Source organism: Schistocerca nitens, chromosome 5, assembly GCF_023898315.1.
Source record: "Schistocerca nitens isolate TAMUIC-IGC-003100 chromosome 5, iqSchNite1.1, whole genome shotgun sequence".
NCBI lineage: Eukaryota > Metazoa > Arthropoda > Insecta > Orthoptera > Acrididae > Schistocerca > Schistocerca nitens.
In genome coordinates, this window is record NC_064618.1 from 270,689,141 (window position 1) to 270,761,229 (window position 72,089).

Below are 72,089 nucleotides of genomic sequence, written 5' to 3' on the forward strand. Positions count from 1 at the left end.
ACAGACGAATGGAAAAACTGGTAGACGACGACCTCGGGGCACATAAGTTTGGATTCCGTAGAAATATTGGAACACGTGAGGCAATACTGACCTTACTACTTATCTTAGAAGAAAGATTAAGGAAAGGTAAACCTACGTTTCTACCATTTGTAGACTTAGAGAAGGCTTTTGACAATGTTGACTGGAATACTCTCTTTCAAATTCTAAAGGTGGCAGGGGTAAAATACAGGGAGCGAAAGGCTATTTACAATTTGTACAGAAACCAGATGGCAGTTATAAGAGTCGAGGTGCATGAAAGGGTAGCAGTGGTTGGGAAAGGAGTGAGACAGGGTTTTAGCCTCTCCCCAATGTTATTCAATCTGTATATTGAGCAAGCAGTAAAGGAAACAAAAGACAAATTCGGAGTAGGTATTAAAATCCATGGAGAAGAAATAAAAACTTTGAGGTTCGCCGATGACATTGTAATTCTGTAAGAGAGGGCAAAAGACTTGGAAGAGCAGTTGAACGGAATGGACAGTGTCTTGAAAGGAGGATATAAGATGAACATCAACAAAAGCAAAACGAGGATAATGGAATGTAGTCGAATTAAGTCGGGTGATGCTGAGGGAAATAGCGTTTCTGAAGAAGAGAAATTTGTTAACATCGAGTATAGATTTAAGTGTCAGGAAGTCGTTTCTGAAAGTATTTGTATGGAGTGTAGCCATGTATGGAAGTGAAACATGGACGTTAAATAGTTTGGACAGGAAGAGAATAGAATCTTTCGAAATGTGGTGCTACAGAAGAATGCTGAAGATTAGGTGGGTAGATCACATAACTAATGAGGAGGTATTGAATAGACTTGGGGAGAAGAGGAGTTTGTGGCAAAACTTGACGAGACGAAGGGACCGGTTGGTAGGACATGTTCAAATGCATCAAGGGATCACAAATTTAGCATTGGAGGGCAGCGTGGAGGGTAAAAATCGTAGAGGGAGACCAAGAGATGTATACACTAAGCATATTCAGAAGGATGTAGGTTGCAGTAGGTACTGGGAGATGAAGAAACTTGCACAGGATAGGGTAGCATAGAGAGCTGCATCAAACCAGTCTCAGCACTGAAGACCACAACAACAACAACTGTAATTGTAAGTTGCAGCAAGTGTAATCAATTCTTAATTTATTGCCATTAAGGTCTTCAGCCGTGAAAGAAGTTTTAAATTGTTGTCATTATTGCAATTTGTTGTTGAATTTCAATAAATTGTGTGTGATTAAAAGAAACGCCAACCAATAGTAATTTATTACGGCCCCGTCGACATTCGTAACTGAATCCTGCCTTCCTTGACCACCAAGTCTCAGTATTGGCCAGTAAAATTTAGATAATTCACTTATGTGAAATTAAAATAACGCAAAACTAGTTTTATACCTCAGATCTGTTATTACGTGCAAAAAACCAATTATAATAATTCCCTGTGCTTCAGTATTAAATACGGAGTTTGCAGATGATAATGGAGACATTTTAAACCATATTTCTCCGTGCTATGTCACTTTGTAAAATACGTCTTCGCCTCTCAGCGGAGTTAGTGCGCATATTTCACGTGTACAAGTAGAGTTACTTAGAACCTCTGTATCTCAGAATCAGATACAGATAAGAAGAAAATTTTCAAGATATTTCGAGATAGGTATCTTAGCAATACACTATAAAAATTACAGCCATTTGCTGTACATAGCCGTCTTGGAATCGGCTGGGTTTTCGCCCGCTGCGGACGACGAAACTAAAGTAAAAAAAAGAGAGAGAGAAAGAAAAACAATTTTCTTCGGATTTTCCGTGGAACCGCCCAAGAACAAATAGTGCCGCTGTAAGTCCCATCAAGACCGCCGTGGGCCACATCAAATGCAAAAAAAGCAACATACTTTCTTCATTTGCATAAGCAGGAGAAAGTGCGTAGTGCTTCTACTTTGATCCTGAGCTGTAGGATAGTAGCGCTAAGGCAATCCTTCTTTCGGGTATGCAAAGGGCCCCTAGCTCTAGGGCTGTCCAAAACACGTGACCCTACCATTCTGTCACTCGAGGTATGGGCACCAGAAAACCCCATTTCTATAGGCAGTGTTTTGGAATATATTAGATAAGCATGCATACTTATGCTATTGCGGAATGACCTAAGAGATTATGACCAATGCACGCTGCGCAGCTGAATGATTTCTAGTGGCATCGCCGACACGTGACGAGGTAAGGATAGTATACAAGTGGGCGAGAGGCGGATGGGGAATTATCGTAGCTACGAGGCGGTCTACAAATGGAGGAATTTGTTGACATAAGCGACTTCAACAAAGATCAATAAGTTATGGCCCTGTGCCTGGGGACAGACATCTTGAAACGGCGGAAACTGGAAGGCTGTTTGCGTGAGGACAGTGCAGACAGTGAAACCACGAGTAGTTGACAGGATGTTAGATGTCCACGCCTCATCGCAGAATGTCGAACGTCGCAAGCTTGTCCGTCCTCTAAAGCAGGACAGACAGCGATAGGTGGTGTACCTGACGATAGGGTAAAACACTGATGTGGGCACTACTGCTTCAGAGCATACCATCTGGAGCATGTTTCTGAAAGTGTGGCTCCACAGCAGACGTATGACGATCTGTAGGCGCCCCGGTGGTCCTGGTCGCCTATGGTGGACTCGAAGCCGAGCGGTGACCTCTCCAGTTGACAGGATGCTAGTAAATGACTGTGTATGCGTCAGAAACGCCAAAGAAACATGATTAATTCGTGATTTCTTTATTCTTGCCGAGTACAATGTGGCCCACGTAACACGGCTGGATGAGCTTGGTCAACGACCTTCCCCGAGTCCTCGCTGACTCGGAGTGATGACACCAGCTCCGGGCCGCACCAGCCCTGCTAGTGCACCGCCGCGTGCTGTGACATAGCGATGCAATGCCCTTACTTCGGCCGTGCGTGGCTGGCGGCGCCCAGCTGGCCGGCCGGCTCAGCGGTGGACAGCAGGCCGCTGCGCTTAGGAGGCTCCGGGTTGGAGTCCCGGCGCTGTCAGCACGATAAGCGTTCTCGTAGTGGGCAGTGTACTCTATCCCACCCCGTCTTCTCCCCTGCTCCTCCTGGTGGCTCGTCTGTGGTGGACGGGCGGAACGGGCTGCAGTCCCCCAACATCGTCGGCTCACCCGGTTGTGACGGCGGATGCACAGGGCCTAGGCCCCGCACGATCTCGACGACGGCTCACTGATGTGGTCAGCATTGGTGGCGGGCGAGTCTGCCGCGATGTCTGCTAATCATGGGTCGATGATTGACAGCGGCAGCAGAGAGGACCAGAGCTGGTAGTGTCCCCTCACGTCTGCTGCTGGATGGGCCGCCCTTACTGCAACATCTCCTTAATAAAGATTAACATGTCGATCACCGAGCTGAGCGCTACGCAGCGTCCCAGTACACATCTAACTGCAAGTCTAACTGCGAGTGCCTTGTTGCTATCAAAGCTGGCGTGAAATGCAGTACAGCTGACGCTATACCTCTGTCTTACACTCTACGGAAGTCTCCGTCTAACACAAACCCGCGTGCTAAGCAATTCTCCCTCACCTGTTATGTGTAACCAGGCCACTGCCCCTGCGTGACGACACATTCTGATACATGTGCAATCCTCTTACCTCTTAGCTAACCTATTGCCTCTGGCTCTTGGCATAGACAACGAAACTTTGACAATATTCCACGTTTCCAACTCTTTACTATTCCGCGACACTACAGATCTGTACATGCTCCCACGTTGACCCCACGACATCGTGAATCACAGCTCCAGTTGGCACAGGATCATCACGACTGGACCCTGGATACGTGGAATTGTGTCGCCTGGTCGGATGAACCACGTTTCCAGTTACACCAGGTCGACAGAGGTGTCAGTTTACGTCGTCATCCAGGTGAATGAATACTCGAAATATGAACCGCACCACAGACGCAGGCCGGTGTGACTTGTAGTATGGTGTGGAGGACATTCACCTGGGCTTCTATGCTGTGGAGGACATTCACCTGGACTTCTGTGGGGCCTATGATATTTATTGGAGGCACCATAACAGCTGTCGGCCATGTGAATGCTATTGCGGACCACCTGCACCCAATCCAACTTGATATCTCCCTGGCAGTCCGTTTCACGATACCAGAACGGTTCCTCGCTTGCATGAAAAGCATGGTTATGAACTAATGTTTATTTCTTGGCCACGATATTTAAAATCTATGGAACATATCTGAGGCACTATCGGCCACCAGCTCGATAGCCACAAACCACCGGCCCTTAATTTACTGAAACTGCTTGGACAGTTAGTAGACTCCTTGTGCATTAATCCAGCGGAAAACTAGGAAGCAATTGTCGAATCACTGCTGAATTGCATTCTACAAGTGGATCAACATGCTATTTAGCAGATGGTCATATTGTTTTGGCTGACTGCTGTGAGTTCAGTATAACGGAGACGATAACTGTTTATAAACATCCTAGGCACGAACCAGCTTTTAACAAACGTACTTTTTTCATAAATATATTTGTATTATAATAATTTAATATTTAACATATTATTTTTCTTTTCTCATATATACATTAAGAAACTCTAATTTTCTTGCCATACGTCATGGAGTTCAAACAACACAGAATGCACACTTCATAAATTGCAAATACACAGTTACTTAAAATAAACGTACTCCTATTCGATGCAAGTGTTACAAACGGATCTGCGATTTTATCCTTTAGATACTCATACTCAGAGTGTCGCTGTGGGAGACAGAGACAACTAAAAACCTAGCCATCTCAGTGCCAAAGTTTTAAAGCTGAAGCTTGGCTGTTAACGGTGGTCCTTTAAGAAGTCATTTATGTGGTGTCACCGCTAGACACCACACTTGCTAGGTGGTAACTTAAATCGGCCGCGGTCCTGTAGTACATGTCGGACCCGCGTGTCGCCACTGTGTAATCGCAATCCTAGCGCCACCACATGGCAGGTCACAATACACGGACTAGACCTCGCCCCAGTTGTACGGACGACATAGCTTGCGACCAGACCTACCAAGTCTTCCTCTCATTTGCCGAGAGACTGATAGAATAGCCTTCAGCTTATTCCATAGCTACTACCTAGCAAGGCGCCATTTGTATCAGTGCTTATAGCTTACTACTATTCAAGAGATGTATTCCAACAAGAGAATAAAGTTAAGTATCTTATTCCAGCTACGTACTTTTCTTCTTATTCATTAATAAGTCTCATGTTCCAGTACTTCGCGCCCGTCTGCGTTAGTTTAGCGTGCACTTTCAGCCACTTCGATCTACAAGGTGTTGGCCCCGCTGCCGACACATCACATGGCGACGAGAGAAAGTGTTTTTTCTGCTTTGGACTGATTTGTTCTTTTTCCCTTTTTGTGCTCTGATTTGCTTGTGTCATGGCTTCGCCACAATCTCCAGATGTACTGTCCGAATTTTTTCGCTTGCAGAATCAGCAGACGCAGGCGTTATTGGAAGCCCTAGGACAGCTCGTCCAGGGTCAACGTGCGCTGCAAACCGATGCGGCAGCCGCCGCTTCATCGCTACCGCAGCCACACAACGCTGTCGCACCGCCATTTAGGCCCTTTGAGGCCGAGTGCGAAACCTGGACTGAGTGGGCCAGCCAGTTCCAGTTTCATCTCGCCGCGTACAGAATACAAGGTAAAGAGCGGCAGCCGTTTTTGCTTTCTTGTGTCGGTGTGTCTACCTACCGTGTGATAGTGAAATTGTTTCCCCGACGCGACGTAGCAACTCCGTCCTACGAAGAAATTTTGTCTGCTTTAGATGCCTATTTCAAAGAAACAGTCAATGTAGTTGCAAAACGGTATACGTTCTTTCGTACAAAACGTACGGCCGGTCAGACTAATCGGGAGTGGGTTGCAACTTTGCAAGGACTTACTAGGGAGTGTGCCTTTGAATGTGACTGTGGCCTCCCATATTCCGATACAATGGTGCGTGATGCAATAGCACAGAACGTTTCTGATGTTCGCATACGGGAACAGATTTTGAAACTCGTAAATCCCTCCCTTCAACAAGTGATAGACATATTGGATAGGCAAGACACACTTGACTTTGCTCAGGACTCATTTGAAACTTCGCCAGCAGTGTGTCACATTAATCAGCCCGCCGGGCCCGCTGCACGGGACGCTAAGCGGCCCTCGCGCCCGTCGCAGCCTCGCTCGCAAACACGTGCGCCGCGTAAGCAAGCAACTGCAGTGAAATCATGCCCGCGGTGTGCAACTCGACATTCGCGTGAAAATTGCCCGTCACGCCAAGCTATTTGCTTTTACTGTCAAAAGAAGGGACATGTTCAAAGTGTTTGCCAGAAAAAGCTTAGATCAGACAATCGCAATAATTCCAGGCCTTTTGCTTCGCGCCGGAATCGCACCCAGGACAATCAGGCTCGTGGACCTTCGCCCATGGACATTAATGTAGTTCATTCCCACCCGTCCAGTGACACTTTAGCTAACAGTGACTGTGTTCGTCCCACCACAAGTGTGCGTCGACGTCGCCGGAAATCCCGTAAAGTCGCAAGTGCTTCTGTACCTGTATCAGTTCAAATTGCACGTGACAGTCGCTCTTGTCGTCAACAGGACAATAAACTTTTTGTGGACCTAGACTTTGCAGGCAAAGTGATACCATTCCAGCTCGATACCGGAGCTGCAGTTTCGTTGCTCAATCACGACACGTACAAACAACTGGGCAAACCGCCATTGCGTGCCGCAAATGTTACGTTAACTAGTTACTCAGGACAGCCGATCCCTGTGTTAGGACAGTGCAGCCTTATTGCAACATACAAGGGACAAACAAAACTTGTATCATTTTACGTTCTTCGTTCTTCTAGTGCAGTGAACTTGTTTGGCTTAGATTTATTTCAATTGTTTAATATGTCTATAGTAAATCAGGTCCTATCAGTGAATCAGACTGTGCCTTCCGCCAGTGTTTCTAGTCTTTGTGAAGAATTTGCAGACATTTTTGCACCGGGCCTTGGTTGCGCTAAGAACTATGCTGCTCATTTGGAATTGAAAGACAACGCGCAACCGAAATTTTTCAGAGCGCGCCATGTTCCCCACGCATTGCGTGATGAGGTCGCAAGAACATTGGCCGATTTAGAATCTCAAGGTGTAATTGAACGAGTGCAGGCTTCTCTCTGGGCCTCGCCCTTAGTAATTTTGCCAAAACCTTCCGGAAAACTGAGACTTTGTGTGGACTTCAAGGCCACTGTGAATCCACAACTTGTGACTGCTACTTTTCCTTTGCCCCGCCCGGAAGATCTTTTTGACAAACTGTGCCCGGGAAAATATTTTTCAAAATTGGACCTAGCAGATGCGTACTTGCAGATACCTGTGGACGAAGACTCCCAGCGCGTCTTGGTGGTAAACACGCATCTTGGCTTGTATCGCTTCAAAAGACTGCCATTCGGGTGTGCATCCGCCCCTGCTTTGTTTCAGCAATATTTACAAACTATTTGTGCGTCGGTCCCTACTGCTGCGAACTATCTGGACGATATTGTGATCTCAGGACAGACAGAAGCAGAACATTTGCAAAATCTCCGAACATTATTTCAGGTATTGCGTCAGAATGGTCTTCGCTTGAGAAAGGACAACTGTGTGTTCTTTGCTCGGGACTTACCCTACCTGGGGCATGTCATAAATGCCCAAGGTATACATCCGAGTCCAGAGCACCTCCGTGCCATACAGGACTTACCTGCTCCGCAGAATTTGAAACAGCTACAGAGTGTGTTGGGTAAAATTAATTACTATGCTAAGTTTGTGCGCAATGCTTCTTCCATTTCAGCTCCGCTACATCGCTTACGCCGTAAAGGTGTTCCGTTCGTCTGGACGACGGAATGCGAACGCGCCTTTCGCCAGTTGAAATCGGCGTTACTTTCAAATACTTGCCTTACGCCATTCGATCCCCGAAAACCCCTTTTGTTGATGGTTGATGCATCGGATTTCGGGATCGGTGCTGTGCTTGCGCACAAAGATGGCTCGCATGATCGCCCTATTGCCTTTGCGTCCAAATTGCTCTCATCTGCGCAAAGAAATTATTCACAAATAGAGAAAGAAGCTTTAGCTCTCGTGTTTGGTGTTACCAAGTTCCATGACTTCTTGTATGGTCGTCACTTTACAATCATCACGGACCACAAACCTTTGACATCGCTTTTTCATCCGAACAAGCCTGTACCTCCGCGTACAGCGCAGAAATTCATTCGCTGGTCTCTTTTCCTCTCGCAGTACCGCTACGATATCTTGTATCGGTCCACTGCTAAGCACGGAAACGCTGATGCGTTGTCCCGTTTGCCTGTTGCCGAGGATAAAGCATTCGATTCTTCCGAACTTGCTTGCATGTTCATTGATTCGGAAACCGATGACGTGGTCGACTCGTTTCCGATTGATTTTCGTCGTGTAGCTACAGCCACAGCTGCTGACCCTGTCCTTGCTACTGTTTTGCGTTTTGTTGCTACGCAATGGCCCTTGTCAAAGTCACGGATCGAGGATCCGTTGGTTCGCCGTTTTTTTGCTCACAAGGAGAGACTTTTTGTACGACGTGGTGTTTTGTTGTTGCGTTCCGATAATGATCAGTCCAGAGTCGTAGTCCCCCGTTCGTTACAGTCTTCTGTCTTAAGGCTTCTTCACCAAGGACATTGGGGTATAGTGCGTACGAAACAACTTGCTCGTCAGCACTGTACTTGGTTCGGAATCGATGCTGCGATTACGAATATGTGCTCCTCTTGCGTGGCGTGTGCCGAACAACAATCCGCACCGCCGCGGAAATTCTTTGCATGGCCGAACGCCACTTCCCCTTGGCAACGCTTGCACATCGATTTTGCTGGTCCATTCTGGAATGCTCGATGGTTGGTTGTGGTCGATGCTTTCAGTAATTTTCCTTTTGTTGTCCGGATGTCTTCCACGACGTCTTCTGCCACAATCCAAGCCTTGTCTGCTATCTTTTGCATTGAGGGTCTTCCGCAGACTATTGTTTCCGACAATGGCCCACAATTCATGTCCGCAGAATTTCAGTCATTCTGCAAGGCCAATGGTATTCAACATCTGACGTCCGCGCCGTTTTCGCCTCAGTCAAACGGTGCCGCTGAACGATTGGTCCGGACTTTCAAGTCCCAGATGTTGAAATTGAAAGAGTCGCATTCTCGGGAGGACGCTTTGTTGCTCTTTTTGTCTTCGTATCGCTCTCAGCCCCGCGATGGTCGCTCGCCGGCTGAATTGCTCCATGGTCGATCTCATCGCACCCTGATGTCTTTGCTACATCCGCCGCATCAGGTTCCTGTGCAGCGGCAGACTCCTGCTTTTGCTCTTGGCGACGTTGTCTATTATCGCAATTATCGCGGTTCACGGCGTTGGCTCGCAGGGCGCATTCTTCGCTGCCTCGGCCGCGCGATGTATTTGGTTTTGGGGGCCTCTGGTGAGGTGCGTCGGCATCTCAATCAGCTGCGCCTCTGTCGTCGCCTGGGTTCTGCCGCTCCCCGTCTGCTTTCAGCGACGGAGACGTCAGGTCAGCGCCTTGGGGACCCACCTACTGGCTCGCCTCATCCCCAGGTGTTGCCGACGCTGCCTTCCAATTTGCCACATGGCGTCGCGCCGCCGCCACCACAGCCGCCGCCGGCGCCGCCCGCAGCGGACGCTTCGCTGCAGCCGCCTGGCGCCTCACTGGGTCACGCGCCGCCGCTCGCTTCCCGTGACCAGCCGTCCTCCGCCATGGACCTCTTGCCCGCTCTGGACCAGATGTCGTCTTCGCCCGTCGGGTGCTCCGACCACATGGAGGTCGACCCTTCTGTCTCATTACGTGCGCATACACCTCATGTTGACGTGCACCCTGGACTAGGTTTGCAGGCGTTTCCTAGCTCCCCTCGGACCGAATGGCCGGGTGCGGGTGGCACAGCCTCGCCTGTTGTTAGGCTCCCCACCTCATCGCATACGTCAACATGGGGTCCTCCCCACGGCGGGCGGAAGCCTTATCTCACGACCGTTCGCCGATTTGCGGGGGAGGAATGTGGTGTCACCGCTAGACACCACACTTGCTAGGTGGTAACTTAAATCGGCCGCGGTCCTGTAGTACATGTCGGACCCGCGTGTCGCCACTGTGTAATCGCAATCCTAGCGCCACCACATGGCAGGTCACAATACACGGACTAGACCTCGCCCCAGTTGTACGGACGACATAGCTTGCGACCAGACCTACCAAGTCTTCCTCTCATTTGCCGAGAGACTGATAGAATAGCCTTCAGCTTATTCCATAGCTACTACCTAGCAAGGCGCCATTTGTATCAGTGCTTATAGCTTACTACTATTCAAGAGATGTATTCCAACAAGAGAATAAAGTTAAGTATCTTATTCCAGCTACGTACTTTTCTTCTTATTCATTAATAAGTCTCATGTTCCAGTACTTCGCGCCCGTCTGCGTTAGTTTAGCGTGCACTTTCAGCCACTTCGATCTACAAGGTGTTGGCCCCGCTGCCGACACATCAATTTATATGTGAGTTCAGTATAACGGAGACGATAACTGTTTGTAAACATTATACATTATATGACCGTGCAAAATATATTAAAGTGATAAAAGGCATGGGATACCTCCTAATATCACGTCGGGCCTCCTTCAGCTCGGCGTAGGGCAGCAACATGTCGCTGGAAGTCTCCTGCCGAAGTATTGGGCCATTTTTCCTCTATAGCCGTCCATAATTGCAAAAGTGTTGCCGATGCAGGATTTTGCGCAATAAATGACGTCTCGATTATGTCCCATACATGATCGATGGGAGCCAAATCATTCGCTCGATTTATCCAGAATGTTCTTCACACCAATCGCGAAAGGTTGTGGGCCTGTGACATAACATCGTCTTTCGAGAACATGGACTCCATGAATGATACGAATTGTCTCCAAATAGCCGAACATAACCATTTCCAGCCAATGATCGGTTCAGCTGGACAGAGCACGTACTGCATTCCATGTATACAAAACATCACCAGCACGCATAATGCCTTGTTGACAACTTGTGTACATGGCTGCATGGGATCAGCTCCACACGTGAACCCTACCATCACATCGTTCTATATGAAATGTGGACGCATGTGACCAGTCCAAGGTTGTCCAGTCGTCTAGGGTCCAACCAATATGGTCAGGAGCCCAGGAGGGACGCAGAAGGCGATGTTGTGCTTCTATCAAAGGCACTCGCATTGGCCGTCTACTGCCATAGCCCATTAACGCCAGATTTCCCCTCACTGTCTTAACGTATACGTTCGTTGTCGTCCCACACTGATTTCACACAGTGTTGCTTGTGTGTTAGCACTGACAACTCTATGCGAACGCCGCTGCTCTTGGTCGTTAAGTGGAGACCGTCGGCCACTGCGTTGTCCATGGTAATAGGTAATACTAGAAATTTGGTAGTTTCGGCACACTCTTCCCTGTGAATCTCAGAAATGGAATTCCCTATTTCCAAACTGGAAAGTCCCACGCGTCTAACTACCGTTCCGCGTTCAAAGTCTGTTAAGTACCGTCGTGCCGCCGTAATTATGTCGGAAACCTTTTCACATTAATCACCTGAGTACAAATGGCAACTCCGCCAATGTGCCTCCCTTTTATACGTTGTGTACGCGATAGTATCGTCATCTGTATGTGTTCATATCGCTATCCTTGACGTCAGCTGTCTTAGGTACAGATTTAATACTCAATAGTGATATATGAAAATTGGTGACAGGGTAAGTAGGCATCGAAACCCGAGACCTAGAAACGAAGCCCTTCCCTTCTTGTCCTTAAATTGCTCTCTCACCCCCCCCCCTTCCCCGATTTTCTTTATTTTATTTTCTTGTTATAATTATAGTTATTATTATTATTATTACTATTATTATAAAATATCCGCAGATCCTTTAAATCTCCCACAGGATAGTTTCTGTATGATTTTGTCACTTCTTCAGTACGAAAAACTGACACGCAAGTAAGGTTTACTCCTCATACCCGGCACACCCCAAATGCGGGGACGGTAAAAAAAGACTCCATCCAGATAATTAGTAAAGTTTTGGTGGTAGCGGTGATAGCGTTGCTGACGAGTGAATCGTTAGAATGGAAAGATTCAAAACAACATCGGGTATCCGGACACTCTCGCTACACGACCTCAAACTTCCATATGTCACACTTTCTACCTCTTTATATCGTAGTTCAATGAATTTATCACCTAATGCTCTCACATCAGGAAGAATGAAACAACTAGGAATCGACACCAATGTTATCAAATGGCTCTAAGCACTATAGGACTTAACATCTGAGGTCATCAGTCCCCTAGACGTAGAACTACTGAAACTTAAATAATCTAAGGACATCACACACATCCATGTCCGACACAGAATTCGAACCTGCGACCGTAGCAGCAGCGTGGTTCGGGATTGCAGCGCTTAGAACCTGCTCGGCCATAGCGACACCAATGTTATCGCCTAGTGCGTACCTAGACTTTGAAACGGTACTGTATGTACCGTTCCATGATTAAATACGATGTTTTGCAATCGTACCTTCTTAAAAGGACAGCATCATCGATAGATATTCACGGGTACGGCCACTTGCCGTTTTTCTCTCTCTCTCGTAACGCAGCCCCACCGCGGGAGCCACGGATCTCCCATGATGTAGGATGGAACGTTGATTTATTATGTTGAGAATATTTATTATATTGTAGAATACTTATTTAATGTTAAAATGTTCACGCACGTGAAATGTCCTTTACTATTCCCATCTTTCCTGAAGCGATGTCAGCCATTAGTTTGGAAGCAGACAACTCTTGGTAGACTGTACTAGTGCCAACTTTGTTTCCTTGGGCTTGAGTGGCAGAGCTCGACCACAGGCAAAACTTTGTCAAAGAGAATGTGAGAACATAGGGTTTAGCGGGGAGATGATGGTCAGGCTACCCCCTCCACCGAAGACCAGAGGCTCTCACGAGCTGCGCCATGGTAAGGGGCTGTTCTGTGAAGAAAGGGTAAGCGAGTGGACGTGCCTTTAGCATGTCCGTCTCGATTGGTAATGGAAAAAGGTATTGGAATACTAGATATTTGTGACTAACCCACTCTTTTTCAGCCCAGCGTCGAATAGGCAAACCAATGATTCCGCTCATGGTTATTTTGATTATTTTCTGTTGTATGATTTTTGTGTATTGAGAGAGATATATGTATGTCTTTGTATTCACGCCACGTGGTAGGCAACGTCAGGCTTAGATAGTGAAATTGTCCATCTGTACGATTGAGTTAGGTAACAAACCGTGTGACTTTCAATTTATTTATGTGTGTTAGGAATTTTGGAAGGGCTTATTGATTTTTAATGTGTGTTTTCACTGTATTACAGACAGGGGCCATGTGCTCCACGTGTGACGAACTAGTAACAAGGCAGCTACGCTCGCCTATAGAGAAACTCGAGTAGAAGCAATAGATTATTTTAATAAACTGCTACCGCCCCACGGTACACGCATTTACACAGTTTCAACCGTTTGATTAAAATCTTATAAGCATGTGGAAATCCACTTTGAACCCACGTGGTCATAGCCACCACGTGCACCTGCAGTAACCTTTGATACTGGCTAAATTATAACGGATACAGTACAGAATAGGAGTATAGAAAAGAAAACTTTATCGTCTAATGTCAAGCCGATCCCTGTCCTCACCCCATTGCTTGATAGTATTGAATCTGTGCACTAGGTGCAAGTTTGAGCTCTTGTCTATCCTGTCCTATGTGTTTTAGTATTAAAGTAGCGGGAACATTACCAGTGGCTGATGAGATGCAATCCCGTCTGTTAAGAATCCCACCTTTTCCAGAAATAGCGTGGGTGTTGCGTGCAGTTGTGTAAAATAATAAGAGGCTTCACCTCCACCTAAAATTTTATTAAATTAGGAGAAACAGCTATGAAATAAATAAAGGAAATTTATTCAGAATAGCTTCAGTATGCTATGCTTAAACAAACCCGATACCCCTTTAACAATTATAAATATTAATGGCACAGACTGCCAATAGGTATGTTGCGTTCTATGGCGGAAAACTCCTTCATTGGTCCCTCCAAAAGAATCCGTTGCGCATTATTATCAATCAGGGCCTAAATATCGTTAGACACTACCATAATTGCCGACAGTCTGTCGGTTTCTACTGGCCGTGGACCAGCGTGTTTAATATCCACACCCACATTGGGCTGTAATACAGGTGAAGGAGGTTTCTGAGAACCTATGACAGAAAAGCAGTGTAAACTAATTGCAAAATTCTTCCTTATAGTTAAAGAAAGTAAAACATCCCTAAACATACCTATAACTGAGAATAGATAATTTCCCCGCAAATTGATGACTTTTAATGAAGGCAACTTCTGCCAGAATCTGTTCAAGTAATATACCCCAAGCGACAGTCCCTTTTCTACTTTTAACACTTACATTCATGTCTGAAAGAACAGACACCGATGACGATCCATAGCTGTAAGAAACACTTCGACATTAACTCGCTGGCTGCGAATAATTTGACATCAGCTGTATTAGGTATAGACCTTCTCAACGGTACTGACACGGACTGCCGGAGATGTTAAGGCAACCTCTCGCGATAGAGGGAAAATCTGGGTGCGGGTCCCGTTCCGGCACTCGTTTCCATACGTCACTGCCCGGTAGTAAATCTACACCTAATAGGGCTGATGTCAAAGGATTTGCAATCAGCGAATGAATTTAGAAGTATTTCGTAGAGCTGTGGATGTTCAACAGCGTCTGTTCTTTCAGACATGCTTGTATTTTAAGTATTCTTCCTAGTCAGCAGTGCTTGTGCATCTTCAGTTCTGTGTAGTACTATGTTTGTCAAACACTTGGTCCACCTTTTAATATCTTTCTTTGTGTTGCTGAATGTTAGTAGCGTCCATAGTATCCTTATAACCTATTTGAAAATGTCTCTCTTAATTTAAAATAACTACAATTGCAATTAAAACAGGTAACCTACAAAGATGTAATTACTTTTCCAGAGAGAGTCGAATCGTATTACATTTCAGTAGACAAAGTCGAAACAATTATCTCCTGGGACAAAGGAAAGGGAGAGAGCAACTATTTTACACGAATGTGTGAGATAACCGTCTCTTGTATGGCGTTTGATATACAATTCCTGGTGTACACATTTGTGATAGTCCGAGTGCGTAGAATGATAAATTAAATGCTCTGAATTTCTCTGAAAGCCAAGGTGGCAATAAAATGTTAGTATACGTGTATAATGCAACCCAGGTGCGAAACATTTCGTTTTCAGAGAAGGTTGAATGGGATGTACAGTACCAAGTGGCACTATCTATTAACGACGTCGAAGAAGCAGCGACGTATTCATTTTTGCTGCTGAGATAAAGCAGATAATTATGGCTGCAGTTACAAATACTGTCCATACTGTATAATCAGTCATAGCTTTACATCCAGCAAACAACTGAGGACGTAGATTGCATGTGCTATTCTGAGATGAAGAGGTTGGCATTTACATCTGCATTTACATGAATACTCTGTAATTCTCACTTAAGTGCCTGGCAGAGAGTTCATCGAACCATTTTCATACTACTTCTCTACCATTCTACTCTCGAATGGCGTGCGGGAAAAAGGAACACCTAAATCTTCCCGTTCGATCTATGATTTCCCTTATGCTGACCATTTCTCCCTACGTAGGTGGGTGTCAACAAAATATTCACGCATTTGGAAGAGAAAATTGGTGATTGAAGTTTCGTAGATGGATGTCGCCGCAAAGAAAACCGCCTTTGTTTCAGTGACTGCCACCCCAACTCGTATATCAATCAGTGACACCCTCACCCCTATTGCGTGATAAGACGCACCGAGCTGCCGTCTTTGCACTTTTTCGATGTCCTCCGTCAATCTTACCTGGTAAGGATTCCATACCGCGCAGCAATACTCCAGCAGAGGACGGACACATGTAATGTAGGCTGTCTCTCTAGTGGGTTTGTCGCATCTTACAAGTTTTCTGCCAACAAAGCGCAGTCTTTTTATCGCCTTCCCCACAATATTATCTATGTGGTCTTTCCAATTTAAGTTGCTCGTAATTGTAACTGGTAGGTATTTAGTCGAATTGACAGTCCTTAGATTTGTGCGATTTATCGTATACCCAAAATTTATCGGATTTCTTTTAGTACCCATGTGGATGACCTCGCACTTTTCTTGGTTTAGTGACAATTGCCATTTTTCGTGCCATACAGAAATTGGAATTGATCGTCTGATGATTTTACTAGACGGTAAATTACAGCGTCGTCTGCAAACAATCTAAGGGGGCTGCTCAGATTATCACCCAGATCATTTATATAAATCAGGAACAGCAGAGGGCCTATAACAGTGCCTTGCGGAACGCCAGATATCACTTCCGTTCTACTCGATGATTTACCGTCTATCACTACGAACTGTGACCTCTCTGAGAGGAAATCACGAATCCAGTCACACAACTGAGACGATACTCCATATGCACGTAATTTGATTAATAGTCACTTGTGAGGAACGGTATCAAAAGCCTTCTGGAAATCTAGGAATATGGAACATATCTGAGATCCCTTGACGACAACACTCATTACTTAATGGGAATAAGAAGCTAGCTGTGTGGATTATGTATCAATAGCTCATTTTCTTCAAGGTGATTCATTATGTTCGAGTACAGTATATGCTCAAAAATCCTACTGCAAATTGAGGTCAGTGATATGGGACTGTAATTCAATGGGTTACTCCTATTTCCTGTCTTGAATATTCGTGTGACCTGTGCTATTTTCCATTCTTTAGGAACAGACCTTTCGTCAAGTGAGCTGTTGTATATGATTGCTAAGAAAGGCACTATTGTGTCTGCATACTCTGAAAGGAATCTAACTGGTAAGCCAACTGGACCGGAAGACCTGCCTTTCTTAAGGGATTTGAGTTGTTTTGCAACACCTAAGATATCTACTTTTATGTCACTCATGCTAACAGCTGTTCTGGTTGCGAATTATGGTATTTTTACTTCGTCTTCTTTCGTGAAGGAGTTACGGAAAACTGTATTTAGTAACTCCGCTTTAGTGGCACCATCATCGGTAACATTTCCATACCTACCAAGCAGTGACGGTATTGACTGTTTTTTGTCACTGGTGCACATTACATACGACCAGAATCTCTTTGGGTTTTCTACTATATTTTGAGACAATATTTCATTGTGGACACTATTAAAAAGCATCTCGCATTAACGTTCGCACTAAATTTCGAGCTTGGGGATTTTGCGTTCTTCTGATTTGGCATGCTTTTTTCGTTTATGTGAGAGTCATTCGTGACCATTCAAGAGACTAATAACTAAAAAACAAAGTTAATTACTACCACCACCGCTAGAAAAATACATCTCATGTAGTTTAGTAAGGTGACGTCAAAGATTCAGAAGGTTAGAAAGATCTTTCTCATACATCTACTGAGAAATATTTTCCATCTGAAATATGTACTTTCACAGACTCACTGTGTCGCCAGATTATAGACATTCAGAACCAGTTATTATCAAAGTGGGTAGTTACTAACGTGTAATTAACACTAGAACCGCCGGAACTAGTACTATACTTAGAACCGCCGATGTGGTCAAAGTGAGCAAAGTACATGCTGTGCTATTTAATGTAAATATTAATGACCTTGATAACAATGTATCACGTTAATTACGTTTAATAACAGTATCATTGTATTTTGCAACAACAATGGGAACATAATATTACTAATATTAAAGAACGTAGTTCATAATATTTATCTGTAACCACACTAATTGTATTGCAGTAGTTTTAAAATTAATGGAAATTAGTCTTACTGGAGAAACTAAGTATCCATGAATATGTTAAGAGAAAGACCAATCATAAAATATGACCGTGTATAGTACCTAATCCTACTTACAAGCATTACAAACTACTGTCTTTATTACTTTATATGTACACGGCTCACAAACATATCTCTTGCATTTACTGCACACTCCATTTGTCTTGTTTCTGCATTTCCTCGTTTGGCATATTTTCTAACTTTCGCAGGAATTTCCGCTTCTTCTCTTTCATCATCACCATCGTCCTTTTCTTCCTTTTCTTTTCCATCCCTTGGCATCCTTTCCTGATTTCTGGTTTCCATATAGGGTCTACGTAATTCTTCTGCTAGATTTAGGATGAAATTCCTCCTACTTATTTTGAACCCTGTCACTAGCTTGAAAATGATCCATGCGTTGATGGCTGCTGAATCAAGGATATAGTGAAATACGTGTACAGACAGACGATTACCAGAGCGGACAGAATATTTCCTCGTCATCTGGTCCAAGACATCTACAGCAAATTTTGTGCTATTGTAGAAGCTCACTGTTTCGGGAAGGTGTTTCTAATTATTTTGTATTTCAACATCTGTGTGCATGGTGCTATACAGAAGAACATCTTTGTTCTTTTTCCCTTGGTAAACAGTCAGAATACCACCTTCCCTTTTCAAGAGAACAGACGTATAAAGAGGAGTTTTCATTTTTTTTATAGTGTTCGGAATTTCTTTTCTTGCACGGTTCATAGTGCCGACAAGACTAGTTTTCTCTTTTTCCAGTCTCTCCCCAAGTGTGACCGTAGTGAAAAAATTATCAGTAGTCACGTTTCACCCCTTATTGCGATATGGAGCTACCAACTTCATTGCTACTTGTTCTGGAAGTTTCACATTAGGTGCCCTCTGTTCGTTCTTTCCTACATAAGGGAACCCATTACAAAGATATTTTGTTTCTACATCCGCTAGAAGCCAGAATTTGATTCCGAATTTATCAGGTTTATTCGGCATATATTGCAAATACGGGCACCTGGTTCTGCTGGGGAAAAGTTGTTCGTCCACAGTGACATTTGATCCAGGTATTTAATTCAACTGACAGTTTTCTATAAAATAGTTCCAAGTAGTTGATATAAGTGCAAATTTGTCACTTTTCAAACGTTCCGACCGTGTATTTTTTTCATCAAAACTCAGATATTTCAAAATTTCTCGAAACTTGTTTCTGCTCATTGTGTCAGTGAAAAATGGGGTTTCCTACTTTTTCGACCACAACTCATCTACTTCAATACATGTGGCACCTAGTGTACCACGAACATATAATAAAGCAACAAATTCATCTAATTCTTCTAAATGCAAACTCCGGGAATCATTTCCAAGAAGTAGTTGTGCCTCTGCTTCTGTGCATTTCTTTACGTGTTTCAACATTGATTGATCAACTAAAAGGCGCCAGGTACTCGAAACATTATCATTTGAGACGCGCCGCTTTGCGTGTGGAGTAGGTCCCCGTGTTTCTTTCAATATATTCTGTTGACCTATCATACCTGGAGTAGTAACACCGAAGTCTGCTACAGTCCACTCCGTGATCCCGTCCTTCCCCAGGAGTTTAGAGCCAGGTTCTGGAAGTGAACCCTCACTTCGTTCTCCTGTTCTACGTCAATTCTGTATTGGTCCACTTACAGGAGGTGCAGGTCTTTTTTTACCCAGGGTAGGTCCTTCTCTAGCATTGTTTATATTACTGCTTGGTCCCGGTTCAGCAACTGCGTGAGGAAAGAGACAATTAGAAAGCTACAACTCATTATAAAGATAACATACCACACAATAAAGCAGCAGTAACAGAAGTAGCAGTAGAGATGTCACCTCTATTAAAATTATGATCATTATTCATTTAGTAATAATATTATTAATAATTACAGTAATAATAATAATAATATAAATGAATGTAAATTACCTTCATCTTCAGTCTCGGAGCTGTCACTCTCCACATTAGCGACAGGTTGGTAATCTTCATCTGTAGAATCTTCCACAAAGTCCTCAACTTTAGGATCATTTTCAGCATCCGATTCATACAAAACTGTGGAATTTCTTCATCTGAAAGTGGCCGTCTCCGTGGTTTGTATCGCTGTGACATCTGAGCCATGTCTACTGCTCTGAGACCAGTACTAAAATAAATCAGTATTGTTTATGCGAAACCCAATAACAAACAATAAATGACATATTGCATTGTTGAGATTTTAAATCCAAACAATGCGAATAAACTTCAGTAACCAACATATTTAGTACTTTGTTGACGAGTACTAAGAATAAATCCGGGGAGCGACGCACAACAATCTTCAAATAATCTGTTTTCAAATATACATGTAATGTGGTCAAAGTGACCACTCGGCAGTTTTAAGTAAAATTGGTCATTCAAAGAAAACTAATGAAGATAAAATAAATATTGGACTATTCATATGATCTACATAAACATTTAGGAAAAGTCACTAACTCACAACAGCATAGATTAGAAATTGACCGAATAATAACATGTTAAAATATAAAAAGTGATCAAATTGACCACTTGGCGGTCCTAGTGTTAATAAGGATGTCGGGAATGACAACATGTTTCGCTGGGCCACTTACTAAGTTTATTTATTTTCGATTGCGTTTTTGGCTAGTGTGCAAAGCTCTTTTTGATGTGTGTATAAGAACACAACATTTTTCTGCCCAAAATAATACAAAAAGCTATGTGACGTGCAGTACCTGTTAATGAGTTATAACTGGTTCTTTATTTCTGCCACAGGAGTGAAAAGATTGACCATAACCAAATTGTTAGTTTCGGTCACTAAAGGTCTTCTTCACGATTGGTTGTTTAAAGTGTAACATTCCACATTTGTTTCAGTGAATGACTGCGACGACACGAGAGCAGTGTGTCTAAGAAGGCACGTAAATAGATACCAAACTAAACTATTAGTAGACTGGGGTGGAATGGGGATTGGCTATTCTGTCACATACAAAGAATATCCAAACGAATTAATTACTCATACAAGTTTAGCATTTAAAAAATACGTCGGACCTCTTTAACACCTTCTTTGATTAAATAAACCAGGAATGACAAACTGGAACGGATCACTAAGCAAAACGAGGACAAAAAAATGAATGAATCAAAAATGCTTTCGTATATGAATTAGTGACCTGTATCGAAGACATAGGTATGAGCACAGCAACGTGTCAGATCAATCTTCTCATCAAATTTTCTGAGAAAACAGGTATAAAAATTTATAATACCAAAACGAAGTGCTCGAATTACTTTTTGGTTGTAGCGATATCCATATAAACAGACAATGGAACGATCGACATAGGTCAAAAAGTCGCATATCGTGGAAAAAGTATTCAAAGCAATAGCTAAATTAAATAAGTTAATGGCATAGCTGTAATAAGACCACAGATACAGTAAACAGCGGAATTCATTGCTCTAAGAAAAATAGGAGAAATGGAGAGTATAGAGTACAGAGGGAAAAGGAGAAAACCTTGAAAAACTCTGCAACGGGAGAAGGTGGGAGAGAGTGATACGTTTGGGGGGGAGGGGGGGGGGGCTGGGCAATGCATGCGTTCGAAAACAGATGAAAGAGAGATATCCACAGGAAATGCAGCGAAGGACTCTATAGGAAACTCCAAAATTCTTTTGGAACAGTCCAGGACAAACGTGCTAATTCCTATGAGCGTATAAAAAAAATCGAAGGAAAGTAGAATAATAAGCAATATACACCATTGTTTCAGCAACAAAGCAAACAAACGTAAGTGAATCAGTTATATTCAAAAAGATTTTCTGTGAAGAATATACTAGTCAAAGACAAGAACCAGGCTTCTCAACAAAAAAAGAAGCAAGCGCGGTGGTTTTTCAGGGAAACGAAGAATAGAATAAAATATGTATATGGAATCAGAGAACGTATTTCACCCACAATCAGTGTGCATTTTTAAAATCATTAAAATCGTGTGGCTATTAGACATTAGACATGTTGCCTTAACATAGACAGTAGACTGAGATGACGGCATTCGTGAGTTAGCGATATTCACATACAAAGATAGCCGTAGTTTCACGTACACAATGTATAAAGGCTCAGTACATTGACGGAGCTGTCATTTGTACTCAAGTGATTCATGTGAAATGTTTCCCGACGTGATTACTGCTCCAGGACGGGAATTGACAGACTCTGAACTCGGGATGGTAGCTGGAGCTAGCCGCATGCGTATTCCGTTTAGGCAATCCTTACGTTATTCAGTAATCCGAGGTCCGCCTCCGGTAGCTGAACAGTCAGCGTGACGGATTGTCAATCGTCTGGGCTCGGGTTCGATTCCCGTCTGGGTCGGGGAATTTTCTCCGCCCAGGGACTGGGTGTTGTGCTGTCTTCATCATCATCCTCTCATCCTAATCGACTGCAGGTCGAAGAGGCGTCACACTGAAAGACCGGCACCAGGCGAACGGCCTGCCCGACGGGGGCCCTAGCCATACGATTAAATAAAAGTACTCCGAGATTCACAGTGTCAAGTGGTGGTGGTGGTGGTTAGTGTTTAACGTCCCGTCGACAACGAGGTCATTAGAGACGGAGCGCAAGCTCGGGTTAGGGAAGGATTGGGAAGGAAATCGGCCGTGCCCTTTCAAAGGAACCATCCCGGCATTTGCCTGAAACGATTTAGGGAAATCACGGAAAACCTAAATCAGGATGGCCGGAGACGGGATTGAACCGTCGTCCTCCCGAATGCGAGTCCAGTGTGCTAACCACTGCGCCACCTCGCTCGGTCACAGTGTCAAGAGCATGCCAAGAAAACCACATTTCAGGCATTAACTCTCACCACGGACAATGTAGTCCCCAATGGCCTTTACTTAACGACCGACAGCAGAGGTGTTTGCGCAGAGTTGTCAGCGGTAACAAACAATCAACACTGCGTGAAATAACAGCAGAAATTAATATAGGACGTGCGGCGAACGTATCCATCAATCCATTGGGCGAAATTTGGTGTTAATGAGCTATGGAAGCAGACCGACGTGAGTGCCCTTGCTAACAGCACGACATCGGCTACAATGCATCTCCTGGGATCGAGCGAGGTGGCGCAGAGGTTAACATACTGGACTCGCATTCGGGAGGACCATGGTTCAATCCCGCGTCCGGCCATCCTGATTTATGTTTTCCGTGATTTCCCTAAATCTCCTCATGCAAATTCCGGGATGGTTCCTTTGAAAGGGCACGACCGACTTCCTTCCCCATCCTTCCCTATCCGATGAGATCGATGACCTCGCAGTTTGGTCTCTTCCCCCCAAATCAACTCATCCCCTCTCCTGGGCTCGTGACGGTATCGGCTGGACCCTAGACGACTGGAAAACCACGGCCTGGTCAGATGCGTCTGCGTTTCAGATGGAAAGATCTGATAGCATGGTTCGATTGGGGTGCAGACCCCACGAAGTCATGGACCCAATTTGTCAACAGGGCATTATGCAAGCTGTTGGTGGCTTCATAATGGTATGGCCTGTGTTTACACGTGATGGACTGGCTCATCTGGATGTTCGGCTTCTTGGAGACCATTCGCAACCATTCATGAATGTCACATTCCAAACAACGATGGAATTGCAATGGATGACAGTGTCTCATCTCAGTGGGCCACAATCGTACACATTAGGTTTGAAGAAGATTGTGGACAACTCGAGCGAATGATTCGGCCGGCATGAATCCCATAGAATATTTACGGAACGTGATGGAGAGGTCAGTTCACCCGCTAGGGTAGCCGAGAGCGCTAATGCGCTGCTTCCTGGACTCGGGTAGGCGCGCCGGCCCCAGATCGAATCCACCCGGCGGACTAACGACGAGGGCCGGTATGCCGGCCAGCCTGGATGTGGTTTTTTGGCGGTTTTCCACATCCTGCTGCGTGAATAACGGGCTGGTCCCCACATTCCACCTCAGTTACTCGCAGACATTTGAAAACGTTCGTACTATTTCATGACTTACACTAGACGCAGACAGCTGGGGTACACTACTTCCGTCCTGGGGGTTTGGGATGGCGTCAGGAAGGGTATCTGGCCACCCTCTGCAATTACCATTGCCAAATCCGTATTAACAAAGTCGACCCTGCGTTGGAGCGGGACAAAGGCCCCGAGAAAGAAAGAAAGATGGAGAGGTCAGTTCGTGCAGTGAATCCTGCACCGCTAACACTTTCGCTATTATGGACCGTTACAGAGGCAGCATGGATCAACTTCCGTCCTGGGGGGTTTGGGATGGCGCCAGGAAGGGTATCTGGCCACCCTCTGCAATTACCATTGCCAAATCCGTATTAACAAAGTCGACCCTCTGTTGGAGCGGGACAAAGGCCCCGAGAAAGAAAGAAAGATGGAGAGGTCAGTTCGTGCAGTGAATCCTGCACCGCTAACACTTTCGCTATTATGGACCGTTACAGAGGCAGCATGGATCAATATTTCTGCAGGGTACTTTCAACGACTTTTCCATGCCATGTTGAGTTGCAGCGCTACGCCGGGCAAAAGGACGTCCACCACGATATTAGGAAGTTTCACACGATTTTTGTCACCTCAGTGTAATGTAAACTATATTAAAACAGCGTTTAGCAATTCAACTCCGGTCTCGGAAACTGACATACGGCCGGGAGAGCGGTGTGCTGACCACATGCTCCTCTGAATCCGCACCCTGTGCTGAGGATGACACGGCGGCTGGTCAGTACCGTCGGGCCTTGATGGCCTGTTCGGGAGGAGTTTTTCTGTATCAATTCAACAAGTCGGAATCAAACACTGAACAGCTGTTGCTAATATAAATAACAAGCTGTAAAAAGAATTTTAAAAGCTATTTAGCTTCGATCTGCAAAAGATAAATGTTATAATGTATTGTCAACTATTTTTCACAATGAAAAGTCACTAAAATTGAAGGGTTTTGAAGGAACAAGCTATCATCATCAGAATGATTCTACAAGTGTCTTATAATAGCCATTAAGATAAAAGATAAATAAAATTATAAAAACCACTATTGACGTGACGCTCCGTGTATTCACGGACTGCGTACATCAGTTCATTCCAGTTTTATTTTAGTGATGGTACGAACGATGTTAAAGCATGTTTTGGCAAGACACAGTTACAAGGAACGTGATTACGAATTTTCAACATCTTCATCTATAATACTTTTATCCATTATGGTTGTGACACACTGCGATTTTGATAAATAAAGGTTTCCAGAAATAATTATAACCAGCCGCCTTTTGTGATGCTTCAGTATTTGTCACGACCTGTTACGAGTAGCCCATCGACTATAATCAGATGGCACAGGCTTAATAATGAATGTTTGTGGCATTGGTCGGGTAGTGTGGATTTATTAGCATCAATGGGTTTATTTCTTGTGCACACATTACTCTGGAAAACTTTATTTCTGTTTTCCAGGTCCGTTAAATCTATAGCATTACAGTAACTATGGCACAGGCAGCAACTCCAACGTGCTTCACAGAATGTGAACAATCTAAAGATTCTAAACAGGACATGGTAAATAAATAAAACATATAACTTCACAATAGCGGACTGGTTCATTTCTGGAAAACTTTGTTTTTATATTTTTATCTTTATCGCATTTATAAGATTCTTGTAGAATAATTGTTGATGATTAAGGAAGGTTTGTTCCTTAGAAACAGATCAGTTCAAGTGCTTTCGCGTTGTGAATCGTGGTTGAGTCTACATTTTAACATTTATGTTAACAAGCACTATATCCATTTAAACCTTTCCGTCTCCTCTATATCTCCTTTTATTTTACGCGACCTTACCTTCTACAATAACCTATGAAACCTTTCCTTAGGGTTTCTATCTCTTGCTTAATAATAGCAAATGCAATCTTCCCTTTGAAATTTATTTTCTTTCTCAATCTTCGCATACAAATTTAATTGTTGCTTATTAAAAGTTATTTTCTGATTATTTCGATGAAACATAGAATGTCTCGTCGTCATGGCCCTCAGTCGTTATCTGCAATAACCCAAAACTGTTCCTTACCTTTTTTATTGTTACTGGATCGCCATCTGACTGCTACATCGAACTGCGACATGAATATACTTACTCTGGTTTACTATACTCTATTAACTGCTGGTGGGCTGTGATAATAAGTGGCTGTATTTATTACCAAAGCTGACGTTATTCTTTAATATCAAAGCTGACGTAATTCATAGTTACAATTTTTCTTGACAACAATAAAATTTTTGCAAGGTTTTACGTTGATGGTTTTTGGGATGGATTATAATCAGTAATGCAACATTTCTCGCAAAAATTAATTATATTCTGAAAACGCTTCAAATATTTACTGTTGGTAATGAAATGATTTTACAAACGTTCAAATGGGACTTACTTTTTACAATAATCTTACAACTAGCATTGCGCAAACATACCTTCAGTAGTCTTGAGTTTCGCAAAGAAAATAATTCAATAATATTAGTTCCTCCTATGATAATAGTTAGTTGATGTCTCTGTACATCCGTTTATAATCTCTTGTAAATCATAGCTGGTGGCTGACAGGCACGCCGCTCCTCTCAACCTCTCGCTTCAGACCTGCTACCAACTCGCTTCACATCTCGCTTACTACTGACATCCTACGAACGCTAAAGTGCGGTTTCTCCTGCCACCAATGCTTTCTGGTGCAGACAATCCCTGCTACCATTACAAAATGTATCAATGCGCAGTCTTTCCCGCTCTTTTCTTAAAGTGCATCCATACGCTTTCTCTCCCGCCCTTTTTAAAATTATATCAATTTGCGGTCTCTCTTGGCAACAATACTTTGGTGCAGACATTCCCTGCTACCACAATTATTTCCAACATGACAAATATTAATTATTCCTACTTAATGTTAGTAATAAAATATAAACATCTTTCATAAATTGTGGTTTGACAATAGACAATAGCAATATACACGTCTAACACCATCAAGGATTAAAATCAATGTTCTATTGATAGACTTTTCAACAAGTTCGCACGCTATGTGCAAGACAGTCCTGAAGTCGTGCGGTTTCCGCCACGACTAACCTGAGTCCGTGCAGCACTGGCAGGGAAACGCAATTACCGCTGTGCGTGGGCGGCCACCTGTCCTAGGAGGAGGAGGAGGAGGAGGAGGGGGGGAGATTTAGCCGCAGCTTGCGGTACTCGATTACAGGGCACGGCAGTTCTCGTTAGGCGCTGGCGAATGTCTTCATTCCGACCTGCCAGGCGAGTGACGTCAGACGCAGCCGGTAGTAGGCAGCGGACGGAGGTGTGGCTACCAGTGCAGTTCCCGCGAGTGGGAGAGACACTTCTGAGCAGTTGTGAGTCAGGAAGCACGAGGCTCACCACTGAGTCACTTTAACACCTTCCAGAGGTGAGGAGTGACTCAGCGGGAGAAAGAAAGCGCCGTATGAGAAGTTAAAACTGCGTATAGTACCAGTGCTTCTGCATTCCTTGAGCGTCTGCATCATGTTATAGGACGTGAGAAGGAGAAAGCTTTCGGAAAACGGAAGGGGGAATTCGTAAAATATGTCCTTTTCGTGTTGTAGTAATGGATTCGAAAAGAAAAATTTTGCTTCAACATCTCACTGACGACAAGGATTTTAGAGCTGGAGCTCAAGTTCATAATGGGGGAAGGAAATCAACCGTGTCCATTTCAGTGGAAACATCTAAACATTTGCCTAAACTTATTTAGAGAAACTATGGGAAACACACACCTGCGTGACTTTAATCCAGATCCCGTCAGAATTCAAGTTCATTGTAACTTCTGCACCACTGTGCTCTGGAATATGATTTGACGTAATGCTGTCACATATTGCGCTCAGCGATTTTCGTCGTTGATAGAACGCCTTGTGCGTTTCCTCATATTGTACTTAAAACATATTTCTAGACAGTTTTTTAACGGTTTCGATGGCCGAGTGAAAGACGCGGGGCAGCTGGGCATGCCTTCTGGTAGCCACAAAGAACCTTCGTTTGAACCTTCCGAAAGGCAGATCGTTCCTCATGAGCATTGATGTGGTAATGGAAATTGTTCCGCAACACAACAACCTGATGAAAAGTTTGGTCCTAAGAAATGAAACCTGGCCGTTAGCGTTTTCAAAAATCATTAACAATATCAGTTAAAAGTGGGTTCATCTATCTGCTGAAATGACATATCGTTTCAGCTTGATCCAGATTTATTACAAAACCTGTATGATAAATACAGAACATGAACTTTCTGACAAAATGATAACTTACAGCGCAAACGAACCAACAAATCTTCATGGATAAAGACCAGTCTAAACCACTGACTGATTTTCTTGACAAAGACCTTGAGGAACAGGCCACCCTGACGCCTACATGTGGGTGCTTATATCTCCTCGTCGCGCTGGATTTCGTATATGCTGCAGGAACGCCCTAAAAAGGAAATTTTTATACTCCCTTTGTAGAAAACGAAACAGTTGTGATCTTACAAATCACTGATAATAAAAAACGACTGCAATTTCCTCATGGTGATTTCTCCAACCTTGTCACAAGGCATAGTTTGTTTCAAGAAACTACCGTAACCTCCTGGGACGGTAGTAATACTTGGAACAATTAAGCAAAAGTATCGAGATTTCGGCCTTATAACTTACTCGAGACTATGCGGCTATTGGACGATTGATAGATCTCATTACCAAACACTTGCGCTGCAGATACTCAAGGTGATTCAAGCTGCAGATTGGACTAATGTGGATCTCTCTGAGATAAGCTGACTCCAAGTATACCAGAAAAGGAGCTGGAGAACATTGTCCTCTACCACATCTCAGTCACGGAACGATCGATCAAGAGTGCCTCACCAGACCTGTGTCCTCTCTGATCCCCTTCATTTTCACATAAACTGTCTTGCGCCAATGCCAAGGCTCCGTTCAGTTGTGACCAGCGAAAATTTTCGTAAAAATAATGCTAACTACCCTCCTAGAAAGTTGTATCGGCAAGACAAAGGCGTATGTTCATAAAAGTTCATAAAAGTTAAGCACAGAATACCCACTCTTCACAGACGTAATTATTTTAGTCAGTCCACTGCTCTCCTGCATTAGTAATTTAGTCGCACCGGTAAATTTTTAGTCGAAGCCAATGAAGTACCACCGTGTTTAGAGAAAGTGGCCGCTTCCGTTGCCAGTAGTCGGCTGGCCTGAACATGTGGCGGCCTGCCTGGCCCAAACTTAGTCCATTGACCCTCTGCCGCACATCTTAGAACCCTTGGGGAGGACCCTGCAGTCACCTGCTCCTTTCACCTTGGATTCTGATACCACGACTGAACCTTTCTTTTATTACCATCATCGCTTTTTCGATATACAGATTGAACAGCAGGCGCGAAAGACTACGTCCCTATCTCATACCCTTTTTAATCCGAGTACCTCGTACTTAGTCGTCCACTCTTATTATTGCCTTTTGGCTCTCGTACATGTTGTGTCTTTCCCGTTTATTCCTATAGCTGACCCCTAATTTTCGCAGCACTTCGTAGATCTTGCACCATTTTACATTGTCTAACGCTTTTTCCAAGTCGAAAAATTTTATGAACGAGTCTTGATTTTTCTTTAGCTTGCTTCCATTATCAACAGCAACGTCAGACTTGCTTCCCTGGTGCCTTTACCTTTCCTAAAGCCTAACTGATCGTCTTCTAACTCATCCTCAATTTTCTGTTCTATTCTTCTGTATATTATTCTTGTAAGAGCTGTTAAGCTGATGGTGCGATAATTCTCGCACTTGTCAGCTCTTGCAGTCTTCGGAATGGTGTGGATGATGCTTTTCCGAAAGTCAGATGGTATGTCGCCATTCTACACACCAGTGTGAACAGTCGTTTTGTTGCCACTTCCCTCATCGATTTTTAAAATTCTGGTGGAAGGTTATCTATCCCTTCTGCCTTATTTGATCTTAAGTCACCCAAAACCTCTCTTAAATTCTGATTCTAGTATCGTATCCCCTAGATCTTCTATATCGACGCCTGTCGCTTCTTCTATCACATCAGACAAATCTTCGCCCTTTCCTCACATTTTTTATGCAGAAAGTTCTTCTTGGCTTCCATGCACTTCCCACTTATTTCGTTCTTCAGCGACTTGTATTCCTGTATTCCTGAATTTCTTTTAACATTTTTGTACTTTCTTCTTTCATCTGAACTGAAGTATTTCTTCTGTGAAACATGACTTCTTCGCCCTTAATTTCTTTGCACTTACGTTTTTCTTTCCAAGTTATGTGATTCACCTTTTTAGCGATGTCCATTTCCCTTCACCTGTACTGTCTACTGAGCTGTTCCTAATTGCTGTATCTATGGCCTTAGATAACTTCAAGTGTATTTCGTCATTCCATCGTACTTCCCTATCTCACTTTTTTGCCTTAGATTCTTCCTGACTAATCTCTTGACCTTCATCCTACTCTTCATCACAAGTACATTGCGATCCGAGTCTATGTCTGCTCCTGGGTATGACTTACAATTCACTATCTGATTTCGGAATCACTTTGTTACCATAACGTAATGTAAAATAGTCCCGTATCATCGGGCGATTTCCAAGTATACCTCCTCCTCTTTTCATTCTTGAAAAGAGTATTCTCTGTTACTAGCTGACAGTTATTACAGAACTCAGTCTCTGTCCTCTCTCATTCCTTATCGGAAGCCCTTATTCTCCTTAACCGTTCCTTCTACCCCTTCCCACACAACTACATTCCAGTCCCACAAGACTATTCCAATTTCATCTCCCTTTACGTACTATACGAGGTGTGGCTAGAAAAAAACCGGACTAGTACTGGTGAAACAATAAAACGAATGCAATAAGGCTGAAAGTCGCGTGGCCTGTCACGTGACTCTCGATCCGCCTACTGCTCGAGTTTCATCTGCCTCCTGCACTCAGTCTGCCCGTGGCGTCTGTTTTAAGTAGTTGACGTTTTGTCCGTGCGTCGGAAAATTTTGAGTGTACAGAAAGAACAGCGTGTTAACATCAAATTTTGTTTCAAACTAGGAAAATCTGCAAGTGAAACGTTTGTAATGTTACAACAAGTGTACGGCGATGATTGTTTATCGCGAACACAAGTGTTTGAGTGGTTTAAACGATTTAAAGATGGCCGCGAAGACACCAGTGATGACACTCGCACTGGCAGACCATTGTCAGCAAAAACTGATGCAAACATTGAAAAAATCGGTAAACTTGTTCGACACTTTCCTTGCCAACTCCTGTTAACTCAGACACTGCTCTGACTGTTAAACGGCGATCTTGTCGAACAAGTTTACCGATTTTTTCAATGTTTGCATCAGTTTTTGCTGACAATGGTCTGCCATTTCGAGTGTCATCACTGGTGTCTTCGCGGCCATCTTTAAATCGTTTAAACCACTCAAACACTTGTGTTCGCGATAAACAATCATCGCCGTACACTTGTAACATTACAAACGTTTCACTTGCAGATTTTCCTAGTTTGAAACAAAATTTGATGTTAACACGCTGTTCTTTCTGTACACTCAAAATTTTCCGACGCACAGACAAAACGTCAACTACTTAAAACAGACGCCATGGGCAGACTGTGCGCAGGAGGCAGATGAAACTCGAGCAGTAGGCGGAGCGAGAGTCACGTGACAGGCCACGCGACTTTCAGCCTTATTGCATTCGTTTTATTGTTTCACCAGTACTAGTCCGGTTTTTTTCTAGCCACACCTCGTATGAGCCTTTCAATATCTTCATATACTTTCTCTATCTCTTCATCTTCAGCTTGCGACGTCGGCATGTATACCCGAACTATCATTGTAGGTGTTGATTTGCTGTAGATTCTGATAAGAACAACCCTATCCCTGACTTAACAGTAACATACTCTATTCCTGTTCATAACGAATTCTACTCCCGTTATACCATTTTCTGGTGCTGCTGATATTACCCTTACGTCTTCTTTCCATTTCACTTCACTGACCTCCACTATATATAGATCGAGCCTTTGCATTTCTCTTTACGGATTTTCGAGCATCTCTACCACATTCAAATTTTCGACATTCCATACCCCGACTCGTTAAGTTATCGTTTCGAATTAATTTAATTTTTTTTCTCACCGTCATCTACCCCATGCAGTCCCCTCCCGGAGATCCGAATGGGGGACTGTTCTTGAATCTTTTGCCAATGGAGAGATCATCGTGATACTTTTGAAATTACAGGCCACATGTCCTGTGGATACACGTTACGCGTTTTTAATGCAGTGGTTTCCCTTGCCTTCTGCATTCTTATGCCGTTGGTCATGGCTGAAGTGGAATATGGAAGTACTTAGGAATGACAAGATGCAGTTGATATTCTCTATGGCTACGGATACAACAGGAAGTAGCTTAGTAGGCAGTACAGTTGATGAGGAATGGACATCTGTAAAATGAGCAGTCACAGAAGTTGGAAAGAAAGATATGGGTAAAAATAATGTAAGTGCGAAGAAACCATGGGTAACACAACAAAACTTCTGGTGATCGATGAAAGACGAAAATACAAAAATGTCCTGAAAATTCAGGAACACTGAAATATGAGTGGCTGAGGCATGAAATAAATACAAAGCGCAAGGAAGCTAAGACAAAATGTCTGCACCAAAGATGTGAAGAAATCGAAAAAGAAATGAATGTCAGAAGGACTGACTGAGCATACAGGGAGGACAAAATAACTTTTGGTGAAATTAAAAGCAAGGGTGATATCGTTAAGAGAGCGACGGGAATTCCTCCGTTAAATGCAGAGGAAGGAGCAGGTAGCGGAAAAGAGTATACTGAAGGCTTCTTTGACGGGGAAGATCTGTCTGATGTGATAGAAGAAGAAACAGGAGTCGATTTAGAAGAGTTAGGGAATCCAATATTGGGATCAAAATTTAAGAGAGCTTTGGAGGACTTACGATCAAATAAGGCAGAAGAGATAGATAACTTTCCATCAGAATTTCTAGTATCGCTGGAGGATGTGGTAACAAAACAACTATTCACGTTGGCGTGTAGAATGTATGAGTCTGGCGACATACCTTCTGACTTTAGGAAAAATATCATACACGCAATTCCGAAGACAGCAAGAGTTGACGAGCGCGATAATTATCGCACAATCAGCTTAACAGCTCATGCATCCAAAATGCTGACAAGAATACTGTACAGATGAATGGAAGAGAAAATTGAGGGTGTATGATATTACGATCAGTTTGGCTTTAGGAAAGGTAAAGGCACCAGGAAAGCAATTCTGACGTTGCCGTTGATAATGAAAGCAAGACCAAAGAAAAATCCAGATACGTTCCTAGGAATTGCCGACGTAGAAAAGGGGTTCGACAGTGTAAAATGGTGCAAGATGTTTTAAGTTCTGAGAAAATAGGAGTAAGCTATAGGGAGAGACGAGTAGTATACAATATGTAGAAGAGCCAAGAGGGAATAATAAGAATGGACGACTAAGAACGAAATACTCGGATTAAAAAGGGTGTGAGGCAGGGATGGAGACGATCGCCCTTGCTGTTCAATGTGTAAATCGAAGAAGCGATGATGAAAATAAAAGAAAGGATCAGGAATGGAAGTAAAATTCACGGTGAAAGGATATCACTGATACGATTCACTGATGACGTTGCTAACCTGAGTGAAAATGAAGAAGTTACGTGATATCCTGAATGGAATGAACAGTCTAATGAGTACAGAATATGGACTGAGAGTAAATCGAAGATGAAGGTAATGAGAAGTAGCAGAAATGAGAACAGGGAGAATCTTAACATCAGGATTGATGGTCACGAAGTAGATGAAGTAAGAAATGTAGTATGATGTCCTCCAGAGCTTATGGATACTGAAGATAATAAACAGAATGTTGTATTTGATATGTTATGCGAAGGTGTTTTGCAGGAGGATGCAATCTGGAAAGTACAACCTCTCTGTAAAAGAAATAGAACTTACTGGACACTGTATACCCTGTCAGTAAAAACTATTTTAGCGATCCTAGAAAGTAAAATTTTCAAGCTGGTGCATTATATGTTGTTTTAATGTTATAAATAAACAAAAGTCTTCATGCAAAATGAAATAATTTATACTTGTAGATATTTAGCAATTACAGCTTACGACATAACAGCAAATTAGTTTCGGTTTAACCTCTACAGGACTATATACAACATTGTAAACATGAAGACTGTTGCAACGACATGATTCATGATGCACAGGGATGGACTTGGTCGCATCGCACATGGGTTAGACGTGAGGCCGTCCGGCAACATGTGATTCAAGAGCTAGAGGACGGTGATATATATTGATCTGCTCTCAACTTTAATAAAGTTTCGATATGTTAGCCACATTTCATAAGTGATAATGTATTACCTAAAATGAACCATACACAAAGCCATGGCAAAGGGTTTTTGCCTTTGAAAACTCTTAAAATTTCATGGAATAGTTTACTCAATATCGATGCCGGTAGTAACTATGATGAATAAGGAAAAGAAATTAAGTTATTTATTGGGAGAAGATATTAGGTCGTAGCATGTGATACAATCAATTTTTTCGCCAAATAGTTTTATTACAGTAGGAGGATGAGATCAAATGTTCAAGTGGCTCTGAGCACTATGGGACTTAACATCGGAGGTCACCAGTCCCCTAGAACTTAGAACTACTTAAACCTAACTAAGGACATCACACACATCCATGCCCGAGGCAGGATTCGAACCTGCGAACGTAGCGGTCGCACGGTTCCAGACTGAAGCGCCTAGAACCGCTCGGCCACACCGGCCGGCCGAGGATAAGTGATAATAGGTTTGAACCAGAATTCTGCTATAATAATAATAAACAATAGCAATTGTTTTATTGCTGTTGATTACACACTAGCGATGGGCCTATTTCAGCTCTATGGCTATCTTAAGGCTATCTGCTGACAAATATACTTTCTTAACAGTTGCAAAATTGTAACTAATAACAAATCTGTTTGATTGCGAGCTGGTACTTAGATCCACATTGCATTGTGGCACTGACGCTGTCTTATAATCTTATTGTTACTTTAGGAACTTCAGTCGCAGCAGTAAGATTATCAATGAGCGACAGCACCACGATGTAATATAGATGTAAGTACCAACACACAATCAAACAAAATTGCTATCGATATGTATTATAAAAGTAAGTGTATAATATGCGTGCCACTAAAACTCATAAATGAGTCCCTCTACGATCAATTGTGTCATATGGTGTGGTAGCTCTCTACCCAACATCTATGAGGAAGTTTATCGTTTTTACCCTAATGACGTGCTTTTGAAGATATAAAAGCTGGGAAGTTTCGCCCTCTAGAAATTTCTAGAACATTGCAGAACATTCGAGAGTATTCGAGAACATTCCAGAACACGCGAGAGTATTCTAGAGCATTCCACAATGTTCCAGAATGTTCCACAATGTACAGGATGTTCTGGAAAGTTCGAGAATAGTCTGGACCATTCCGGAAGGTTCCAGAATTTTCAGGGACGTCCCGTAACATCACAGATCATTGTGGAACATTCCAGAACACTCTCGAATATTCTGGAATATTCTGGAACATTGTGGTCCATTCGAAGCGTTTTTGGTATGTTATGGAATACGCCAGTGATGGGGTTATTCATTGGTAAAGACCTGTGGTGGGTTCGAGCGTCAGTTTCTTATCGCAGACGAAGGGGAGACCCGAAAATAGTCTAACAGTGAAATGTGAGTAGCCGAAGTGATACAGTGAATGAATATAAATCGAAAATTAAAAAAATAGTTCAAATGGCTCCGAGCACTATGGGACTTAACATCGGAGGTCATCAGTCCCCTTGAACTATTTAAACCTAACTAACCTAAGGACATCACACACATCCATGCCCGAAGCAGGATTCGAACCTGCGACCGTAGCAGTCGCACGGTTCTGGACTGAAGCGCATAGAACCGCTCGGCCACCGTGACCGGCAAATATAAAGCATGGAAACTGTGTAAATTGTAGTTAGAGTATTTCTTAATAAAAAGTTGATTTGGTTTATATTTCAGACAATGTCAAACGTAAAAGGGGAGGAGATCTTGCCAGTTCTGAAGCAAAGTGGTGAAAACAACACGAACAGCAAATAAACGAAACAGACGAAAAGCGTGAATCACGTGTAAATTCCCAACGAACGAGAATGTGCACCGTGAGAAGCACAGAAACCAAAGAACAACGAAATTAACGGATTGAAGAATCAAGAATTGTGAAAAATTAGTGTAGTGACTGATTAAAAACAAATAGTGAAGCTGAATAGCCAAAGTGATGCGGTGACTGAATAGAAGTCGAAAATAAGGAGTGTAAAGTATGTAGTGTGTACTTAATGTATTTCTTAGTAAAACGTTGATTTGATCCATATTTTAGACAACACCGAAATGTAAAAACCTGTAGAGGAAAACAGAGATTGGAATACATATTGAGAGTATAGGCTGCAGTTAGTGTTGTAGGATCACGGAGAGGGAAAAAAAGTCCTGTCGTATGTCTGTAGGGGAAGCACGGAAAATGGAAATCTGGGCGGCAGGATGGCCGGATGGTGATATGAACCGCCAGCCTGCCGAATGCGAGCCCAGTGTGCTAACAACTGTGTTACTCGGTCGGTCATTCGATGACAAGCAAGACTTCAAAATACAACGAGAGTAAGAGAAAAAACAAATGTGTCTGCAGATTAAATTGGCTGCACACGATGAACGGTGGTCAAGCAGCGAGAGAAATGCCCGCAGAGTGCGGGCGAGGCGGCGTGTGGCGGTGACCGTGCCTCAGTGCGCCAGAGATATCGGCCTGGGCGCGGCGGTCGGGCGGCGGCCCCGTAAATAGCGAGCCGGCGGTCCACGCTACGTTAGGCGCCTGCTTTACGGGGACCTATCTGCCGCGCCACACCGCAGGCCAGCGCGGCCGGAGGTTACGGCGCGGCGCTGCTCCTGCTGCCGCGGCATACTACACGTCTGCACTTCTTGTTCTACTGGCTCGTTTCTGCCAAGAGCTCCACGCGGGTGACCGGCCGTCGCTAAGGGAGTGCCACGGTGGCGTATAAACTGTATTAACAAAAGTAGCAGTACAGATCGCAATAAAATTTTTATCGTAATTCTTGTTGCAGGTTTCGGTCTTTAAGAGCTTCCTCAGACGATGGCTCCGAAATATGGGCTGTAACAAAAAAGTACTCTGAAATTTGAGAGCTGGTGGTATGGATCAAACCAAGACGAAGAAGTCCAGCAAACATGGAATGTAAAATGCATGCACTAACAGTTACGACACTTACTCATTGGCGCTACATCTACATCTACAGCCACATCTCCGTGACTACTCTGCTACTCACAATAAAGTGCCTGGAAGAGGGTTCAATGAACCACCTTCAAGCTGTCTCGCAGCGCGGGATTAGCCGAGCGGTCTGAGGCGCTGCAGTCGTGTACTGTGCGGCTGGTCCCGGCGGAGGTTCGAGTCCGCCCTCGGGCATGGGTGTGTGTTTTCCCTTAGGATAATTTAGGTTAGTAAACTTAGGGACTGATGACCTTAGCAGTTAGGTCCCATAAGATTTCACACACATTTGAACAACAAACGGTATCTCTACCATTACACTCTAGAACGGCGACCGGGGAAACGAGTACTTAAATTTTTCTGTGCGAGCCCTGATCTCACTTATTTTATCGTGATGATCATTTCTCCCTATGTAGGTGGGTGCCAAAAGAACGTTTTCGCAATCGGAGTAGAAAACTGGTGATTGAATTTTCATGAGAACATCGCGTCGCAACGAAAAACGTCTTTCTTTTAATGATTGTCACTCCAATTCACGTATCATGTCTGTGGCACAATCGCCTCTATTTCGCGATAATACAAAACGAACAGCCCTTCTTTGTACTTTTTTGGTGTCATCCGCCAGTCTCACCTGATACGGATACCACACCGCACAGCAATTTTCCAGAATAGGGCGGACATGCGTGGTGTAAGCAGTCTCTTTAGTTGACCTGTTGCACCTTCTAAGTGTTTTGCAAATGAATCGCAGTTTCTGGTTTGCTCTACCCACAACATTATCGAAGTTCAAATGGTTCAAGTGGCTCTGAGCACTATGGGACATCTGAGGTCATCAGTCCCCTAGAACTTAGAACTACTTAAACCTAACTAACCTAAGGACATCACACACATCCATGCCCGAGGCAGGATTCGAACCTGCGACAGCAGAGGTCGCGCGGTTCCAGCCTGAAGCGCCTAGAACCGCTCGGCAACAACGGCCGGCGGTTATCTAAGTGATCGCTTCTCTTTAGATTATCTGTAATTGTAATCCCTAAATATGTAATCGAATTTACATGCTTAACATTTGTGTGACTTAACGCTTAATCGAAATTTAACGGATTTCTTTTAGTACTCATGCGAATAACTTCACAATTTTCTTTAATCAGGGTCAATTTCACTTTTCGCACCATATAGCTATAGTATCTATATCATTTTGCAATTCGTTTTGGTCATCTGATGACTTTACAAGACGGTAAATAACAACATCTGCAAACAATCTAAGAGGGCTACTCAGATTGTCTCCTATGTCGTTAATGTAGGTCAGGAACAGCAGAGGGCCTATAAAACTTCCTTGAGGCACGCCGGCTATTACTTTTGTTTTACTCGATGACTTTCCGTCTACTACTACGAACTGTGACCTTCCTGACAGGAACCCACGAATCCAGTCTCACAACTGAGGCGATACTCCATACGCACGCAGTTTGGTTAGAAGACGCTTGTGAGGACGGTGTCGAAAGTCTTCTGGAAATCTAAAAATATGGAATCAATTTGACATCCCCCGTCGATAGCACTCATTAATTCATGAGTATAAAGAGCTGTTTGTGTTTCACAAGAACTATATTTTCTGAATCCGTGGTATGTGTCAATAAATTTTTTTTCTTCGAGGTACTTCATAATGTTATAATACAGTGTATGTTTCAAAACCCTCCTGCAAATCGACCTTATATGGGCCTGTAATTCAGCGGATTACTCGGACTTCCCTTTTTGGGTATTGGTTTGACTTGAGCAATTTTCCAGTCTTTAGGTACGGATCTTTCTGTGAGCGAGCGGTTGTATATAACTGCTAAATGTGGAGCTAATGTATCAGCATACTCTGAGAGGAAACTGACTGGTATACAATCTGTACCGGAGGCCTTGCCTTTATTAAGTGATTTAAACTGCTTTATTACACCGAGGATATCTACTTCTATGTTTCTCACGTAGGCAGTTGTTCTTGATTGGAATTCGGAAATATTTAGTTCGTCTTCTTTGGTGAAGGAGTTTCGGAAAACCGTGTTTAATAACTCTGCTTTAGTGGCACTGTCACCAGTGACTGCAGCGTTGTTATCACTCAGTGAAGGTATTGATTGCGTCTTGCCACTGGTGTGCTTTATGTATGACCAGAATCTCTCTGGGCTTTCTGCCAGATTTCCAGACAGGATCTCGTTTTGGAAATTATTAAAAACATTTCGCATTGAAGTACGCACTATATTCCAAACTTCTGCAAAACTTTGCCAGTCTCGGAGATTTAGCGTTATTTTAAATTTGTCTTGCTTTTTACGTTGCTTCTGCAACAGCGATCTGACCCGTTTTGTATACCATGGGGGATCAGTACCATCACTTATTAACCTATGTGGTATGTATCTCTCAATTGCTGTCGATAATGTTGATATCTGTTTCAAATCACTCCACATTTCTACGCTTACATAATCAGATCGGAAGGAGCGAAGACTGTCTCATAAAAAGGCGTTAAGAGCATTTTTTCGGCTTTTTTAAAATAGATATACTTTGAGTTTCTTTTTGATGGTTCTAGGTGTCACGGTATTCAGCCTGGCAGCAACTGCCTTGTGGTCGCTAATCCCTGTATTCGTCACGATACTCACTATTTGTCCACGATTATTTCTTGCTAAGAGGTCAAGTATCCTTTCGCAACCATTTAAATTTTGAATGGGCCCATGAAGTAATTGTTCAAAATAATTTTCTGAGAAAGCATTCAGTACAATTTCGGATGACATTTTATGCCTGCCGCCGGCTTTAAACGTGTAATTTTTTCAGCATATCGAGGGTAGATTCAAGTCACCACCGAGCGGGCTACCTATTTGAAATGAGACTCACGTTTTCTTTGAATTGTTCAGCAACTGTACATTCTAAGTCGGGGGTCGCTAAAACGATCCAATTAATACTTTAGTCTGATTGTGAGGAATAACCTCTATTTTGCAGGAACTATCTACTTCAATTTCACTGCAAGGTAAACTACCTCTGACAGCAATAAATAATCCACCACCAACTTATTTAATCTTTCCTTTCTGAACACTATTAGATCATTTGAAAAAATTTTGGCTGAATTTTTTTCCGGATTTAGCCAGCTTTCTGTATCTATTTGAGCTTCAGTGCTTTCTATTAGGGCTTGGAGCTCTGGTTCTTTCCCAACACAACTACGACAAAACAACTACAATACCGATCGTTTCTACAACTACCTCACTGTGTTTTACCTGCCCCTTTTAGATGGACGCCATTTCGGTGGTTCCCCGAGACCCTCTAACCTAGAAAACCGCCCAGTCCCTTTCACACAGCCCCCGCTACCCGCGTAGCCGCCTCCCGTGTGTAGTGGACTCCTGACCTGTTAAGTGGAACTCGGAAACCCACCACGCGATGGCACAAGTCAAGGATCTGCAGGCTACACGCTCACAGAACCCTTTAGCCTCTGATTCAGACCCTCCACTCGGCTCTGCACCAAAGTACGACACTCGGTTCTACCGACGATGCTGCAGATGGTGAGCTCCCCCTTAATCTCGCAAGCAAGACTGGCAGTCTTGACCATTTCCCCTAACCTCCCGAAACCAGAGAATCTCCTCCGACCAAAAGCTATAGAGAGATTGCTGTGGCACCTGGGAGAGGGAAGTGTCCTATTCCAATGAAAGTTTTCAATGAAATTATTGTTACTGCAAATGACCATGCAGCACGTTCCCTCGATAGTTCTAGTTGTCGTGCAGTGTCACGAGAGTTGTCCATCCCATGGTCAACAGTACAGAAAGTTTTGCGGTGTATTTTACATCTGTGTCCGTGCAAGATCCAGACGGTGCAACAGCTGAAACTTCACGATCCACAGCATTCTAAATTTGCTCTTCAGTTTCTAGCACGAGCTGAAGTAGACGACAAGTGGCTGGGCAATATTCTATTGAGTAACAACATACATTTTACACAACAGGGCACACAGAACTGCCAAATTTGGGGTACGGTTAAACTGCTTGTTGTGCACGAAGAGCCATTGCACTCGATGTGTGTGACTGTGTGTTGTGGATTCACAGGCAGCTTTATTCTCGATGCCTTCTCCTTTCAAGAGGATTCACCCAAAGGGTCTGTCAGGTGTACCATGTCGGATGCACTTCAACGAGACCTCCTTGCAGAGTGTGATTCCTGCTCCGTGTGAGAGCAACTGTGTGAAAACCACAGTTTTCGTGCAAGATGGGGCAACACTTCATGTCGCTCGCTCAATGGAAGGTTGCATTTAGTGAGCTGGGGCAATACTTCATGTCGCTCGCTCAATGAAAGATTCGCTTAATGCAGCCTTTCACTGACGTGTCATCTCCAGTCGTTTTCGATATGCATGGCCTGCAAGATCACCTGATGCGATCCGTGTGACTTTAGGCGCTGGGGATATCTAAAAGAAAGCGTTTTCCAGGGACACGTTTGGTCTCTACCTGACCTGAAGGCCATTATACAGGAAAAGGTTGCTCAAGTTTACCGTAGCTGTTGATCACGTTGTTTTGTGGATGCAGCATCTCAACGACGTATCCAGTGTTCGTACTGAAAAAACTTTCTAAGCTGCGGTTTACTCATTTGTTTGACCTTTCCTACCCACATCTCGTTTTTCATCCGTTAGATGTGGAAGCATTTCGATGTGTCTTTCTTGCATTCATAGCGCCAAATCTGCGCCTGGAGGCCAAAACTGGAACTTTTTTTCCCACCGTAGGTCTCTTTCTTATTCAAGGTTTGGAATATAAAACACGTTTGGCTGCCATACGATAATTACAGCCGACACTGGCCCTCTATGGGTAGTTGCACTTTAACTATAGCCATCTGGTACTGTTATCAGGCTATGCCCAGGTACCAATAACGGTTTGAACTGGAGAAAATAAAAGTACGATTGTACAGTAAAAGAAATAAAAAATTTGTGTTTGTACTGTCGTCAAAGCGCTTTATATCACAATATCACCAATATGCTCTTATTACTGTTTCCATTGAACTTTTCTGAACAACACTGTCAATAAGCATTAATGAACTAGCCACTAATGTTGAAATGGCTGGATCTGACAAAGGCAGACTATTCTGAAAGTTGTGTAATTGCGATACTGAAATGCTGACTTCTGTGGAATGTGTTGGTGCATATATTAATTAGTATTTTTGGAAGAGCCGTTATTAATGAAGTTTATTATTAAAGTTCTGATCACACAACAGAGAAAAGAGGAGAATGAACCTGGAAAATAAAATTGTATATGCGCAGAGATAAAATGTATCGGAATCTCTTTTATATTCCTAAACTTACTGAATATGTGCTTTAGGCAACTTGTTTTTTTTCTGGCCTTTCTGGCCGAGCGGTTCTAGGTGCTTCAGTCGGGAACCGCGTTGCTGCTACGGTCGCAGGTTCGAATCCTGCCTTGGGCATTGATGTGTGTGATGTCCTTAGGTTAGTTAGGTTTAAGTAGTTCTAAGTTCTAGGGGACTGGTGACCTCCGATGTTAAGCCCCATAGTGCTTAGATCCATCTGAACCATTTTCTTCTGGCCCTTCCTTATCATTAGTATCAACCATCAAGTGGTTCCATTTCTAATAGCTGCTGTGTTTCGCTTAAGTAAGATGTAGCTCACCTGTTCATCTCAGTTGGTGGCTGCGTAATTGGAAGAGACTGGCAGACGAAATGAGTACAGCCACTACATCAATGATATGCGCCTTTCTACATCTACATCTACATTTATACTCCGCAAGCCACCCAACGGTGTGTGGCGGAGGGCACTTTACGTGCCACTGTCATTACCTCCCTTCTCTATACCAGTCGCGTATGGTTCGCGGGAAGAACGACTGTCTGAAAGCCTCCGTGCGCGCTCGAATCTCTCTAATTTTACATTCGTGATCTCCTCGGGAGGTATAAGTAGGGGGAAGCAATATATTCGATACCTCATCCAGAAACGCACCCTTTCGAAACCTGGCGAGCAAGCTACACCGCGGTGCAGAGCGCCTCTCTTGCAGAGTCTGCCACTTGAGTTTATTAAACATCTCCGTAACGCTATCACGGTTACCAAATAACCCTGTGACGAAACGCGCCGCTCTTCGTTGGATCGTCTCTATCTCCTCTGTCAACCCGATCTGGTACGGATCCCACACTGATGAGCAATACTCAAGTATAGGTCGAACGAGTGTTTTGTAAGCCACCTCCTTTGTTGATGGACTACATTTTCTAAGGACTCTCCCAATGAATCTCAACCTGGCACCCGCCTTACCAAGAATTAATTTTTTATGATCATTCTACTTTAAATCGTTCCGCACGCATACTTCCAGATATTTTACAGAAGTAACAGCTACCAGTGTTTGTTCCGCTATCATGTAATCATACAATAAAGGATCCTTCTTTCTATGTATTCGCAATACATTTGTCTATGTTAAGGTTCAGTTGCCACTCCCTGCACCAAGTGCCTATCTGCTGCATTTCGCTGCAATTTTCTAATGCTGCAACTTCAGTTCAGTATAGTTTTTTAGACTCGTCTAATCTTCTTGACAGTAACAGATACTCTGTTGAGAAAACATGTGTTTAGCGTCTCATGAACGTCCAGACCGACAACTCGGATTTGACATCATTGTTCAAAGGAACATTGTTAGTAATTGGCGTAACTGATTTAGTGAAACCTCGATAAATGTAAAACGGTATGCTTGCAAAAGTGAGTCGAATGTGCTGATAAACGGGCAGAAAAGCAAAGTGTCGTTTCTTGTGAACGTAAAGAACATTCTTAGCATTACTTAATAAATTTAGAGAAAATCTGAGAGAACATACGTCTGGAGCATTAGAGAATCATGGACAGTAGGAAAGATGAAGATGGAGAGAGTCTAATCTTTTGAGGTTCAGTGTTACAAATGTAGGATGAAAAATGCATTTAGTAAGCCGGGGCAATACGAGGAGGACGTTTGCATAATCTGTGACGAAAGGAACAACTGTAGAACGCTGACCAGAAGTATTACTGTGTGAAGTCAAGCGGCGGCACGCCACCCGGGAACGATAGAGAACAGATGGCTGTGAGAAGACGTCAGCCAATCGCACGCTGGCCGACCCCTCTTCAGGACGACAACGCGACAGCAGGGACCCCTATGTGAAGAGGACGTAAGCACTGCGACCGACTAGTGACGGCCCAGTTGAATAGCAGCTTCAAGATTGGTTACTTGTATAGCAGCGTCAACTCAGTTCATTTCGCTTGTATTCTCTGTGTAGCAAAGACTTGGAAATGTTTTTACTGGAGAAGATTTATTATATTGTGTGTCGCCCTTTGCTTGCGGCACATCTCTGTAATTTCAAAAGTTAAGTACTGTAACCTTCTTTATGCAATAAAACTCATTAATATATATTGTCTGAATGTTTGTCAAGCGAACTGAGTAAGCAGGCTTCCTAGACACCACAAGAAGACTGGATGCCTGTGCCCACTTTAATACGTCACAGTATACCTTCCGTGGATCTAGAGGCAGACGTAGAGTAAGAAACAGAGTTTTGAAAACATTCCCTAGATAACTGAGGACGTTGGCCTTAGATGTAACCCTGAGATGGAGAGACTGATAAAAGAAATAGGGATTTGAGAACTGACACATTCTAGTCCGTCAATTTGTTGCATAATTTATTTGTAATTGTTTCAATCGATGACCCTGTTCGAGTACAATTCTTTTAATGGAATGGAAATAAAGTCCCATGCTGCTTGACAGAGAGTAGGGGAACGATGCGGGAGACCCGCACCGCCGTACTAGGAAAGGTCCTAATGGTGGTGGTTTGCAGTTGCCTTCCTCCGACAGTAATGATGATGAAAGATGATGATGAAGACGACACAACAACACGCATTTCTGACACCGCTCTGTGCCGAACCCGGGATCCCGCGCTCGGGAAGCAAGAACGCTACCGTGAGACCACGAGCTGCGGACAATTCTTTTAATAGCAGGTGTTATGTATATCATAAAACGAATGTCAGAATGTCGAAAGAGTAATTCCGGCATCAGTTACAATTGGGCATTGGAATTAATTCAGATGTGGTAAGTGAAATTTTGTGCCAGATCAGGACCCAAAACTAGATATCCCATTCATGAAAGCAGTCACCTTAACCACTTAGGTTAACCGAGCACACTTCCCATACAACACAAATTTCCACAGTTCGACACATAGTATCCCCTGTTCATTGCCCTCATTGCTCACAGACTCACCTGATTCTAGAAGACTTCGAATGAAGGGACACCTTCACTGAAAGTATTGTTATTTATCATCAAGGTGCATGTAGATTAGATTAGATTAGATTCAGTTTTCGTTCCATAGACCCAAAAAATGAGACGATTCTCGTAAGTGTGAAACTTGTCATAAAATATAACGTAAAACATAAAATATTTGAATATAATATTTACTACCCTGATCATTTCTCAGGAGATTGTTGAAATATGTTAATACAATGCGGTAAACTGGAACAGAATTAACACGCTGTCAGAATGTAACACTGTTATGCGCTATTAATAAATTTATCATACACAAAATACCTAATCTAGACTGTTGTGACCAAGTGCTGTCTAAACAGAAATCTAACTGATGCTTTTACTTAAGCTGGCTTAACCGTCTCTGTTAAGATATTCATCTATGGAGTAGAAGGAGTTGCCTATCAAAATGTCTTTCAAACTATGTTTAAACTGTGCTTTATCTGAAAGCAAGTTTTTAATGGTTGCTGGCAATTTATTGAAAATGTCTGTTACTGAATATTGGACCCCTTTTTGGACCAAAGTAAGTGACTTTAGGTCTTTATGTAGATTGTTCTTATTCCTAGTATTGATGCTGTATATTGAGCTATTGGTTGGGAATAGAGATGTATTACTTGCAACAAATTTCATTAAGGAATAAACATACTAAGAATCAGTGCTTAGAATACATAGTTCCTTGAACAGGTTCCTAATGATGTTCTTGAATTTATACCACAATTGCCCGCATCTCGTAGTCGTGCGGTAGCGTTCTCGCTTCCCACGCCCGGGTTCCCGGGTTCGATTCCCGGCGGGGTCAGGGATTTTCTCTGCCTCGTGATGGCTGGGTGTTGTGTGCTGTCCTTAGGTTAGTTAGGTTTAAGTAGTTCTAAGTTCTAGGGGACTGATGACCATAGATGTTAAGTCCCATAGTGCTCAGAGCCATTTGAACCATTTTTATACCACAATTTATATGCGTATCATTCCTTTTATTTCGGACATGTCGAACAGAACGGACACCACCCATATAGAGGATGAAGAAAGAATGCCATACTTAGCGGGCGCCATGCAATTCCTCATCCCAGTTCAAAGTGCAAATAGCAAAATGTAGTCCAACCAATAGGTTTAATAGAAATGCAGTTTATAAGTGAGACTCAGGCAACGTTGTAACTGTGTGCAGCATGGCCAACAACGGGTACCACGAACTCTGCAATGTACTGGAGCTGTTCCATTTGCTCAGTGAGACGAGGCAATGCCCTGGGAAAGGGGTATGCAGATCCGCCGATGTTCGTGTCGCATTAGCGCTCAACTTTTTTTCTGTTAAACCATAAAATTGCATAAAAAAATGGTTCAAATGGCTCTGAGGACTATGCGACTTAACTTCTGAGGTCATCAGTCGCCTAGAACTTAGAACTTAAACCTAACTAACCTAAGGACATCACACACATCCATTCCCGAGGCAGGATTCGAACCTGCGACCGTAGCGGTCGCTCGGTTCCAGACTGTAGCGCCTAGAACCGCACGGCCACTACGGCCGGCAATTGCATCCAATTTATATCTCTGCAATGCTGTATCTTATTTATTTATTTCTGCTGGAGTTGGCAGAAGGGACGCTTAGTGGGCGAAAGATGCCGCCGCGGCACCATGACGTGGCTTGAGGAGGTGGAACATTGACGACAGAGGGCTTTGGGTCATCGGACACTTTGTCGTCATAATGTGGCACCATTCATTGTAAGGAGGGGGGGCGGCTGTTTATGTGCATGCTGTTTGGAGTCGGAATGGTAGCGATTGTACATCGCCTCCTTGCCAGATGGAAGGAAGGCAGATGTTGGTACAACACAATGTGCCGTATCCATCTCCGCGTCATTGTCATCAATTCTAGGAAGGCGAGTGTGTCCTCCCGACAACGCCTCTAGTTGCAGTGGTGTGACAAGTGCTGAATAAATCTCTGCGATGGCAGTCATCGTGACGGGTCGCGCGGGCTGTCGGAAGTTCGCGAGGTGGTGTGATGACCACAGCTTGGGTGGCAGGAAGGGCTGTGGACGGTGCAATGGGGGCGGTGTCCTTAAGTGTTGTCTGTACAAGCGAGCATCGGATACAGTTTAGGCTGAAATGTCCCTGCTGGCCACAGCCAGCAAAGGTACAGCGCTGCCCGTCATACATGATAATGGTCCTGCCTACTACACTCCTATAGTCAGGTATGACGGTAGAAGCTTCAACAACTCAGGTTTCAGTTGACGGACGCTGTTGAGATCAGGGTAGGTGCCAATGGTTTACCATATTTTCGCCTGGTGACAGAGTACATTGCCCTTTGGTTTTAAGTGTAACATGAAAATGTCCGGCGGGACCTCGGACAGGAGATCAAAGACACTGATTGCGTGCAGGCCGAAACCGGCGTGGTCAATCGCAATAGCATCTACGTGTCTGTCGGGGTAATTAAACTTGAGGTCTCCGATGTGGCGGCTCACAGGTCTCGTACACTGTTCTTCCGTGGACATTTAGACATTTACAACGTTTGCAATAATGGAGGATCCAGTCGAAGATCATCCGGTATTAAGTTTTCAGTTTTCAAGGACCGTGGTCGTGCATACACTAATGACCAGAAAATTATGATCCCGTCCAAGCAGCTTAATATGGCGGTCATTAGAGAAGCAGCTAGAGATGGTAATGGAAACGACAAAAAGTTAGCAGCGTACTCTTCAGAGGAACTATCCAACCATTTTCTGATAAGATTCAGGAAGCTACGGAAAGCCCAGATCTGGTTGATCGCAAGGAGATTTTAATATATTATGCCTGCTCTCTCTGGAGCTCTCCTATTTCCATGGTCTTCCGTTAGGGGTGAGAAAGGACGGCAGTTAATCAATTTAAGATGGAGAATAATGGTTAAAAACGACTGAGTTGAGAATTATATGCGGAATTTCCAAATACACTCCTGGAAATGGAAAAAAGAACACATTGACACCGGTGTGTCAGACCCACCATACTTGCTCCGGACACTGCGAGAGGGCTGTACAAGCAATGATCACACGCACGGCACAGCGGACACACCAGGAACCGCGGTGTTGGCCGTCGAATGGCGCTAGCTGCGCAGCATTTGTGCACCGCCGCCGTCAGTGTCAGCCGTAGGATCCTACGCAGTGCCGTAGGGGACCGCACCGCTACTTCCCAGCAAATTAGGGACACTGTTGCTCCTGGGGTATCGGCGAGGACCATTCGCAACCGTCTCCATGAAGCTGGGCTACGGTCCCGCACACCGTTAGGCCGTCTTCCGCTCACGCCCCAACATCGTGCAGCCCGCCTCCAGTGGTGTCGCGACAGGCGTGAATGGAGGGTCGAATGGAGACGTGTCGTCTTCAGCGATGAGAGTCGCTTCTGCCTTGGTGCCAATGATGGTCGTATGCGTGTTTGGCGCCGTGCAGGTGAGCGCCACAATCAGGACTGCATACGACCGAGGCACACGGGGCCAACACCCGGCATCATGGTGTGGGGAGCGATCTCCTACACTGGCCGTACACCACTGGTGATCGTCGAGGGGACACTGAATAGTGCACGGTACATCCAAACCGTCATCGAACCCATCGTTCTACCATTCCTAGACCGGCAAGGGAACTTGCTGTTCCAACAGGACAATGCACGTCCGCATGTATCCCGTGCCCCTTCCTGGGACAATGAATTCACGGTGTTCTTATTTCAATTTCCAGGAGTGTATTTCCGTTGTCTGCTGACCACGAGAAAAAACATTATGGTATAAATACGTGGTGCCTGTTCTTTCGGACATGTCCGTAAGAACAAACATCACACACTCATATAACTGATTCGCCTCGATGGGCAATGAATCCACCATCTTCATTGAGGATACCCAATGATGTCCGACCTCTTGCGGGAATGTCGAAGTAGTGAGCACGTTGGATACGAACAGGGACTGCGAGTAGGTGACGCTATGTGGGATTGTGGACCGGATGGGAGACGTGCCGAAGAAGACCTCGTAAGTGCCGTAAACACTGCGTCTAGGTGGTGAAGTGGTTAACGCAACTGCCTAGGAAGCAGAAAATCCCAGATTCTAAGCCTGGTCCGGTATACCTTTTCACTCCAAAAATGGTTCGAATGGCTCTGAGCACTATGCGACTTAACATATGAGGTCATCAGTCCCCTATACTTAGAACTACTTCAACGTCACTAACCTAAGGACATCACACACATCTATGCCTGAGGCAGGATTAGAACCTGCGACCGTAGCAGCAGCGCGGTTCCGTACTGAAGCGCCTAGAACCGCTCGGCCACAACGGTCGGCTTTTCACTCGTCTCCACTGGTTCCACATATAGACTCGATGCAGCTGACATCAATAGTTCCATACCTTTCTCCCCCTCCACCTTCGGTTTACGTAGGGAATATTGTAATCACATACAAGTTTTATTACACTGTTATTTATTAGTAAGGCCTGCTGGCTGATTCACACTGAATTAAGTAATAATTTTTATTGATATAAAGATGCCTCATCAGTGAGCTGAAACTATTAATCAATGAAGTAATTTTAGAGGTCTCTGCCTAGGATTCTATCCAGATATTTTAACATAACCCATCACCCGACTCACGATTTGGTAATGTCACGTGTCAAAGTTGTCGATTTACTATGCAGCATATCCAAGTACGTATGGTTCGGTAGAGAGATTAATTTGATTTGCAATTTAGAAGAGCAAAATTGGTTTCAACATGGATGCTTCTTTATTGATGGATTACTTGCTTTACGAAATTTAATAAGGAAGAGTTTGGCTATAAATCAGACTACAGATTTGATATTCGTGGATCACCATAAAGCTTAAGACATGGTTCGGCTAAGGAAGTTGCGGGAGAGTATATCGAAGAATGGTGTCTGTAGGACAACTGTATTAGCTGTGAGAAGGTTTTACACTCGCTGTATCAGTTGTATGAATATGGGTAAACAGGTGTCCACTGAATTTAGAATCACAAAAGGACTCCCATAAGGATGTAGTTTAGCTCTTACTGTGTTTAAAATGTGTTGAGAAGAAGTATTACAAGAAGAGGTACGTAAGTACTGAAGCATGGGAATTCCAGCTGAAATAAGAACATTGTAAACCCTATTTTTTGCATACGAGCAAGTGACCACTGCAACAGATGTTGCAGTTGTGGAATATATCTCCCAGAAATTCAGAGAAAAATATGACAAATGGGGTCTTTCGATAAATCTTACCAAAACTGAATGTACTGCAGTGGGATAAAATGCGGTAATGGTTGTAGAATCTGATGTTTCTGGAAACTGATGTTCGCAAGAAAAAAGAGAGGAAAGCTTTTAAATATCTTGGGGGATCGTTATCTGTTATCGAAAAGAGCACAGAATAAATAGAAAATAAACTTGGATAAGGCAAGAAGGGAATCCGACGATTAAATTCTGCCTTATGTAATAAAAAACTCACAATAAAAACAAACAAAAAGCACAAAAATGATATACCTACAATTACGGAATGTACTGCTACGTATGAGACAGAAAGCTGGAAAATTAAAAGAGAAGATGGACAGAGGCCTTTTTCAGTGGAAATGGAGTACTGGGCACGGAGTAGTGGAATATCAAAATTGTATCACATAAGAAATGAGGAAATACGGAGGAAAATTCCAGATGAAAAGACTGTTATAGACACAATCGAAACAAAAAGGTTACTTTATTACGGGCATATTGAAAGGATGGATGTTGGGTACTACAACATGCCCCAATGAGTAAGGCAGTGGATACTGCCAATGAGAAAAAGCAGTTAGACCAGCAACAGCATGAAAACAGGATGTCGATTAAGCAATGCAAAGTAAAAATATGCAAAATGGAGAGTGAATGGACAAGAAGCAATAGAAAACGGTATTTTATTGTCCCGTTTTCTTTTCGTCTAAACACATCATCTGACGATGAGTTGGTAATCAATCGAAACTGGTAATGTGACATAAACGTAAAATATATACAGTAAAAAAAATTCACAAGACGTCATTTTCCTGATGCAGTATGCCATCTCTGTGTACATTACTACTACGTTTATTCCTAGTTTTTTCGTCTGCTTTAGCAGCTCTTAAAACTTAAATTAGTTCCCTGGACTAGAGGTATGCTCAGAGGCAGAGAGTATATTTTGTCCTGTCTGTCTATCCACCGCTCCTATACCAGCTCCTAATAACATACGTAGGAAAAGGCTCCATACTATGTCACTGGCTTTAATGAATTCCAAGGCAGAAACTTCCACCGCACTGGCTTCTAGTACTGCACTACATTTCCCGCGCATGTTGCTTCGATCGGCTTGTACCGGCGGTCCAGCCTTTTAATGCATGCGTAATTCAATTAAACAAACATCCACCACAGCGTAAAATGTCTCGCTCCAGCGTTTGTACCCTCAAAACAATAAACCGATGTCTGTATCGGGCATTCAGCTGTGCACAACCATGTTCCGATGTGTAATTAAAATATATAATAAAGCGTAAAAATTCGTTATTGGTGGATTGAGGTTTCGGTACACTGCAGATGAAATTTAATTATCGGATAAACACGGCTGAGTACTGGTTACCGCGCTCACCATCAGTCATAATACGCCCGCGCTCTCTGATGCCAGTAGTGAATCACCCACTGAGCGAATGGGGCTCCTTAGGCACCGTTACAACTTTGTGGACTCAACGTACAGTCATATCAGTCACTTTGTAACCAATTTCTTCGTAAGGTAAAAGAAATGAGATTACAGTGAGCGTGATTCCGCAGGTGATTTCAAGAACTAGTGTGTTTTTAATTTGTGGACTAAGAGTACCAGTATTTTATCCCCTTGAACCGATAATAAAAGTAATTTCAAATGAAATTTGTATTCGTTGGTTCTTACATAAAATACAGTAACATTACATAGTAGAGTTTTGCGACCGAATAACGGGAGGCCAACGATGGGACACATCGATGGAAGAACACGGCTTCTCTACCATTCATCAAAAAAGTGATGTATCAGATCGGCAAGATTCTAAGGAAATATGACGTTCGACCGATTTTCAGACCAACTAACAAAATAGGCCAAGCACTTCGTTCCGTTAAGGATAAACGTCCCCCTCTGTCTGCAAGTGGTGTATATAAGATTGCGGGTACGTGTGGCAAGGTCTGCATTGGTACTACAAAGAGAAGTGTGAATACACGGTTGAAGGAACATAAAAGTCTTTGCCGACTAGGGGAAAACAGACAAATCAGCATCAGAACATGCTCTTCAATCAGGTGATCACGTAGTGAAATTTTCGGAAACTAAAGTTTAATGTACTATTACGAACTATTATCCACGGCTATATAGAGAAGCCATCGAAATATATAAACGTGGGGATAATTTTAACAGAAAAGAAGGCATGGAACTCAGTGATATATGCACTGTGGCGCAATAGAATCGATGAAAAGCTTTTATCTTTGACATACTATAATCGATAGTTACAAAATTTTTATCTTTGACAATGTCTATCTCTGCTATCACGTGAAATCCAGATCACTCCCACTTTCCACGGTATTTAGGCCGCTCTTCGACGTCCGACTCGTCAGTCGGCAAAACTCAGCACAATCAGGAGCACCTCCGAAGATGTCCAACGTAGCCTTGGACGAAACGTCAGGGATTGAAGAGTTCCATGGACCACGGCCATACAACCCGGAAAAATTCTCAGTAGCTGAAATTGTAAACACTTCCTAATATTCTGTAAAATTATATTTATTTGGTCAAGAAGCAGCTTTCATGTTCCTTGGCAATCTTCGGGTGACTACTGAATGCCGAAAACACAGATAAAATAGCGTGCGAATCGCACGGACTCACAGAAATATTGTTTATACAGAAGATACAAAAATTATGATTTGTAGAGCTGTAAGTAGGCTGTTTATGTTTTCTTATTGGCAACGTTACGTAGCGCTCAGTATGAAAATCACTGGCTGTGCTGTGTGCAGTCTGTGGCTAGTTTGCATTGTTGTCTGCCATTGTAGTGTTGGGCAGCTGGATGTGAACAGCGCGTAGCGTTGCGCAGTTGGAGGTGAGCCGCCAGCAGTGGTGGATGTGGGGAGAGAAATGGCGGAGTTTTGAAATTTATAAGACTGGATGTCATGAACTGCTACATATATTATGACTTTTGAACACTAGTAAGGTAAATATATTGTTTGTTCTCTATCAAAATCTTTCATTTGCTAACTATGCATATCAGTAGTTAGTGCCTTCAGTAGTTTGAATCTTTTATTTAGCTGGCAGTAGTGGCGCTCGCTGTATTGCTGTAGCTTGAGTAACGAAGATTTTTTTGAGGTAAGTGATTTGTGAAAGGTATAGGTTAGTGTTAGTCAGAGCCATTCTTTTCTAGGGATTATTGAAAGTCATATTGCGTTGCGCTAAAAATATTGTGTGTCAGTTTAAGCACAGTCATGTATAATTGTTCAAAGGGGACGTTTCAGAGCGACTACGTGGTAAAGCACCACATTTTTTGTCAGAAAGTAATATTTACGTTACAGAAGGACGGCAAAACAAAGTTCTTTAACACTACCTTAAACACCATGTAAGTGGTAATCTGTTAAAAGTGGATCTGCAAAAACTGATTCTTTCTTTCTTTCTTTCTTTCTTTATCTCCACCTTTCGTCCTGTTCAGACTGCATAATTACCACAGCTCTGCCTGATTGACCTTTATATACTTGTCCACAGCGCTTACGTGTGGCATTGTTCATATCACTCTGTGGCCGGACGCTGTGGCCGAGCCGTTCTAGGCGCTTCAGTCCGGAACTACGTGACTGCTATGGTCGCAGGTTCGAATCCTGCCTCGGGCATGGATGTGTGTGATGTCCTTAGGTTAGTTACGCTTAAGTAGTTCTAAGTTCTAGGGGCGTGATGACCTCAGATGCTAAGTCCCATAGTGCTCAGAGCCATTTGAATCATATCACTCTGTGCCAATGCCTGCAGTTATCAATCACAGAATCAGGGGTGCCCTCATAAGTAAGCGAGTACCGGTGTCCCAGTGTTTTGTCGTAAGGTGCACAGACGGCAGTTGTCATTTATAGGAGTTGTATTCAACCAAACATATGCAGTGCGACGTCTTAAGGCAGCACAAATTGCAAGGGTGATCTTTTTGATCAAAAGAGGGTGGTCATCCTGACGAGTTGCTACAGATGCCACTGTCTCCCCATCAGTCAGCCGTAGGTTGTGGACAGGCCACAGGGAAACAGATCAGTACACAAAGTGATTTGGACTAGGTTGCCGACGCATTACAACCCCATGTGTTGACCGATATTTGGCCATCTCTGCGTTGCGACTTCGTACGGATACCGCCAGAGAACTCCAAGATGATCGTAGCCTGGAGCCACTGTGTCCGTTCAAGGTGTTACCAAAAAGGACCTGACGAACCAGACGCCTGTTCGAGTACCCCGTTCTGCCGTTCCCACGTCAACTGGCAACTTCGTCACTGGTGAAAAGTGTTATTCACAGTATAGGACAGATATCATCTGACGCAAGGTGATAGCCGTGTTCGTGTGCGGAGATCGCGGTGAGCGGTTCCTGCCATATGTGCTCCAGGAAATCAACAGATGTCCATGGTTCTGTGATGTGGCAGCTACAGCGTTGGCAGCCATATGGATCCTGTCGTTGTCCACAGTCGCCTTGCAACCACACAGTATAGCGACCAGATCCTGTTGGACCATATTGTGACTGCTGCATACGGTGAGTCGTGGCGGCTGGCGGTAGGGTGTTCGACTTGCATCGCTGATATCGATATTTTGCTGTCCAGCTATCTTTGACTGCTCTCCCGGCGGGTTTTCTGGGTGAACGTGTGAGGAGTGAGCCTTCGGTCGCGTCCAACGAGCTAACTTGTGTTGAAAACAAGCCCGCGTCCCTAATCGTGGTGCCTGGGCCTCGCCGTGCTAGCCGCCTTTGTCTTCCGGTGCGCGCCGGATGTACGGTGCCGATCACTGGGCGCATTGACGTGCAAAATTGTGGGGGGTTCGTCGTCTCACGCTGAACAGCTTCCCAGCTCGTAATTTGCAAGCTCCTAGTTACGTATGACTTTTAATTCTGTGTTTAACTAAGAAGACTGTTGAAACTTATTGTGACATGGGTAGTTGCCGGAGATGATTCTGAACATGGTTCCACAGTGGCTATTTTAAGGATTCCGATGTTCCTCATTCCGTTTTTGATCATCTGTGGGGTGTGTGTTTTAAGTGGTTTTCATGCAAATTTTAACTTGTTTTAGGGCATATTGTCCGGTTTGGGACTCGCTGCGGTTGTGTACGTGCCAGCAGCCGCAAAGTTAATGGTTGAATCATTTGTCACGGCAGCATTTGGTATGTTTATTTAATGTTAAAAGTTCCTTAAGGCAACTGGAAGTGATCTCTAAGTTTCCTGTTAATTTACTTGTGAGACAGGTAACGCCGGCCGCGGTGGTCTCGCGGTTCTAGGCGCGCAGTCCGGAACTGTGCGACTGCTACGGTCGCAGGTTCGAATCCTGCCTCGGGCATGGATGTGTGTGATCTCCTTAGGTTAGTTAGGATTAAGTAGTTCTAAGTTCTAGAGGACTAATGACCACAGCAGCTGAGTCCCACAGTGCTCAGAGCCATTTGAACCATTTGAGACAGGTAACGTTAGAGTATTGCTCCTTAAGGATTTGGGGTCGTGGTTACTATATATAACCACAGTGGCTGTAGTTTGACCTTGTTTTCATTGCAATCTGTTTGTACTTCAGGGCATTTGTTAAGACTGCTCGTTCCCTGGCGTCGGCGCGGTTATGGATTCTTGTCAGGCCCGCTCATTGTGGCGCCCGTCTGATTATACAGGGTGATTCAAAAAGAATACCACAACTTTAAAAATGTGTATTTAATGAAAGAAACATAATATAACCTTCTGTTGTACATCATTACAAAGAGTATTTAAAAAGGTTTTTTTTTCACTCAAAAACAAGTTCAGAGATGTTCAATATGGCCCCCTCCAGACACACGAGCAATATCAACCCGATACTCCAACTCGTTCCACACTCTCTGTAGCATATCAGGCGTAACAGTTTGGATAGCTGCTGTTATTTCTCGTTTCAAATCATCAATGGTGGCTGGGAGAGGTGGCCGAAACACCATATCCTTAACATACCCCCATAAGAAAAAATCGCAGGGGGTAAGATCAGGGCTTCTTGGAGGCCAGTGATGAAGTGCTCTGTCACGGGCTGCCTGGCGGCCGATCCATCGCCTCGGGTAGTTGACGTTCAGGTTTCATAACTAACCTTTTTCGTAGGACTCTCCATACAGTTGATTGTGGAATTTGCAGCTCTCTGCTAGCTCTGCGAGTCGATTTTCCTGGGCTGCGAACAAATGCTTTCTAGATGCGTGCTACATTTTCATCACTCGTTCTCGGCCCTCCAGAACTTTTCCCTTTGCACAAACACCCATTCTCTGTAAACTGTTTATATCAACGATTAATACACCACCTATCAGGAGGTTTAACACCATACTTCGTTCGAAATGCGCGCTGAACAACTGTCGTCGATTCACTTCTGCCGTACTCAATAACACAAAAAGCTTTCTGTTGAGCGGTCGCCATCTTAGCATCAACTGACGCTGACGCCTAGTCAACAGCGCCTCAAGCGAACAAATGTACAACTGAATGAAACTTTATAGCTCCCTTAATTCGCCGACAGATAGTGCTTAGCTCTGCCTTTTGTCGTTGCAGAGTTTTAAATTCCTAAAGTTGTGGTATTCTCTTTGAATAACCCTGTATATAAATATATACAGCCTGCTATGTCAACTTGTGCACAAGCCGGGGGGGGGGGGGGGGACGCTCGTATTGCCTGCCGGCCGTAGTGTTATTGCTTCCAAACACTGCTATGCGCCTAAACGCTGTTCTCTTAAGTGCAATCGGGAACCATTCTGAGTCATTGTGTCCGTTATTTAAGTGAGGCCACCTTGTTAACATTGGCTTTTCTGTAAGTCATTTTGTTGGTGCAGTTATTACTAGCACATCATATTTAACATTTATGTTAATCATTTTTGTATCTTTAATGAACGTGTAACTTGTTAGTATTCCTGTGTGCAAGTTTTGCGACCTTGGTTGGCCCACTTTGTAGTTTTAGTATAAGCATGTTTCACTGTGGACATTTATGTGGGCAGTTCAGTTTCATTAAGCTTTAAGATTTCTTTGTTCTTTATGAGGTTGTGGTATTATGTCGCTGTGTATAGTGTTATTAGTCTCTTGAGACATGGTTAAATAAGAACGATTGTTTGTGATGGATTATTCACCGTGCCTACTATCAATGATTTTGGTTGCGGACGCAAAGTAATATGATTATTATTCGTATTTATGTAATTCAATCAAAGTGAAGATTTGTACACTGCATAAGTAAGAGGGCAAGTGTCCGAATTGAAGATTATAATAACGTCTGCTTTGAGTCAGATTAAAATTGTAAAACAGTCACAAGCTTGTCCATCACCAGTGATCCCCTACTTCCTATTTCCTTTAAATAACTGTGATGAGACAGTAATTTTGATTTTTTAAAGGATTGGTTAGTACCACGTTTCATACGGTAATGAACCTGAATTCATACAAATGCCACGTACTACGTGGCGGGCACCAGCAGGGATGTCTCGCGAAGCCTGGAATGGCCGGCGGTGAGTCTCGACCTAAACATCTTTCGTGTATATGTGGGGACATACTTGAAAGACGTTTTCGTGGTCGTCGTGTTCGAGCGCGAACTCTCCAAGAACTGTGATGGACTCTGATTGAAGACTGGGAACGGATACCACAGAGTGATATCCGTAAGCTTATACGGAGCTTGCTACGTAGGTGTTAGGCAGTGATGCGCGCACACGGAGGGCAAACACGTTGTTCAAGCACTCAAAGTCCAAAGTCCAATGAAAAACATCAAAGATGATAGGATGAATGACTGTTTCCACTTTTTTTCTGACGCCTGTCGGTCATTTCAGTTCTTTTTTGTAAATGATGTTTCGCTGTGTACCTAATTTGTGGAAGATAAATGTATAATTTGGTAACATACCCAGACCTCAATTATTGCTCAGTATGGTATGGCAGATGCCTATTGTAAGGTGGCTATAATTTCGTACCTTACTTTGCCGTGATCTACAAACACAATTAGGTGTCATGTGATAAGTTGCACATCTTTCTTTCTTCGTTTCACTTACTCCATAGTCCTGCAGCGATCGCAGCGTCGGCGTGATTTCGCAATGTTAGTGTGAAGGATGGCCGGGTGCCCTTCCTGCCGCCACCCCGTACCCCCAATGACGTAATCAGTGTATCCCAACTGTCTGCATCTAGTGTAAATCGTGAAATAGTGCGGACGTGTTTCAAGTGTCTGAGACGCGTGTAACTGAGGTGGAACGTGGGGACAAGCCCGGTATTCACCTAGCGGGATGTGGAAAACCGCCTAAAAACCACATCCAGGCTGGCCGGCACACTGGCCCTCGTCGTTAATCCGGCGGGCGGATTCGATGCGGGGCCGGCACGCCAACCCGAGTCCAGGAAGCAGCGCGTTAGCGCGCGGCTACCCTGGCGGGTTCATAGCTTGCACATCTTATATATGAAGATATAAAGGAGATTGACATTGTTACGTAGGTCTTTTAAATAATTGTTGACGCTTATTGCATGAAAGGTGACGGAGTGTCTTTATTATAAAAACGGCGTGATGAATGATTGCCTAGTAGAGGTTGGAACGCCAGTACAGATGAAACGGCAGGCAGAACTCAAGCTCTGGGTGGGAGGCCGGCACAGGTGTTGGTCTTGCTTAAACACACGAAGTAGCTCTGCTAGACAGACGTCGTGGCATCTGAGCTCTGACGCTATTCTAGTGGGAGCCGGAAGGATAACCGGATAATACTTCCCAGCGCTGAAAATCTTGGACGCAGGTGAGAGGAACGAAGAAGCGGCACCTCGGAAACCACGCTGGCTGGGTTATTTCCTAGGATTCTCACTCAGAAAGGTACCATTGTACGAGTATAGGTTTTTCGTCGCAAACTTTACCCGCTGGACGACAAAAGACTAAAATACGGGTGGTCAGCGTTGAGAAGAGTCTGTAGAGAGGGAGAATATGATTCGTTTTCGGAATTACGTTGGTGGGGAGTGGAGTCTTGCTGGGAAGCCAGCGCTGGAGAGACGAGGTCTTCCGTTGTGAACGTCCGTGTGTGACGGTCGCTCGATATCAGCTTTTGTTTGGTACAGACAGACTTGCTGTCTTTGCTCTCAGTAGAGTTTATAGTTAGAACAGTTAGGAACTGTACTGTAGCGAACCTATGCGATTCTGGACTTCACCTCCGGGTTGGAAGGCGTCGTTGTGTACACAGCGTTCAGTAATTGAGAGCACTTCCTCTGCCTATACTTACGTTGAGTCGTTATCTGAAATCCGTCCTTGTGGTTGGGAGTTCGCGTTTCTCGTCTGTAGAACACGGAGAGGAGAAGACAGTATTAGAGTATATTAGTCAGAGGACCGCCTTTTGCCGTCCTAGTGTTTGAAAGAGTTTATTTGTGGCTGGAGTTCTTCCATCGTCGCAGACAAGTACGAGAACCACCACTTCGACACACCGGACGCAGTACATACGGTGATATCGCAAATTGTTTCGGCTTATTACGCTAAAAAAGCTAAACAACTGTGATCACTTTAGTTTATTTCCACGGAGGCTCCACACCACCGTATATCATCTTTCAAAGTAGTGTCTTCTAGTGTTTGGTTCGTAGATGATGTCAGTCATTCCAGATTATTGATATTAGACCGCGCAGTCATAATAAGGGCCAGAGTTGGGCAACTGACCAGTAATTTTACTTAGGAAATGTAAACTCTGTAATATAAAGGTTTTTTTTAATCTACAATAAATATATAAGCAGGAAAAACGTTTATCATTTAGTAGGATAACTTGCCTTCATCATTCATTTATGTTTAGATTGTAATTTGTATGTCAAAGTCCATTAAGAAATCCTAAGATCTGCTTCAGGGGGTAGTCAGGCAGGGCCAAATCTTCATTTTAGATTTTATTATTTTCCGTTGCACACATTCATGTTACACCCGCCTGGAGTAGCATGTTGGAATGTTTCCCTAATTCTTTTGAAAAATATATAACGTTTTTAATTCACGATCCAGTGTCGATTGTCTATCAGAACCTCTTGTCCAATAAACATGATAAATACAAATTCTACGTAACAACTAGGACTAAAACGTATGTGTCCATGACGTGTATGCCCGATTAGCAGGTAAGAAGCAGAGGCACACAGCAATCTGGAGCCCGATAACTATATATTAACCGTGCATATTCACATGTCATGCATTACTGATAACATCTCATGCGATCGAGACCTATTATTGAGAATGGTTTTTATAACAACAGTACCAACAGAACGTTACTGTTAAGTCAATAGATCCAGAAATAAAAGACGTGTAATTTTGGTTCAACGAACTTACGACCTCCTTTCTTTGCGATAAGTCGCAGTGTAGCTACAGACTAGTCTAACATAGGGCTTCACTACCTATAATTACCAGAAAAGATAAATTCAACTGCAGATCAGGTTTATATAAAATTTATGCCACTGTTTGCGATTGAAAACTGAGGCTAGCACCTGTTGGCACGCCCCCCGTGCGAATCGCTGGCCTTAATTAGCTACCGCCTGGCTCCCTGGGGTCCCTTTCGAGACCGTTCGCCCCCGCTGCGTAGGCAGTAGTTTTATTGTGCCCACCATTAGGAGGATATTTTGTCGGAATGCGTGTCTCGTTAGTAACTTATTAAAGCGGAACTCGCCTTTCAACATTCCTGCTGTTCCGTCCACTAGATAAACGGGAGGGAGCCGGACGGGAATTCCAGATTCTTTGCGAGACCACCTTGAATGGGATGTATTACTAGATTCCACAACACAACTGGTAACGAAATGCCAAAACAGTCCCTTATTTATTAGTGCCTTTCTTCAGCAACAACACAAAACAATTCAAATTAAGATAAAAAAAACCTGTTCCGGAACTTGCAACTTTTCTGCTTCGGTTACACGATTGTCAGTGAAACAAAATAAAACGGGACAAGAAAGTTAATTCACCAACGCTTTGTGATCAAAATAGGAGTTCCAAGTGGCTTTCAGCGATCGGTGTACTGGAAATGCCGGCCGCTGTGGCCGTGCGGTTCTAGGCGCTACAGTCTGGAACCGCGTGACCGCTACGGTCGCAGGTTCGAATCCTGCCTCGGGCATGGATGTGTGTGATGTCCTTAGATTAGTTAGGTTTAAGTAGTTCTAAGTTCTAGGGGACTGATGACCTCAGAAGTTAAGTTCCATAGTGCTCAGAGCCATTTGAACCATTTGTACTGGAAATGGATATGAATAATGTCTCACGTAAACACTAACGCAAATCTAAACACAATATTTGTCTAGTAGATTCTTCATGAATTTTACTGCGTAGTGGAAGTATAAATTTGGAAGGGAAGTACTCACTGAGCCACACTTTTATTTTCTACCGTTCCAAGAAACAAAAAATGGCTCTGAGCACTATGGGACTCAACTGCTGAGGTCATTAGTCCCCTAGAACTTAGAACTAGTTAAACCTAACTAACCTAAGGACATCACAAACATCCATGCCCGAGGCAGGATTCGAACCTGCGACCGTAGCGGTCTTGCGGTTCCAGACTGCAGCGCCTTTAACCGCACGGCCACTTTGGCCGGCTCCAAGAAACAGTTGCAAAGGTGGAGCTTAATGCGTATCACCACCCAGCCATCTAGTCTAAGGTGACAAAAGTCGTGAGATAGCGACATACATGTATACACATGTCGGTAGTATCCCTTACACAAGGTATAAAAGGGCAGGGTATTAGCGGAGCTGTCATTTTTACTCAGGTGATTCACGTGAAAAGGTTTCCGTCACAACTGTGGCCGTACAACGGGAATTAAAAGACTTTGAACGCGGATTGGTAGTTGGAGCTAAACGCCTGTCTCATACTATTTTATAAATCGTTAGGGAATTCAATATTCCGAGATATTGTAAGTAGGCTGTTTAGGTTTTTTTATTGGTAACGCCACCTCTGTATGAAAATCACTGGCTGTGCTGTGTGCAGTCTGTGGCTGCTTTGCATTGTTGTAATACTCGCCATTGTAGTGTTAGGCAGCTGGCTGTGAACAGCGTGTAGCGTTGCGCGGTTGGAGGTGAGCCGCCAGCAGTGGTGGATGTGGGGAGAGAGATGGCGGAGTTTTGTAATTTGTCATGAACTGCTATATATATTATGACTATTAAGGTAAATACAGTGTTTGTTCTCTATTAATATCTTTCATTTGCTAACTATCAGTAGTTAGTGCCTTCCATAGTTTGAATCTTTTATTTAGCTGGCAGTAGTGGCGCTTGCTGTATTGCAGTAGCTTGAGTAGCGAAGATTTTTGTGAGGTAAGTGATTTGTGAAAGGTATAGTTTAATGTTAGTCAGGGCCCATTCTTTAGTAGGGATTATTGAAAGTCAGATTGCGTTGCGCTAACAAAATATTGTGTGTCAGTTTATGGACAGTCCTTTATAATTGTTAAAAGGGGACGTTTCATAATATAAAGTGACAAGAGTGTGCCGAGAATACCAAATTTCAGACATAACGTACCACCACGAAGAATGCAGTGGCCGACGGCCTTCACTTAAGAACCGAGAGCACGGGGGTTGGGTAGAGTTTTCAATGCTAACGGAGAAGCAACCCTGCGTGAAACGACCGCAACTAACGTATACATGACAGTACAGCAAAATATGTCGTTAATGGGCTATGGCAGTAGACGACCGACGCGAGTGCTTTGTTAACAGAACGACATAGCCTGCAGCCCCTCTCCTTCACTCGTGACCATATCCGTTGGACCCTAAACTACTGGAAAAACGTGTTCTGGTTAGGTGAGTCCTGATTTCAATAGGTAAGAGCTAGTGATAGGACTCACATATGGCGCTGACACCACGAAGCCATGGACCCAAGTTGTCAACAAGGCACTGTACAAGCTGGTGGTGACTCCATAATTGTGAGGGATGTGTTTTAAATGGGATTTGCTATTTGGGGAGCAAAATAACTATTGACGGTCGAAGTAGAGAGGATACAAAATGAAGACTGGCAATGGCAAGGAAAGCGTTTCTGAAGAAGAGAAATTTGTTAACATCGAGTATAGATTTAAGTGTGAGGAAGTCGTTTCTGAAAGTGTTTGTATGGAGTGTACCCATGTATGGAAGTGAAACATGGACGATAAATAGCTTAGACAAGAAGATTATAGAAGCTTTCGAAATGTGGTGCTACAGAAGAATGCTGAACAGTAGATGGGTAGATAACGTAACTAATGAGGAGGTATTGAATAGAATTGGAGAGAAGAGAAATTTGTGGCACAACTTGACTAGAAGAAGGGATCGGTTGGTAGGGCATATTCTGAGGCATCAAGGGATCACCAATTTAGTATTGGAGGGCAGCGTGGAGGCTAAAAATCTCAGAGGAAGAGCAAGAGATGAATACAGTAAACAGATTCAGAAGGATGCAGGTTGCAGTAGTTACTGGGAGATGAAAAACCTTGCACAGGATTGAGTAGCATGGAGAGCTGCATCAAACCAATCTCTGGACTAAAGACCACAACAACAACAACGTGTTTACATGGAATGTACTGGGTGCTCTACTCCATCGGCTGCTTGGAGACCATTTGCAGCCACTCATGGACTTCATGTTCACAAGCAACCACCGAATTTTTGTGGATGACGATGCACCATGTCAGATTCTGGATAGTTCCAGCTAATGATTTGGCTACCAGGATCGCCCGACATGAATCCCATCGAACATTTATTGGACATACTCGGTTCGTGCACAAAATACTGCACTGGCAACCCTTTCGCAATTATGGACGGCTAAAGAGGCAGCATGGCTCAATATTTCTGCAGGGACTTTCAACGATTTGTTGAGTTCATACCACGTCGAGCTGCTGCACTTCACCGGGAAAAAGGAGGTATTAGGAGGTATTCGATGGTTTTTGTCTCTTTAGTGTATATTTGGCGTTCCCTAAATCCCCTAAACTACTTGAGGGTACAAATGGTTCAAATGACTCTGAGCACTATGGGACTTAACTGCCGTTGTCATCAGTCCCCTAGAACTTAGAACTACTTAAACCTAACTAACCTAAGGACATCACACACATCCATGCCCAAGGCAGGATTCGAACCGGCGACCGCAGCGGTCGTGCGGTTCCAGACTGTAGCGCCTAGAACCGCTCGACCACCCCGGCCGGCCTTAAGGGTACAGGCGGGATGGATCTAATAGGAAGAGGTATGGTTGATTTGCTATCGAATGTTTAACCACTTCGAACATTAACCCTTTTGCAAAGACCACATCGTCAACGAGACACTATAAGCTAATATTCCATTTCTTCTTTCGTGTTGGGCAGCTGCATTACCTTACTGTATCACAATGACCTGCTGTGATATGCTTGAGTCAATATTTTTTCGACTATTAAATTCTATGCAGTATATGATTTCATAGTGTGCAAGGGAAGACCATCAATAGAACGCCGGCCGGGGTGGCCGAGCGATTCTAGGCGCGACGGTCTGGAACCGCGCGACCGCTACGGTCACAGGTACGAATCTTGCCACGGGCATGAGTGTGTGTGATGTCCTTAGGTTAGTTAGGTTTAAGTAGTTCTAAGCTCTAGTGGACTAATGACCTCAGCAGTTAAGTCCCATAATGCTCAGAGCCATTTGAATCAATAGAACCCATCAGTTTAGTCACCCTGGAGAGAAGCACGGTAATGGCGATGTAAATGTCAATTTAATAGACATTTTAGTGTTTCGTAATGACGCTGTCTAACAACCAAAAGGATTCTACTCAACTCTATGATTTGCTATTTATAACTCACAGGAAAGACGTACAAATCGGCACATTAATTACATTCGCTGTAGCCTCTGTATTTCACTGTACCTCCTTCGGAATTTACTCTGTGAAGTGATGAGTTTGCTTGGGAGAGCTACGAAAATAATTCAACAACATGCGGAGAAACGCTGACAGGAAAAAATTGCGAAACCAAGAAGGAGTTGTACGACATAAACGAAAGTTGACAGGCACATTTCCACATCTGAAAGAAGGTATCTGTTCACATTTCACGCCAGTATCATAACAATGGCGATAATAGCGCCACTATTAGGATGCAAATAAGATTTGCTTTAAATACACGCTCTAACGGGCATGAGCGTTAGTTACCTTTGAGATTGGACGAGGTGACTTCATGTAAGCCAAGAGTGCCTTTAAGGCAACAAAGACTCCGTTATCAATACCTCACTGACTCAATGAGGTCGTGTAATAGGGCTAGGAAAAGCTGGGAGTTCCTTATGCGATAATGCAGAGAGACTTAGCAGGAATGTAGCCACTGTAGATGATTGCTGGCGGCAGTGGTCACGGTTGCAAGAAGACCGGGCTCCGGACTGCCACGTGGCACTACTAAGATAGAAGACCATCGTGTTCGGCATAGGCTTTGGCACATCGTAATGCATCTGCAGCTGTTGGCACCACAGTGACAAAAAAAAATGGTTCAAATGGCTCTGAGCATTATGGGACTCAACTGCTGAGGTCAATAGTCCCCTAGAACTTAGAACTAGGTAAACCTAACTAACCTAAGAACATCACAAACATCCATGCCCGAGGCAGGGTTCGAACCTGCGACCGTAGCGGTCTTGCGGTTCCAGACTGCAGCGCCTATAACCGCACGGCCACTTCGGCCGGCACCACAGTGACACAAAGAACTGTTACAAACGGGTTACTTCAAGCACAGCTCCCAGCCAGATTCCCTGCAGCGTGCCTTCCACTGTCCCCAAACCACATTCAGCGGCGTCAAGCGATAGCTCATCAGATAGCAGGGTGGAGGTCTGTTGTCTTTTCGGATGAAAACTGCTTCTGGCTCGGTGCCAGTGATGGCCGTGTGTGATTAGATGGAGGCCAATTGAGGACCTGCAACCAAAGTGTCTGTCTGACAGACACACTGAACCTACACTTGGAGTTGTGGTCTGAGATGGGGGTGTTTTCCAGCAGTGTAACGCCCGCCCGCATAACGAAAAGGTAATTTTGTGACCCATTATGCTCTACAGAGTATCAACATACTGCCTTGATCTGCTCGATCACCACATATGTCTCGAGTCGAGTTCATATGGCACGTCAGCGGACGTCAGCACAGCGTTTTCTACAACCCCTGTATTGACCGACCGAGTTCAACAGGCATGCAGCTCCATCCCACAGACTGAAAACTTGCACGTGTACACCACAATATATGCATGTTTTCATGCTTCAATTCAACATTCGTGCGGTTGTATCGGTTATTAATGCACTAACATTTCGCATTTACAATGGTTTATCTCGCACTTACATTAACTTGTGATCTTCCAATGTTAACGACTGAAATACATTACCTACACAAATGTATTCCTGAAATTTCATTACTAAGCTTTGATTATTTTTTGGTGTTGCAGTTTTTTCCTATCAGTTTATTATGGTACCTCATGTTTAATCACACACTTTGGCGATCATTATGCAACAGCTGAGTGAATTTCGTCAATAACAAATACATTAAAAATTGTAAACGAGATCATAATCTTTCTTTGACGTTTATCTACTGGGGATATGTGATGAAGACACGTTGACCTAAATAAATACGTTGACTTCAGTGGCCAGTATCAATCTCATTGAAATCCTTCAGAGGGTATTGCCGAGTCGTAAGATAAAGAAGTTGAAGTGTTGAAATACTATAATAGCCAGTGTTTCGGCTGTTACAGAAGCTTTCCTAATCAGATGGAATGCTAATCTGGGAGTGGCTGTTCCAATATGATGCATTTGTAGCCATATCATACACCACCGATGTCACAATTATTAGCTTTCACATATCGTAAAATGCCACTAGTCGGTATCAGGAGAGAGGGAGTGGTTATGTAACAGACTATTCTTGGATTACATGGATTACCGGTAACTGTTAGCCCGCTACGAATCAACGACAAACTGGTGCAGACCGTGTTTTCCTGCTGTTGGTCGTGATGAAGCGACTTCAGTTTTGCGAGCGCAGTTTGTTTATCCAGTCGCGGCGACTTCAGTGATCCCGTTGCAGTGTGATCATGGGCGGTTCGTCGCATCGGCATTGCTGGTAGCCATAACTACGGAAGCCTGTAGCCGTCTTCTCTGTTGATCTCATCAGGCTACTCCAGGATTTCGATTTTCTCTTCTACTCTACGTGTGTGCCTACACTGCCGTCTTGCAAGTGCTCTTGCTTCTTGATGCTTAATGGCTAGCCCACAATAGCAGTTGTACTCCACTAGTACTGGTCTGCTGGAAGTACCTCAACCGATAATAGAGCTGTAACAGGTACTAGCAGACTTTCCGGTTTCCCCAACGTAGATGGCACTATACCCACAACGCATCTCGTGTAGAGGGCCTTACAGCTGCAGAAGAGCTAACCAGACTTCGTTACTCACCCACCCGCCATGGACGACTGCTGGTTGCGTCTCTATGTCTCCAAAACAAACCAGTGAAGCAAACATGTGGATTCGCCGCAGCTGAAAAAGACAAAGAGCCAACCATTCTTGGTTGAAGTGAATAGTCACGGTATTATGTTAACACCTTGTGCTCTTAAAGGGACAAGGCATCACAGGATCATACTACCGAAATCTGCAAACGAGATTACGGAGGCTGTCAATACGACGCGTTGTGGGAAACTGTATAAGATGGAGTTTTGCTCCGCGGCAACGCACCAAATCGTTCTGCACCCGACACAGTTACGTAAAGAGTAACTTTTATGCAACTCTCAATGCATTTAAAAACTACATGTAAGACTTTCATTCTCATTCTCTTTCGCTATGTGCAAACTATTAGTCACACAAAAGAAATGAACACGTAATTCCTGTAGGAAATTATGTTTTGACTGCAGGCTACAGTTTGCGAGCTATTCAAGAGAAACGCGTCGGTAGGTAGTTGTTGCACATTTTATGGAATAATGCGAAAACAATGGCCTCTAGTGAATAAATATCCCAGTACAAAATTCAGCTACATTAAATTCCCTACAAAGAGGTCTTGTTCATTTTTCCTGTGAGACTAATGCACTACTGGCCATTAAAATTGCTACACCACGAAGATGACGTGCTACAGACGCGAAATTTAACCGACTGGAAGAATATGCTGTGATATGCTTTTCAGAGCATTCATACAATGTTGGCGCCGGTGGCGACACCTACAACGTGCTGACATGAGGAAAGTTTCCGACCGATTTCTCATACACAAACAGCAGTTGACCGGCGTTGCCTGATGAAACGTTGTTGTGATGCCTCTTGTAAGGAGGAGAAATGCGTACCATCACGTTTCCGACTTTGATCAAGGTCAGATTGTAGCCTATCGCAATTGCGGTTTACCGTATCGCGACATTGCTGCTCGCGTTGGTCGAGATGCAATGACTTTTAGCACAATATGGAATCGGTGGGTTCAGGAGGGTAATACGGAACGCCGTGCTGGATCCCAACGGCCTCGTATCACTAGCTGTCGAGATGACAGACATCTTATCCGCATGGCTGTAACGGATCGTGCAGCCACGTCTCGATCCCTGAGTCAACAGATGGGGACGTTTGCAAGACAACAATCATCTGCACGAACAGTTCGACAACGATTGCAGCAGCATGGACTATCAGCTCGGAGACCATGGCTGCGGTTACGCTTGATGCTGCATCACAGACAGGAGCGCCTGCGATGGTGTACTCGAGGACGAACCTGGGTGCACGAATGGCAAAACGCCATTTTTTCGGATGCATCCACGTTCCGTTTACAGGAGCATGATGATCGCATCCGTGTTTGGCGACATCACGGTGAACGCACGTTGGAAGTGTGTATTCGTCATCGCCATACTGGCGTATCACCCGGCGTGATGGTATGGGGTGCCATTGGTTACACGTCTCGGTCACCTCTTTTTCGTATTGACGGCACTTTGAACAGTGGACGTTACATTTCAGATGTGTTACGACCCGTGGCTCTACCCTTCATTCGATGATGCTAAACCCTACATTTCAGCAGGATAATGCACGACCGCATGTTACAGGTCCTCTACGGTCATTTCTGGATACAGAAAATGTTCGACTGCTGCCCTGGCCAGCACATTCTCCAGATCTCTCACGAATTGAAAACGTCTGGTGTATGGTGGCCGAGCAACTGGCTCGTCGCAATACTCCAGTCACTACTCTTGATGAACTGTGGTATCGAGTTTAAGCTGCATGGGCAGCTTTACCTGTACACGCCATCCACGCTCTGTTTGACGCAACGTCCAGGCGTATCAAGGCCGTTATTAAGGCCAGATGTTGTTGTTCTGGGTGCTGATTTCTCAGGATCTATGCACCCAAATTGCGTGAAAATGTAATCACATGTCAGTTGTAGTATAATATATTTGTCCAATGAATACCCGTTTATCATCTGCATTTCTTCTTGGTGTAGCAATTTTAATGGCCAGTAGTGTAGATTACATGTAGTTAGGGAAAGGATGTGACATTATTGCTCGTAGTATTTGAAGGCATTGCAGGTTGCATAACAGCCATAGCTAGGGGCAGCTGAATCATCCTGTACACTGCTTCTCTGGGGTATCAAATTTTGGCTCAACCTTACGTATTATCCTCACGTGACACCCAGTAACTTTTTTATGTTTCAGGTTGGTAATGTCTGTACTGCATAAGTGGCAGATGAAAACTTGTGCCGGACAGAGACTCGACTCCGGATTTCCCGCTCAACGCGAGTGGCTGCCTTAACCACTTTGGCTATACATGCATCCCTCCTGGACTGACCCAAACTTCCATATGTCACAGTGTGTACGCCTCATGCTCGTGGTATTTCGTACTAAGGATGGCGGTTATGACTGAAACGACTGGTTTTCGGATACATCGTTTTGTTATCAACAGTTTAACGTAACTTTTAAAGCCGCTCAAAAAGCCTTTCCTGCTATAACAGTTTTACAATTTTTATCGTTATTATATCCAAAAGACCATCCAGGCCGCCATGCGCTGTTGCCATTTTTCGGGGTGTACTGTCTCGTGATGCCAATTGAGAAACTACTCGACCGAATAGTAGCGGTTTCGGTCAAGAATACCATCATAACGACCGGGAGAGCGGTGTGCTGACCCGACGCCCCTCCTATCGGCATCCTCCACTGAGGATGACACGGCGGTCGGATGCTCCCGATGGGTCACTTGTGGCCGGTAGACGGAGTGCTTTTTTTTTATTATTTCCAAAAACAAAAGTAGACATCGAACGAAGACTGGAAACTTGTTAGACTCCCTCAAACTTCTGCATTTCACCTCTTAAGGCACGTAGAATGAAAATATCAAACACAGCAGATACATGAAAGAAGCCTCAGACGGTCTACTTTTCGCTGCTTTCTCGAAGATTAATGAGAGACTGAATAATAAAAAAAAATCACCAATACGCTCCTGTTTTCTTCATAATTTTTTGGACTCTGCTGAAAAATCAAGTTGTAATCGAGAATCATACCACTGTTTGAGCGTTACGGATAGTCAGGGATAAAGGGTGGCAACTTAGTTTGGAGAACTCGTGTTCTTGTTAACTTGTCCGTTTCCTAGGGCTACAGGAAGATAAAGGAATATTGCGTAGACGCAGGCAGCAGATCAGTTACTTTCTCTTTTCATTATAAACTATGAATGGATTGTTAAATTATTAATTTTTACTGTATCCATAATTTCTTTTGTCTTTTATTGTTTCACAGAAATGTCAGTCAAATAATAAGTTTTCGTGTAAAACTATCAGCGATCGTTTCTTTAGTTATCTCAAGTTAAAAACACGTTTCGTAGTCAAATATAAATATTGTCTTTTTAACTAGGTGAGAGGATTTACACACTCTATGTCCACGGACATCATCTAGTAGGCCTCGCTACACTGTAATGGATATGTTATTGTCTCAGCAATGCTGTACAGATTCTTGTGTCATGCTTGTGTTGGTCGTTCTAAACTGTTGGCTTTGTTTTTGAAATAACACTGATCCGATTTCCCATTTTCTATAATAAATATTCAAATGTGTGTGATTTCCTGAGGGACCAAATTGCTCAGGTCATCGGTCCCTAGACGTACACATCACTTAAACTAACCTATGCTTAGAACAACACACACACCCTTGCCCGAGGCAGGATTCAAACCACCGGCGGGAGAGGCCGCGCAATCCGTCCCATGCCGCTTCAAACCGCGAGGCTACTGCGCGCGGCTTTTCTGTAATAACCCTGTATTTCAAGGCAATGGAAATTTTAGAAGAAACGTTACACGTTTTTTAAAAAAAGTTTTGTTTTGAAAAACAATAAGTTTAGCACCCCTGCCATGGAAAACTGGTGACGGAGAGGATTTTCCCCCATAATTAGGAACAAATTTAAAATGAAACTGTTATAACCGAGACCAAACACACAACGAAAAACACCGAATTTTCAGCATTAAAATACAGGTATTGGTTTTAACCAGCTGGTTTTTTTCATATGTCGTATCAGAGAAATGCATGCACAAATAGCCAAAGTAGTTATTGTGATCTCTTGCGTTAAGTGAGAAGTCCGTGTTCGGGTCCCACCTTCTCCACAAATTTTCATCCGGCACCAATCATGTGTACAGCTGGTGTATAATCGTATCCGCAGTTTGCGACCAAATTTCGTCAACTTACGTTCTGTTTCCTCGGTGGCAGGGAATTCCCTAATGAAGGAGACGTGATTTTTAAAGTGAGACGATTCCTCAACAACCACAACGGGCGTTTTCACGCCTGAAATTTCTGACAAATCAACCATTGCTGGGAAAAATGTCTGGCAGTGAAGGGTGAATACGTGGAGTACGACTAAAGCCAACACCACGTTTTTCGGTCGAGGACTGATTGTGTTCAAATGTGTGTGCATGCCTAATGGACCAAACTGCTGAAGTCATCGTTCCCTAGACGTACACACTACTTAAACTACACTCCTGGAAATTGAAATAAGAACACCGTGAATTCATTGTCCCAGGAAGGGGAAACTTTATTGACACATT